Genomic DNA, 68,795 nt, shown 5'->3' with positions numbered 1-68,795 from the left:
ACAGAACCACAGAACCACAGAACCACAGAACCACAGAACCACAGAACCACAGAACCACAGAACCACAGAACCACAGAACCACAGAACCACAGAACGGCTGAATTGGAAGGGACCTCTAGAGGTCACCTGGTCCTGCCCCCTGCTCAAGCAAATATATCCAAAGCAGGTTGCCCAGGACCATGTACAGGTGGCTTTTGAAGATCGCCAAGGAAGGAGACTCCATGACCTCTCTGGGCAAATATTGGGAATAGACAATCTGGTGATGGCTGCAAAAGTGTCAATGACCTGAGACATGACAACACTGGCTTACACCAGTTTCCTTTAATCGGATTACCTCAAAGCATCATTCAGGCACCAGATAGTTATACATTCACTAAAATACTAAAATTCACTAAAAATACCAAAACTATACTTACTGCTGAAATGAGCCTATCAAATCAGAGGTCCAGACAAATAGACTACAATGTGAGGATGGTAGGATTTGCTTGCATACAAATGTCACAGGGGATACATTTCACAGTGGTCGGTATCTGGAAGACATGAGCAAATAACTAATTGTAAATTACTGTATTTACAAGTGCAGCAGGGCAAATTCTAACCTAATTATATTTAAATTCAAGGCACCTGCTACACAATCAGACACAACGGAAATTAATTCTTTTCAAATTGTCTCTGCCTATAGCAGGGGAGTTGTAACTAGATGATCTTAAAGGTCCCTTCCAACTCAAACCATTATATGATTCTGTGATCAGTCTGTGATTCTAAATTACAGCTTTCTCACTATAAAAACAAACAAATAAAAGAGAGATAATAATGTTTTAATTCACTCTTTCAAATTAAATTTGATCATCTGTAGTGTTTACATCTTTGTAGATTACTCAGGTGTAGATTCACTTATATATCACCTGACAGTACTGCACCTAAATTGAATAAGACTGTAACTGTTTAACCAGAACATTGTAAGAGGTTTTCTCACTCTAGCTTTTTTTTACTCTGGATGTCCATCTCTTCCTTTTCTTGAGATAAATGTTAACTTACCCAAATGTGGTAAAAACAACTTGTCTCCAAACATTTTCATCAAATTTGCTTAAATCTTTTTTTTTTTTTTTTTTTACATTGTGGCTTTGAACCAAAGAGCAGTTTGGTTTTTTTCAGAAGTGCCAAAAAATGGGGTTCTGTTCTGTTCTCAGATTTTTGGGAGGCTGATACAGCTAATAAAAGGGAAGTGATTTGTTTATATCCTGCTGCTTGTTCTCTAAGGGCATAAGCACATTTTTAAACATGCTCCTGCCTGAAATCTTCCCCTTTCTTCTGAAACTGACTGCTTTGCCAGTCTATTATTTCAACTTTTTTTGCTGAAATAATGAAAGGTCTTCTACACCTTCAGAGACACGCAAATAAGGTGTTTAATCCTTTAAATATCATGAAAGATCTTCTACTTGTTCTTCTGCCATGCTTTATTTTCTTCACCATGTGGTATTTCCTTATTCAAAGTCCTTGCAACCATGTTTCTTTCACAGTCTGTAGTCAAAACAGTAATGCAACCACCTGCTTGCTTTTACCTACTAGGTTATCAGAGCTGAGGTGTTTGCAATCACGAACTATTGGCAACGTATCTTGTTAGAATTTTTTGAGGGCTAATGTCCATTACTGCCAAGGCAGATCTGCACTATTCATTTTAATAAACTGGTAGTAAATTAATAAGTTTAACCATATGTTCTGATTAGCTAGTGAATACAATAAGACATAGTTTCATACTGATGCCTTGGGATGCTGGTGCCTCCCCCAGAACTGTTTCAGAATGAGCTCTTTGCTGAGGCACAGCTGGATCAGCCAAAACACATGAGATTCTTGACAGCATCACACATGGAATAGAAAAAAACTTTTAGACATAGGGCTGTTTCAGTGAAAGTATATACTTCTGCTGATGCCTTTAGCACATGTCCTCTGTGATGCATTAAAGCCCTATTCAAAAGAGTCATGTGGTACTCTCAGATTTAATGCCCCGAGTCCAGATTTATGACTCAGGGGTATTTATTTATTTATTTTACAAACTCAGAAATTGAGTGGAATGAGAACTGGACCAGCACAGGAGGTGATGAAGTTAGCAGCTCCCAGCCAGCCAGTCAGTCTGGCCTGTACTTCTCATTGTAAAGCGTCCCACTGAGCTAAGTGATTCAGTGGTTGGGCACACATCAGAATTCATGTGCTTGAGACAGAAATATCAGCATCTGCTAAAGTCCTTCTAGAGCAGTGTGTGTGCTCTCACTCTTTCTCACTACCCAGGTAAGAAAATAGATACGAATGGTGGCTGCATCTGGCAATGAGCTTCCAGTACAGCTGCATCCAGGGGTAGCAACCAAACTCTGAAGCAAAACGCAGATAGAAAAGCACTGCATATGGCAGTCTTGTGGAAAGTAGAGGGAAGGTTAGACAGAAGACAATCCACCAAAATCACATGAAACACACAAGAAAAACAGACATAAAGGAGTAATGTGTGATCTTTCTAATGGAGGCAGTGACCATGGCTTGACATTGCAAGTACATGTTGAACTGGGCCTAATCTGTTCTGCCAGATAATCTGGTTCTGCACAGATATGACATGGCTGCTTATCATTATTCTTCATAGCTAGCTCTGAAATCAAATAAACCCAGTGTTCCCAAATGTATAAGTTTTATAAGTTCATTTTAATATTCCACCAGTTAAAAAATGAGCACTTTGTCTTAATTGTTCATTTTCTTGTGACTACGTGTCAAAAAGTATAAAAAGGAAAAGCACTTGTGCTTTGTACCTCTTTTACAGCACCACTTTAAGAAGTGTTTCACTGGCCAATAAACCATCTATTTTTACATACAGATGTGCACACATATTTACTAGATTATTTGCATTAATTCTAAATGCTATCCCCAAATCCCTTCCAGCCTAGTGAGGCTAAGCTCTTGGTAATAAATGAGAAAGCACTGCAGGTGAAAAAAAGTAGCTGTTATTAAGTTCAATGCTTCAAAATAGCTTGAATATACATATAAGAAAATTTAATTTTCTTTATCTTCATGATTTCTCCAACAGTACAGAGTTGTAACAGAAATTTGAATATTGGTATGGCTGGAGTATATACAGAAAAGTTTGTGTGCAAAAGCACCACAAGAAACAACAGAGCAGGAGCTAAAATAATGGTCTGTATTGATAACAAAGAAATCCAACTGGCAAACACTAAGGAGTGTGGTTTTGTAAAGATCAGAGGGTCTGTCATGTGATAACAAGCGGATGACAGCAAAGATGCACTGTATTGTATGCATCACTCTTGTTCCTTTTGTCCTAACAGGAAAGTAGATGGTAATGATGAAGCTACCTCAAATAACGAAAAAAATGGGCAGCACCTTACATAAAACTTGTCGTGAGTGAAATAAAATTCTGAAACAGAACAATCCTAAAATAATTTTTGGTTTCTAAAGAGTATTGAAGACTAGTCCAAAAATCCATTTGTCATAACCAAAAAAGATGAAGCCAAGAGGCACAGCAAAGACTCAACAACCAATACGCTTTTTTATCCACAGCACACACAGGTGTTCCGTTCCAGATCATGTGGCCTATACACCTCTGTTCTTGTGAGTGTGCAAGTATGAGTAAGGGAAAGCCTAGGGGTGACCACAATAAATTTTGTTTACAATTAGCTTCTGTAAGCTCTTAAGTTGAATTTTGTTACATAAATTTACCACAAAGTTGAGGAGAAAGGGATGTTCATATTTTATGTGTTGTAAATGATCCCCAAAGAGAGACCAGTTAAAATAAAATGTATAATCACTTGAGCAAAGGACATCTTTAAGAACTCTGTTCCTTCTGTGAGGGAGCCAGGGAAACAGGCAGGATGAGTTGATGAAATGAAGCACTTACAGCAACCACATAAATATTTTTTTATGTATAGCTGCATTAAGAATGAGATTAAGACACCTTAACTTAAGTGTTCCAGGTATGTAAGCTGAGGAACTGTTTTATTTGCTAGTAAGGTCATAGCTATAATAAATATCAGCTTTAACCTGAGCTGAACTTCTCATTAGACTGCACTAACTGCTGATTAGACTTTCATCAGCCACAATAAAAGCTGGGACCTTAGGCATGCCCCTTGTGCATCTAAGTATAAAATTCTAAATATAAGTGTCTTACTGTCTAACCAAAAATCACCTTCATGTGTTTGGATTTTATTGGTCTATTTTTGGATGTGCCTCTAAGTCACATTTCTACAACAGTATCTTTAAAAATGTCATGATCAACAACATTTTAACAGTGATCGACCATATTTTTTTTTTGCTTCGTTCAAATAACAACTTTATATACTGTAAATCTAGGCTTAAATTTTCTAATTCTTGAAATTTCATTTTATGTAGTAGAACCATTTTATGCAGTTAAAAATCACCGTAACTGCTCTTGCTGTTTGGAGGTATCTATGCTGAGTGGAACAGGATACCATATTCTGGGTTAATGTTTCCTAAAAGGTTTACAGTGGACAAACTATGTGACATGAAATTCAGTATATCTGGAATAATTATTCTGCTTCGCTCCCACAAATTTTCCATTATGTACAGATAGCACAGCATGGAGAAATTGTTCAGATTCTTCTACTGTAACAGATCAGATTGCATTATTCTTTTCAAGGTGAAGGTAAACTCTTGTTCTTGGAAGTCCTGACAACAATGATATCTGAAATCTCTTGATAAGTCACATAGCAACATTCATATCTAAAGATAAACCAAATTTCCCCCACATTTGGGTGCTGATGGTTTCACTGCTGAATAAAACACTCTCCGTTTCAAAAGAATTAGATTAAATCTGTCCTTTTTTTTTTTGCATCCTTCTTTCTTGTAAGCTCACTGTGATTGCATGGCTGTTAGAGCACAAGTAGAAATCAAGATTTGGGGTTTTATTCAGTTGTTTGCTGACTGTTTAGACCTATGCAATCCCTTAACTATTGTTTAATTTTGCTTGTATGGAGTTCATTATATAGTCCAGAATCTAATATACATCATCATGAAAACAAATTTTAACAAGTACTGTTGATGTCAAATGATCTTTCAATCTATTTTACCCATCTTAAACATCACTACCATGGTGATTTTTGAGTGAAGTCCTCATTTTATTTCCTCTCCCTTCATTTGGATTTTGCTTATACTTGCTTTGATTTGGGTCACAATCCAAAGCTCCACGAGTAAACATCTGCCTTGCTCAGTCCCACTGATTATGGTGTGGAGAGAACGTTGCACAGACAGTGCAAGAAGACTTATGTGGGAATATTTCCTCCCAGGTAGACACCTCTCTATCCCCTTAAATGATGCTGAAACCTATAGTTTTACAGAGGACTTCATGGTCAGTGGGGAGAAGAGACTTGGCATGAGCAACATTCCATCCACCCACCTTTGACAGAGCTGAACATGACTTCATTGCTGATTATAGCAATATAGTTGTGGTTTTGGTACTGTTTTATTTCCTCTGGTTTACATCCAAAAGGAAGGGAAATGAGCAAGGGAAATGAGCTCTGGCCTTCATTTAGTCCACATATCTCCTGTCAGCAATGTAATACACAGACAAATTTTCAAGTGCCATCATTTATTTTTAATGATATTCAGAAGAGGTAGGACATAAGAACTGTCAATGGAAATTGTAAGATGAGTGGCAGAAGTGAAACTTCTCTTTTCTTGCCTGTTTCTGGTAACAGATTGAGGATATCCTGTTGCCAGTTAATTCTGCCAAAATGCCAAAAGTCACTAAATAAATTACCTTCATGATAGATTGTAGTGATTTTACTGTTTTGATACATCATTATCCATTAAGGTTTAATACTTGCTTACTATAATTTTTGAAATAAGTTATTAAAAATATGCTGAACTTATTTCCTACTTGTATGTATTTTGTAAGATGTTAGAAAGAATTAAAAGTCTTACTTTTCAAAGTCGTTGCAAAAGATAGCAGATACTGAAACAGAAGACTAAGTCTGACTTTTCTGTATCCCAGTTTGTAGTTTTTCCTTTCTGTAGCAGCAAATAATTACTTTACAAAAATGAAATTATTTCAGTGTTTTTTTTCTTCCTCATTTTCTGTTGATCGAAGTGTTCTCACATAAAAGGGGAAGTGTCCTCTAGATTCTGATATACTAAAATTAAAATGTGAATATACTCTTTTTGCTTTTCGCATGATGGCCCTATCTGTATGCACGTGAATATTTATATTCACTGCAACATAGATCGCAAAATTTCCGTTGCTCATCAGAAATGGTATAAGAGCATCCTCTAAACTCATTGCCCAAAAGAAGATATCTAGGAAGATGTCTGCCTTGGCAACCCTGTCAGGACATAACATTCAGTGTAGGTCCCCAAACGATGTAGTGGCATCCAGTATATGGTGGCAGAAGCACCTCAGTGGAAGAAATTTGCACTGTATATGAAACTAGCAGTAAGTGAATAAAACACATCTACATTAAGCATCTTGGTATTTGACCTCTCCCAAATAATGCAAAGAATCTTCCAGGGACTGTGGGGAAATACATGCCTTAAAATTGCAAGGCCTGACACCAACAAATAAACACATAACTTTGCAGGATATCACACTTTGTTCAGGACCTACAAAAAAATGCTTAGTCTAAACAGATGGACAACAAAATAATGGGGTGGAAAATTTATAGATGGCACAGAAATGTACTGAGGAACTAAGGCAACATTTTCAGGCATTCTCAGAACCCCTGCACATAGTGAAATAAGTATCTTGTATGAAGGAAGCTGCCCAAAAGTGTCAGCTTCACCACCATAAACTGCCCCTAGTTATTCATTTCAGGTTCATTTCTAGTTTTGGGACTTAAGTGAGCATTCAAGCTTGAAAATGTTCATTTATTTCTCACTTCAATGTTTAAAACTAGAAGGAAAGTAGTTCGAGCAAGTCTGGCATGAAATATTCACAGATAGCAGCTGCCCACAGAGCCAGACTTCCAGATAAAACAAACATTTTTCAGTACCTCATTAGAGCATCAAGCACTTGTCACATATGGGCATCAACTGATCACTTTGCACAAAAATTCATCCCAGAGAAAAAGCAAGCATTCAAGTCTGCGTTAAAACAACTCTGATTCACTTTCTTTTTTTCTTTTCTTCCCCCTCAGAAATTGTATACCCAACCAAGCCTCCCACTGCTTCTGTCTTTGTTCAGTACCTCCCACAATGCTGTAAATCAAACTTCAGAATCAGCTTAGTGAAATCCTCACATGATTGACAGGTCAATGCATCAACTGTATTCAGATTTCTAAACACAGTATTTCCTATCTTAGACAGAATGAGTTCAGGACAAATTGTTTCAGCCTCTCATTTTTCCTTCTTGTAACCCAACTTAGGTTTTTTTTTTTACTTGACCCCTTATTTTATAGTGCTAAAATTTCTAATTTCCTATCCTCCCTTTCCCAATGTCATCATCCCAATCTTATCTGTTAGCTCTGTGTTTTTCGTTTTAAAAGAAAAAGATCAATTCAACTTACATCATTTCTTCACTGTTTTTATTTATACTTAAGAAATAAAGTTTTCTGACTATAGAAGGAAAGAGTTCTCTGGTTGAATAGAGTCATGTATTATTAGAAATTGATGGCAAAGTCTGATACGATATTTCCATATCTTTATTAATGTAGTTCAAAAAGAAAAGTTATGCACTTCAGAATACATATCAAAACATGTTGTTATCTATATGCACTATATATATATGAGAGAATGGACAGATGTATACCTGTGTGTGGATGTGCATTATCATCTCAGCAGCAAGAAGTGAAATATAAACTAAAAATCTGACAGAGAAATACAGAAAACCCCCAAATGACTGAACTCTTACTTTCCAAAAAATAATTGTTTGAAGTTTAATACCCAAATTTACTAAAATAAAAGGAGATCTCATTTTTGCTTTCTACATTTTGCTTTCTTCTGTGCCCTTAAAATTGCACTGAAGCAGAAACCTTGATATTTGAGCCTGCTAATAGAATGAATAAATTAATATTTTATATATCATTCAGGTAGAATGTATGTTCATTATGACTTATGCTATTGGAATAAATCAGCTGTAAGGGAGAGGAAGAACTTGACCAATAGGGCTAAGCATGTACTTCTGACTGAGAAGTACATAAATCTAATACTGCCAGAGTGTCTGATGGGAAGCAGTTATGTCTTACTCTTACTCTTTCCACTATTATCTCCTTCTTTCTATTTTATTAAACACAATATGAAGAGCAAAAGAGAAGATCATGAAATCAGAGTTTTAACCATTGGAGAGGTCACTCTTCTACATCTGGAGGAACACAGAATTAATAACACTGCCTAGGAGGTTTTCTGTTTTTGCAAAAAACTGAATTTTTAATCCTGCTTGACACTATCATGTTGGTTAGACCATTAAAGATTATAGAGTATTTTACATAAAGGGACGAAGCTGACTGGCCATCCAGTGTCAAGATTTCACTCCAATAGGAAAAGACTAGTACTTCCTGGATGATAACATGCTTTTAAAGTTGGTATCACAACTGTTTGTTCTAATGAGAGTCTGGATTTAAAACAACCCATTTCTCTCTACATCAGCTACTAATTTCTGTTCGTGAGCTGCCCGTGTTGTTTTGTTGGTTCATTTATTTGCGTGGCTAAGAGCATGAAGATGATTCAGGTTATAGTGATCCAGGGGAAAAAAAAGATAATTATTTTAACTCAGTTCACCAGCTTCAGTAAGGAAATCTAGTAATTTCTTAATTTTTTTTATATTTGCCAGTATGTTCTTGCATTATGAGACACTTGAGAGCAACTCAGGATATATGGCCACTTCATATTAAGACACTGCAAACTTAAACACAGAGATACAAGGTCTGACATTAGAGATTTTGCTAATAGTCAGCGGGGTTAGGCCATTCACAGTAATGTAATTCATGGCAAGTAGGGAAAGTACACAGTACTTACATCGTACCAAGAATACATCACAAAATCATTATAACATTTGCAACTAATCTTCTACAGTAGATATAAAAAATAACCTATTTGAAATGTGTTATAAATGTCACTTAAATATTCATGTATCTTTCCTGATGAAAAAAAAATGAAAAGTTCTAAAGCACTTTGTTCCTTCCATTTAGATGTGTGATTAAAATGATTATTAAAAATATCTTAATTATTATTTTAGGATTCTTTACTAAAAATCATCATTGATTTAAAAAGTAAAGTAATTAAAATTACTGGCATCTGTCAAGATCCACTTGAAAGCAGTGATAAAGAAGACATTTTTTCTCTTTAGTTATTTCTAGATTTCTATTCAGATAGCCCTTCCTTGAAAGCAGGAAGATTATTTTCTTGAAAATATATACTAGTAATTCACATATGTGTAACACAAGAATGAGAAAACACTTTCTATGGTCATACTGTAAAAGTTTCATTTGGCAAAATGAATGAAATTTAAAATCATGCACTTTTACATATTTATTTTTACACACAGTACAATATTTTATGTCCGGTACAATATATGATTTCACAAAATTTAGAGATTTGACATATCTACCAATATTATTTCATGAAGTGATAGTTATAAAAAAAAAACAATGATGACGACGAAAGACCTGTTTAGAGATGAATATGTATGAGGTAAAAGGGGAACTGGGGCTTCTTGTTCCTTCAGAAAAAGAAGTCAGCTCCACACAACTCTCCTTAGAGTTCAAAGAAGCCTTGGCAGAAGCTATTGATGAATATAATGCCAGTAATACCTATAATCCCAAACATTTCACAATAAGCCTAGTATTTTTTATCAGTTCCTTAACAAAAATCACAAAAATGTAATATATTTTCCTCATATTTTTCCTATTATTAAAGCAATATGATTTTAAAACAAATTAATGTTTGCCCTAAACTTAAAGTGGACTAATACCATTATTAACCATGAAACAGACTTGATTTTTCTTTGAAGAACTAGTACACAAGTCACAATTCAAAGACAGGATACACAGAAATCATGGCAGCTGCTGCTATGATGAAAAGCTACTGCAATGTGTGATGCACAAAAGGTTTGGCTTAGCTCCAGATATGTGCAAAGTCCAAGATACCATCTGATACTTTTTATTTCCAGTTAGGAAAAAAATAAAAATAAAGGCAACATAAACAGGATAAGAGTCATCATGGTCTTGCTAAGATACTGTTGAGCTTGCTACAGCAGTAGTAAGGCAAAAGCCAGTCCTGAATACAATCCTCATTATAATTCATAGACATTTCACCTAAAAGTGTGCTAAAAGGAAGAAAAAAAAAAAGAGGATGATTTTATATTTTTTTCTAGGCCAAACTCTTTCCTTCTCTTTATTGACATACATGAAGTACTATATTCTCATCCGACTTACTTTTGAAAACAGAATGGAAACTGCCCTAAGAGTGTTAATTCCAGGGAACTTCAGTAAAATTAGTTCACTTGTCCCATTTGTCTCAGTTTAAAAGTCATGTCTTTTCTGTTGAAATAACTCCTGACTTACAGAATAAAAGCGCAAGAGATATCTGATCCTTTGGAATGTGATTGTTTTCTTATGAACAACAGTGGATTTCATTTTACAGCATATACAGAAATTATACACTTCTTCGTGTGCTTTTGCTGAGAGATTGATCTAGTTTTGGAAAACAAAAAGGGTTTTATGTAAATTAAATTGCTTATCTGGGATTTCTGATGCAGATAACTGAAGGCATGTTGGAAAAAGAAATTACTTGGATACATTTCTGACACGGAGTATGCACAAAATGAGAGGCTTTCTCATAGAAAAATAACCAGAATGTGTCGGGAAGTGCAACTGGACCTAGAAATACTTGTTAAATGCTTAATGAGATAAAGAAGGCCTATTTCATTATCTCATTTTTAGCTGTTAAGTATTGACCACATTTACATTAAATGCAAAGTTTCTTAACTAAATACATTATTTCAAAACATTTCTTATTTGAAATTATTTTAATTATTTGATAGCTCTTTTGCACTGATATTTCTTTTACAAAATTGAAGTTATTTTGGACTTGTATTGATGTAATGGAGAACAGAATTACTAATTACTTTAGCAGGTGGATGATACAACCATAGACAATATTTTTACCTTAGAAGAAGTTGGATCCATTGTTTTAACCTTGCCCAGCAATAATTATTGTTATTGAAGCTGGCATTTCCCGTACTGGAAACCTATCTGAGCCCGGAAACTTTCAGAAAATGTTAGCCATAATAATTTAGTTGTTTAGTGGAGAGAGCAGGGAAAAACAGACTGTTTTCTACATATTAAAAAGAGAGAGAAAGAGATCATTTATTTACAGTATTTTAATCCCATCTCACCCTCCCATGGTCTTCCTCTCCAACCAAGGTTTGTATGATGGCTTTAAACTTGAGCAGGATGTGGACATTTCAAGGACAGACCTTTCAGTGAAATTCCATCTCAAATACTTACATGATAAAGCTTTAAAAACTCAAATGTGCCCCTCGAGACCTGAGTGAGAACAGTAAAAATCCCTAAAATTCCACACCCACTGAACACATTAAAGCTTTACAAGGCTTGTAGTGATGAGTAGGCTGTTTCCGCAGCATCTCCATAAAAAGAATGACTAAACTGATACACAGACAGTTTAATTTTTTTATGGCTGTTCATAGCTGCTTCGCCTTAGAGAGGTTCTAGTACAAGAAGTAAAACTGCAACCACACAGTACTAAGTGCTCAGATTGTAACAGTCGTCAGTGGGACCTCTGCTCTAGACACGTCTTGCTAAAAATACTGCTCTACTTGAAAAATGTGGCCTCAGCCTTCTCGGACACATGAAATTAATATATCCTTTTGACCTTAACCTCACTATATTTCTGCTTCCTACAAGGCAAATAAGGATCAAATTATCGATTATTTCACATGGGTGTTGGGAAAATAAATTAATGATTTTTAGTGATTTCAGATACAAGCAATACATTTCACAGAAAAATCTGTGAGAAAGGTAATGATTCACTATTCAGAAAAGAACTTAAATAATGTGCATGGTCATCTGTAATGAATAAGGCAACGTTTTAAATACATGTTTCTGTATCATTATATATAGGGATTCGGATGCCAATTTAAGATTACAAAAGTACCTTTCATTCTGGTGTTTACAAACTTTATGACGTTTGGTTTCTCAACCTTGCTTGTATTTTAATGTCTGCGCCTATGTCTACAGTCTTTAAAACAGTGAATTTTGCTACAGCAGCACTTTAAGTCTGTAGTTAATGGCAAATTTTACAGCACCTGAATAGAAATGAACTTACTTCTTACTTATGACTCCCATGACTGTTTCTCCTTATAATTGTTGATAATGACTGTTGACTGTAGTTTTACACAGCCTGTTTTCTTGCAGTAGGCCCTGACTTGAGGATTTGTCATTGCTGTGAGAGCACTGTCTGCCCTTGCTCTGCAGCCTCCTCCCTCTATGTGTGCAGTTGTGCCAGGTGAGCAAAGAGATCTGCTTATAAACCGTTCAATCTTTCAGCTGATGACCAGAAGGAAAAATGAACTACAGGTATACCAGTGGAGAAAGCATTCATCTACTGAGTTTTGCCTAGAGGCTATAAAATCAGACAAATGAGCAACAGAGCAGATAACAGTTTGCCATTTCTTGTCCCATTTTAGCTGTAAGAAACATTTTTACCTAACGCATTTTTAGCACCACTCAGCTGTGAGGAAGGTTGGAAATTTTGGCCTGTGCTTCACGTCTATACACTTAATTACATTTTTAATCATTGCCAGCTAAAATCAGGCACATAAATATGTCCTTTGTGATAAATACAGAGATTTGAAAGGGCTCAGCATGAATATATTTTTTACTTTGTTTTGCCACTGGGTTGCCATTTGCAGGTGTGGCTCTCATTTAATGAATAAATACATTTATTTGATAATGAAGTGTTATATTTACATAGATATTGTTCCAGGAAAGCTACAGCCTGACATTTTGATTAGAATTTGAATGAAGTGGAATTTTCAATATCAAGTAACTTTGAGTTGATAAGGCAACATGGCAATATATTCCCTCCAATACTGTGCTAAAAGCCAATATGGAAAACCACACAAAGTAACAAATACTGTGGTAAATTTTGCACACTGTCAGAAAGAAAATTTGAACTGACCTTTTATTTGCATGCTGTGCAAGCAGACAGATTTCTAGAAACTGTCTTAAAAAAAAAAAAGAGCATAGCCAAAAAGAGAGTCTGGACATTGTGACGGCCAAGTAGGTCACCAAGAAAACAGCATCTCAACTATTGTAAAACAAAAATAAACCCAAAGATGAGAACCAGTCTGAAAAAAAAAGAAAAACCTTCAGGAATCCAGCTGATGCAATCATTAAATCCTAAGAAAAAAAAAGGGTTATACAAAACAATTTCTCTGAGAGGTCACTATAAATCCAGATCAACAAAGATTAAAATAGCAGCAGAAGAAATTCATAGCAAATCAAATTTACAAAATTAAAGTCCTTTATCTCACTGATAAACCAGAAACAAACTAAACATATGCAGGAAAAGGTTATGCAAAAGAATACCTTCAATATCTGGTGTAATAAATAACAGTTAAATCAGGAATACTGTCCATATTTTTATAACTTTTAAGATCAGAACATAAAACTTTAGAAGAATCCTGAGGTCAGGATAACTGGGTGTTCCAAATATAACATGTGTTTTAGAGGCATCCCAAAATCCAATCAGAAATAGAATCCCATGTACAAAAAGCATATGAAATCACAATCACTATTCTAAGCAATGCAGAGTAAGCAAGATACAGACTTAACATGCTTTATTCACTGGAATTCCTATGAGACAGAAATCATGGATTTTTTTTCATTACATTTGTTGTTCTGCTGCATGTTTATCCATAATGGACATTTTACAAATTGTGGGTATTAAGATGGCGTTCAAATGCATGTGTAGATGTTAATTAGGTATAGCAAGCCACTAAGGACCAACTGTGTCACTCTTCCATGCAGTTCACATACAAGAACAGCTTTAGAACACTACACCCTAAACTTGACAAATCTTAAACTTCAGTTGACAGTGTGCTGCATTGTGGTTCCCATGTTATATCACTAACGGCAAAACGTTTTCAGCTATCCTATGAAATACATGGGAGTAGTTCATATTACAGTCAGTAGAGAGTTAATGTTTAACAATTTGAGAAACACAACAAGCCTGTTCTATTGTATCCGTCAAAATGTTTCATCAGAATTCCCAAAAGAAAAAAATTACAGGGTTTTTTTTTGTTTTGTTTTGTTTTGTTTTTTAATACAGTGAAGGATAGCAGTGCTTACGGACCAGGACCGTGCATTCCTCATTGTAGTCTACATATTTACCGTCAGCACTTGAAACGCTCTCTTAAAGGTCTGAATTCCCATTTCTATCAGCCTGTACCTTTCCAAACCTTCCTCCAGAGATCTCAGCTGTTTCATTTTGTCACAGTTTTCTCCAAAGCCTGTTTCTCCAATACATTTTTATATTCAGTATCTGAATTAGATAATGATTATGGTTCTTTCAAGTAACTGTAATAGCAATTGTATCTCCAAACAGATGCCATCAGCCATATGAAAATAAATGTTATGTAGGTAGGAGAGACAAAAATTATTCTGAATGGTCCAGTTCTAAACCCAAGTTAGAGAACTCTCAAGTCATCTTTCAGTTTTCAATAGAGGATGAGAATAAAATCTGAGTAAACTTACAACATGCTTTCTCATTTACACAGTGAAGATATAAAATGATGATAAACTGGTGACAAGTCTCACTAATATTAATTTGGGACTGGAGGAGCAAGTGACAACTGTGTATATGTATTAGTATTTCTTTATTCTTCCTGTATATATGAGAGCAGGTGGTTCAGACTGAGGCTTTTTAAGCAGAGACACCATTTCCCTCTCCTAAATAGCAATTTGGATTTCAAGATGGTAAAGAAAATCTCTCTTGCCTTCACTAACTCTTTACTAAGAATATTGCATTTTTCAATATTTTTTTTTATGTAGAAAATAATTTGAGTTTGTATACATACCTACTTATTTACATACATTGTTTCATGTAAAATTTATCTTCAGATCTTGCCACTTTCTAATCAAGTAAAAAAACCTGATAAATTATCAACAGACACAGAAGAAGTCCATTAGAAGCAAAAACTGACTACTAGGTTTAGACCTCTTCAGTACTTGATTTTTCTGAAGTCAGTGATTCAGTCATAAAGCAAGAATGCTCAGACTTCTGAAAACTTTGAAGAACAGACTCCTTTTGAGCTCCTTGAAAATCTATTGTACATCTACTGAGCAGAACAGCACTTGCTTTTCAGTCATACACTAATGATTTAGCCAGTCAGGTTAGAAGACAGCAACAACAGAAGAAAGAATTTTAGTAACACATGCACATAGTCTTATGTCTTAGATTAATCTGAAAGTACTTAAACAGTAGAGCGTAAACAATAAGGTACATGAGCAAGAATGTGAAGAGTACAGAACCAACTCAGTTTGTGGGATAATATATACTTGTAAGACTTATTTCTAGACCACAAGCTTCAGAAACAGATTCGCTAAGAGACTGCTGCCCCATTCTTCTCCTTTTTATAAGCATCATCTATATATATCTGACTGAAATTCCAAGGTCCTGTCTCAGTAGTTTCTGACCTCAAGAGAGAATCTTCAATGGATTGTCTGCATGAAGTGTCCTTTGATTCCTCAAAATGAACTCAGGGATCCAGTATATATAGCCTACTCTTTCATTACTAAAAATATATTAAAATTGTATTGGTCTTGAAGCATTTATTTCCTTTCCCTTCAGCATACAAACGATTTTTCTTTAGCCTTATCAAAATGTGTGAAGAACTTATATAGTATGTAAAAAGGAGGAAGAATGCTACACATGTACATGCAATGGTAAAACTAACTTTAAGTTAACTCGAGCAGCAAATTCATAAGCTCTCAGTATGACAATTCAGGGTCCCCACAGACTGGTAGGCAGACCTCCATTTGATTATGAGTCCAAAATTCAGGTGTAAATGGATTCTAGGCTTTTCTAATTGCTAACAAAGGTTAGAAACAGTAGGAGCCCATTAGTTTTCTTCAAGTGTGTACCTTGGCATAAATTATAGCTGCTGAATAGTAGCAGTAATTCATGTTACTGGCATAAGGTTATGAACAACATATACTACCGACAGACTGAAAACACTGGATAAATGTGATAGATTTTGACACTGATAAGCACAGTGCACCTGTTTTCAATCTGGACAATAGAGTCCTGTACACCAAAAAGGAAGTTTACCCTCTTTTTATTTAACTTCATGTCATTAGTCTTGCTTTATGTTCCATTATTTCTTTTTAACTAGCCTGACAGCTGAATTTAATATCTCTCTTTGCCTTTCTTGCCATGGACCTCCAAATCATCACACAATCACACAATAACAAAATGCTGTGGGTAATTGTTAACTCGGAGTTGTCTGCATTTGTTTTATATTTTAAAAGTGCTTAATAACTTCCACTATTCCTAAATGTCCTTCTGCAGAAATTGAACAGCTGTGATTTCCTTAACTGCATTTTCCTAGTCATATCCATAGAACTGTTAAAAACAGTAACTCTGATGCTGACTCATTTCCCATTGTGTCCTACGACATTTGTGTTAAGTGACTAGAATAGTAGGATTCAAAGTTGTTTTACTCCTGAACTGAGTGGTAATATATTACTTTTAATGCCAGTTCCAAAAGACTGTAAATCAAAACTGCAAACTCCTTTTACTTATTTTTAAGAAGGAAATTGAATGTTTCCTGATGTTACTTAATTGGTACATTCAAATAAAAGACAAGTGTCTTACCAAATGTGAAGAAAGGTTGCTTTGACTGATTAATAAAAAGAAAACTGCTTATCTTTTAATGCTTGATAACATCTATTTGGCAAAAACAGGTGGTGCACAGGTTTGTGTTCCAGTGATAGATTCTAACAGTTCTGTATGATCTCAAATTGACACTGAGACAATTTGCTTCTAGCTAGTGTTTCTACAGCATTTTTTTCCCAGGTTATACAAAGCACGTGAAAAAAAGCTTCTGTCTTACTTTGATTTCTTTCTTACGAGACAACATATGCCAGGTAATTGTCCCAGGTCTGGAACTTTGTGGCAAATGAGTTAAAGAAATTTCTTCTGGAAAATTTTAGAATATCTCCCTTGCAAAGACTAAGAAAGATTGGAAATTTTAGATTCTTCACTCCCTGGTGTGGTGTCTTCTTTTTTCCTAGAAGAAAAGAAAGGCAAAATAAAAAAATATATACATCTGAGATGTTCATTTCCAGGCATATGCAGACTAGCTATAATTGTATTGCATTTTCCACTATTGCAAGGCCTTTGGAAGACATTTTTTCCTTGATGCATCTATCTGTCCCACCCACATTCCTATTCACTCCTCATAATAACTCAGTATTGTAACGTTTGGCCTTCTCTGGTAAATTGCTTGTATTTTCTGGTGAACAGCCTGTCCTTCTGACTAATTTCATATAGCTAAAATTAAAAACAGCACTGAGCTTTTCTTTACTCAAAATATGTTTTTAACATAAATTGATTAGTTTTTTTATATAAGAAGAGATAAATCACCCGAAGCTGGGCCTATGTCTGGGAGACTTCAGTCTCCAAATACCATTAGTATTACAATAATAAAAATTGGACTTTATAGAGGCCATCCTAATTTAGCTAGAGAACTGCCCTCCTGACACTATCATTATATGAACACAAAGCTCTTTCTATTCTCAGCTCCCACTTGCAGTTTATAAATAACTGTGGTGATCTGTACAAAAACAGGTTGCAAACAAGACGGAAGGGACCTGTAGTGAAAACAAGCCTATATTTTTGCTGGAGCTTAATTATTGTTTGTACTGCTGCAATGATCGCAGTCAAAGTACTAGAATGCTCTGCGTGCTTTAGGAATAAAATTTGTCCTTTTCCTTTGCGATTTTGTGGGAATTATTCATAAAACAGTGTTAAAGTGGAGTCCTGTAATGGTACGCATGTTGTTAGAATAGTTGAGTTTAGAAATAGTTTTCCTTATAATATTCTACACTACCACTCGCTCTGCCTAGCACTGGGATGGTCACGAATGCTTGGTGGGATGATGGCAAAGAAGAGTAAAGGTCAAAGGAAGAGGCAGGCAGCACTGCAGCCTCTTTAGTTCAGAGGGAAAGGCATAGGGGCTTCTTTATCTCAGATCCCCTCAGAGCATATCATGTTCCAACAGCAATTAGGAGCTACTAAACATAAGTGGCAGCAACAGCGTGCTGGGGGCATACCAGCTACAGCAGCTGGCCTATAGACCATGTGATCTGGCCTGCCTGAGGAAAGGCACTATCAAATTAGGCTTTGGCTGGCAAATATCTCTGGGACAAAGAACAATTTGTATAGGAAGTAATGATCTTAAAAGTCACAATAAAAAAAAAAAAAATTGGACTTCTGCCAAGCAGCAGATTGGGAATTTTGGGAGCGTTTCAAGAGATCAGTTTCCTGTTGCAAGGGAATTACCATACACATTTATTCTTTTTCTTCCTTCAGTGCTTTTTTAGAGAAATGCTATTAAACTTGCAAAAAGACAGTAATATCCAGTAAGTCTATGGTCAGAATGCTCATTTCTCAGAAAACTTACCATAGTGTCTACCAGGTCTGCCCCTGAGACTGAAGAGCATCTGTCTTTGCAGTACAGTTTGTTCTTGTGACCTTCTTGTCCCAGGTATTTTCACCTGGAAACCCTTAAGTCTAAAAGCACATTGCATCTTCTGTTCAAAGAAGATCTGAAAAGAAACACAATAAAATGTTTAAGCACTTGGCCCCAGGAGTAAATTTCAAAACTGACAATTTGGCATCCATATGATATATATAGCACAGATAAATATGTAAGTGACTCAGAATGACAACAGGAAAAGTCGAAACCCTGTTGTCCAGACAATAAAAAATCCTGAGGACAGTGATATGTCTGAAATCAAACCTCTCCAGAAATGTCCCATGCAATGCCAGATTGCAGAAAAGCATTCCATTCCACCCATGACCCACATTCGTGAATTCTTTTTGAGAATAGGCTACATCTGAATATGTTCTTTTCCTCATGTGCATTGATGGAATGGTTTCAGAATAACTGTCTTGAGGTTAATATACTGCAAATGAAAGGATTGTCTTTAGCTTAAAATTTATTTTCAACTTCATACTCATGTTTCCTATTTTCTAATTGACACACTATCCATAGGAAGTAAATTATATTCCAGAAATGAAAATAACCCTTTTCAAATGGAGGCAGAGAGGAGAATAAGAACGTATAAACTAGTTAGATAACTGCGGCTCTCAGGAGAATACCACAGTAAACAATTGAGGAATTTTTAGATCTCAGTAAGTCAATCAAAAAGATCTGGAAGTCTTTCTCTACCATATTATACCAATTTAATCTCACACTAAAACAAGCAATAGGCCTTCTGGATAGAAGACAAGCAGAAAAGATTATATACATTAACCTGCAAAACATTTTTGACACTTTCCTGCTTACTTCAAGCAATCAAAGAAAAATATCTTGATTAAGTCAAGGTAGAATGAATGCAAAAACTTGGGAAACTATTTTAAGGAATATTTAAAGAAAAAAAAAATTAATTGTTTATTGCTCAAAGGGAAGGATGACTGAGTGTAAAACCACAGAAATTTTCATTACACATTCAAAAGTGTGTAATCAGTAAATTAGATTATCAAATAAAAGAGTAAATTATGACAGTTGTATGTTACACAATGTTTTAGAGACTGTGAGTAGAATAAATGACAATTTGAATGTTTAAACAAATTGGAGAAAAGATAACTGCAGATAAAAAAAATAAAAGAAAAAAAAAAAGAAGACAAATTTGAAGCATGAATTTATTCAAGGTTTACCAGAAGAACAACAGAAAAATGACTGGACAAAATTTCTCACTGTGTTTTTCAAGTTAAGGTGAATGAACACTATCTTATTATTGCCAAAAAAAGTGTTTTTCCTGGGATTCATACACAGAACTCTTGCAAATAACACAATATGAAATAGCATTTCTACACAAACAAACATAGACAGATCCTTGACTGCAACCTGTTTGGGACAGGTAAATTCAAGAAAGTAGTTAGAGAAGGATAAGAGGCAAATTATATGCTCTGGAGCAAAAGGCTGAAGGATCCGTGTTGGCTTAATTCCAGAAGAAATCTAAGCCTAAAGAGTCCCAATGGTGATTTAAGCAGAAAATCCATTAGTTGCTTAATAAAATAACCAAAGCCACGTCTGAAGTTCTGGGACGTATGAAGTTCCTTTAATTGCCATCTTTTCAAATGAGAAAACTCAAAAAGATTTGCTTTTAGGGGGGCCAGGTCATCCATATCTAAGACTGTAATTAAATTATTGATATTATATTTCCTCTTTTGTTTCTTATTTACAATGTCTGGCTTAGTTCCATAAAGAACCTCATCATTAGCAACGTAAAGTCAGCAGAAAATATACAAAAAGACACAGGGTTGAAACAAACAGATTTAGCCCTTATAAGTTAGAATACTATTTATCAGATAGAGGACCAAGGCTCCAATACAGCACTTCTCTCTTTAACCAAACAGGTGACTAACTGCTAGCAACAGGAAGGAGGATAAAAAAGTCTTTCTTATGCTACTTAGTGCAGCAGAATAAATTTGACAAAGAAATATGAAAAACATTAATTTTACTAATAGTGCTTAATTTAAACTTGTTTCTCATAATAATATTTCTAATTTCAGAAAAATCAGAAGACACCATGTATGTTGTCATGAGCAGAAAAACTGTTTTAAGTAATCCAAATTAGAGGGAGATATCAGGTGTTATTGATCAATATAGACATTAAAAAATCCAGAAAATGGTGATTCCAAAGGTCTCTTTTTCATGTTAGAAGGCATTAGCCCTTTGTTCAAAATCACACCTGAAATCTTCTACTTCAACATTGTGTATGGTCAAAACCACTTTTTTTTTTAATGAATATTTAAAGATAAGAACAGCAGAAGACTAGGATTCAACTTGGCTGAATGTCCACATCAGAAGGCAGTAATCAGAATCCAAGTTCCTGTTTCTGTGTCACACTAAATTTATGCCCATATTTCAGGTCAAGTATACTCACAGTATACCACAGAGCTTCATCAACCCTGCAGTCTAGGATTTGTCCTTTCTAAATTGACATTAATCTAATTTCCAGCTTTTTAGTGTTCAGTCTTACATTATGCTGACATTTAAAATATGTTTGAAATATACATTCACTCTTTATTCTTTCAAATGCAGCAATAATAAATAAATTACTAGTAGTTCATGTATTATCCTGAAATGTTTGAGACTTCCGTTTAAATCATTATCCTGAATCAAACAGACCTGATTTGAAACCCAGTTTCCTGTTTCTCTAATCACTAGTCAATTCTGGACCATCCTGAACCAATGATAATATGATTCCACTATGGATAAAATGGATAAACAATCAGAAAGTTAGAGACCAAAAGCATAAGAAGGCAGACACTTAGCTAATACATATGGCACAGGTTCCAGCAAAAATTTTTACATATTGCTAGGGTGGAAGTAACTCTAGTCACTCACTATATACTAGGATTAAGCTGGTCTTCTGAGTGATTCAGATTCAAATCTCAGAAGAAGGAACAGAGGATTAAATTTAAAGTCTTGATATCTTAAGAAGTGGCTTGACCCTACAGTAGAAGATCTACACCACCACGTTCTCACACTTGGAAACCATGTGAAGCCCTTCATTTACTTTGCTTTTCTTAAAACTACACAAATAATTTTAGGTCAAATGCACCTTTTTCTGTTGCAGAGATGAAATGATGATTGTTTTTGTACCTTACGGTTTCTGTACCTGAAATGCTTTCCCAGTAAGTCCAATAAAGAGCTAATATAGATGTCTGAGAGGCTGTAATGCCCCAAACATTGGAGTACATTCATGACAGATTAGAAAAGCATCTGCCAACAATGATATTCCTTTATCCATAACTCCTTGGAACAGGAAAGTGGGTTGGGTCACTTCCTTTATTTTTTTCCTCTAATTTTCTGTCCCTCAGGAAGGAACAATCTGGTTTTAGCCCTAGCAAAGCAGAAAATCCTCCCACAAGCTTGAAGATCGCAGGTTCCATTTGAATACGAGAAATTTAGATTCAACTGCACATTTCTGAAATATGGACATATGTTCTCAGGGCTTGCAAGTACTCTAATTGTCCATTTAATTTGATACTCTGAAATATAATATTGCCATTTAACATCAGGATGATGAGTTAAGAGAACATGCTGATATCCTGATGATTAAAGGTAGAAAATCACGTCATGTGGAATGTTAAATGTACTGTATCAACAGGTTCAACATATTTATCAATAGTCACATTTGATTGTACTGCAATCCTATTAGTTTTCACAAGTGGATAAATTACTCACAAGGCTCTGGAGCACTGTGGAGATTTCACACTGACAGGCAGCTAAACTCCTCTACACTGCTTTCTCTTCCCAGTCCTCAAAGGAATGGGGGAAGAAAATAAGGGCTCAAGGGCTGAGATAAAGACAGGGAAATTGCTCACCACTTTCTGTAACAGGCAAAATAGACTCAGCATGGGGAGATTTATATAATTTATTGCCTATTACCAACAGACTAGCAGTGAGAAGCTAAAAGCAAACTACAAACATCTTCCCTCTATCCACCTTCTCCTACTTCCTGCCCTGAGCAGTGCAGAATGGGGAATGGGGGCAGTGGTCACTCCATAATGCATTGCATCTGCCACTCCTACGTTGTCAACTCTCTGATCCTGCTCCATGTGAGGTCCCTCTCACGAGATGCCATCCTTCCCCAAATGATGCCACGTCGTCTTCCCCGAGGCTGCAGCTCTTCAAGCACTGCTCCAACAACAGGTCAGGCCTTTCATGGCCTTTGTGGCCATGTGGGCACATTGCTGGATCGAGTCCAGACAGCTGTTGACCAGCTCCCTCAGGCCCTTTTCTGCCAGACAACTCTCCAGCCACTCTTCCCCAAGCCTGTACCACTGCATGGGGTTATTATAATCCAAGTGTAGGACCTAACACTTAGCGAAGTTGAATGTCATGCAGTTGGACTCAGCCCATCAATGCAACCTATCCAGACTTAAACACAGATGGAATGGTTGAGGTGGCTGCAGAATTTTGCATCTAAGACATAGAAGCAAATATGTCCCACTGCTCTTGCTGTGGAGATATTAACTCTCTCTAAAAATAGCTACCTGTGTGACATCAGAAACATGTTGATGTAATAGCTTGTTTCAGAGAACAGGGTTAAGGCTGAGATGCATGTGCCTTCAGCCTGCTTTGCTGAAAACACATATGAACATGTCAGCTACAACAGAATTACTCCCCAGTCTTGGCTTTCGTGGCAAGTTCAGAAATATTAGTTTGAAAAACTTTTTAAAGGCACATCTCATTAGGGGTACAAAGGAGGTCTTTCAGCATAAATAAACTACTTGCACAGACAAACCAAAATATATTATTCCTCATATTCTCAATAGGGTAGGGGTCCCCACTACTAGTTTGGTAGGTATAATTTCGGCCAACAGTGTGAACATGACTGCTGGCCAAAGCAATGTTCTGCTCAAGTCCTGGGAAAAGACAGTTTAATTACACACATAGCATCTGTGAAGGCTTGTGCAGAGTTCATCTGGCAGATTGAAAGCAAAATAGCATAAGGCCTACAAAACTATTCAAACATCAGTGTTGCAAAAACTTCATGTGTAATGATAGTCTGATACACTCTACCCCACTATCCGCAAGACCAAATGAAAGTAACGTAAGAAAGACTTAGCATACTTCTGTTTTCATGAATCAGTTTACTCAAGCAAAATGCAAAAGAAACAAGGGATATTAATTCTCAGCATCTGACCATGGAGTATGCTGGTTCTTAGGTGCTTTCTTGTTTAAAACAAGAAGGAAAATCTGCTGTATTTATCTTAGGAAGTACAGAAAACTGTACAACTTTCCCTTGTGCTGAGTTATGACTTCCAATGTGATTTTGAAATAAACTTTGTTTTCTCCTATTATTAGTTAGTCTTAACGTGTTTGTGAGTTTTGATTCATAGGATTCCATGTATTTTGTTTTTCAGGTGATTTGTTTTTTCCTATTAAATTCAAAACTTCAGAGGTATGAGTACAAGTATATCCTTTCTAATACAATGACAATTATGATACTATACAAAGGAGAAATATTCAATAAGCAAAGAGACGAAAGGATTATGCATGCCAAACAAGAAAAAGTAATTTTTATTTTCTATGACATGTTCTAAATTCCTATCTTGTATAATAATTTTAATTGCCATTTAACAAGCATAGGCTTGTGTTTGAGCCCAGAATTGAAGTGCAACAGATCTTCTGTTATCAGCTTTTGCTTACGTCTATCAATTCTTAATTCAAACATCAGAATTAAAATTAAAGGCAGGAATTAATGATAGTAATGAAATTCCAGCAGTAAATGACAAGACAAACTTTGAGTATAGTGACAGTAGATCTCATCAGTTGCTGGAAGCATACAGTGAGTTATATGAATGGACCTGTAATGTTCTCCTGTCTCAGTCACTGCTGAACAGGCAGTGAGTGACTGATAGCTGCAGTAAAGAATACAGAATAAGCTCAAGTCTGAGAAGTTTTCTACAAATGCTTTCACGACATCTTTTAATCCATACAGAACTGGAATACAGGAAGCTAATGATACGTTTGAAAAAACTCCACTGTTCTTCAGCCTGAACTGACTGAGGAGAGATTGCTGTTTAATGGTGGCTGCAGCACTAACAGCACAAGGCAATACAATCTGTGGTTAATGTTTTAGACCAGGAGCATAAATGAATTTTCACATTCTTCCAGAATAATGTTTTGAAAAGGAATAGTTACGAGGCTGTGTAATTGCTGTATACTCTTGTAATTGCCGTGAAAATGTCAAAGATATTATTATTAAAGTACTAGCTTAGCAGCCTTCATGGTTGGCATTGGTGCAAGCCAGTAACAGAAAGATCAGAATTAGATTTCAGTTTTGTAACAGTAGCTGTATAGGATCTTTACTGCACAATTTCCTACACAGTCATAGCAAATATGGAGAGCACCAAAGGCTCTGTTTGTCACCCAGGCTAGGCTCTGATTCAGTTCTAACATCCTCAGAAAATATTCCCAGGCTGTCAGCTTGAACAGCTTACAGAGATAAACACTGTGATATATCCAAAATGTCAGACCATTGGATTGTTCCTAAAAGAATGTAGAGAAAATCTAACATAAATGAAATCAACAAGTATGGGCTTAGACTCCTTAAATAGGAATACGTAAGTAGGCACACTGTAAAAATGGATAAGAACAGAACACTTATTGTGAGCAGCATCTTTCAAAAAAAAAAATTGAGACTGTTTTTCCTTCAAATTAATCCTGTAACACTGCTTAAATCACCATCTACCTGGATTATCTGTTGCCTAAGTGCCAATTATAAATGTTAAACCTGCAAAGTGACAGCTCCACTACAGCAAGCACGTGGCTTTTAAAGATCAGGCTGTGGTTTAGATTATTTCTTCAGTCACGAATAATCTTTCATTTGCTGAACTCCAATGTTTTAACACATATTGGTCATGAAGTCCATAGCAGAGACAATATTTTACTGAGTAAACAGAAGCAACATGAGAAATCCACTGAATTTTCTGGATAAACAGCTGAAAAAGGACTGCACAATGTGTCCTTGTACTTAAGAGCTATCAATTTACTTCAGTTCCTCTAATCTTTTCATGGCTGATATTACTGAGTTCCAGAAAGAAACAGATATTACCTTCTCTGTCAAAACCAGAACCAATTTTAGAAGTTGAAAGTGGAAAACTATTACTATCATTAAAGCATATAGACAAGATGTAGCCAAAGATCATGATGCCATATTGAAATCTTTAGCGTGTCACACCTTGTATATGAAATGCTTGTTTACATTAATGGATGAAAAAGTCTCTTCCAAATCCTGATAATGAATTCAGAATTTAATAAACATGTATGGAAAAAAAAATCTCCTACTATAAGCTAAATTCTGTGTCACACTTCAACCTCTTTATTCCACTCAAAAGGACAAACACATCATATGTATCTCTAACACATCGGTGGAGAAAATTCCACAGCAGAAAGTTTCCTCCCTCTAGCATAAAGCACATCTGTTCCATCAGTCTTCCACCAGAACAGCTTCCACAGGTGCAGCAACAGAGGGCTTGGATTTTTGCTGTGAGCATGCTGGCCCATGTCCATGGAAATAGAACAGGCATCCCAACTGTACTGCTGAGTGAAACTGAGGCATAGGAGAGAAAAGAATTGATGCTTTTAGTCTAAAGTGGAAAACAGTCATGAGGCTTTTTAAGGAACTGAACAAAAGGATGCAGTTTGAGAATCGATTTTGACCAGAGACGTCCATCAGGCAAGAAGAGTAAAATATACTAAACAAAAATGGAATAAATGAGATCAAGCTGTGGGAATGAAGATGACAGTTTAAAATGACAAGGGCAAGAAATTTAGAAATTTAGAAGAATTTCCTGTATACAAAGAAAAGATCATCAGTCAAAAGTATAAAGCAGAAATTAAATGGTAAATGTTAATGAACTTTAGAAACATTAAAAGCTGAATTTTCATATAAGACAAAATTTAAGAAATTATGTATCTCTGTTGTGATAAAATGAGGGGTTTGAACTAGCTAAATAAATACAAATAAAGGATCTGCTACTAAAACCCTTCTTTTCCTATTAGACTTCCTCAAGATGTGAAAAAAACTATTTTGTAATTTATGATCCCCTTTGTATCTCAGTCTGTGAAATTTCACCAGTTATTCCTGTATGGAACTCAGTAACCTCTATTTTTTTTTCAGAGCATGTGAATTTGTATGACCTCTTATAATTCATTTCACCTTTCTTTTCAAATTATGAAACTTTCAGGAGCATGTATTTTCTCCCTGTGAGGTATCTCTGAATCCATTTTTTTTTTAATTAAACAGGAAGAGTTCTTCATGTCTCAGTAACTTTTTCCGGTCTTCAGATACTTTCTCAACCTGCAGTCTCATCAACACATCAATGTCTCTTCTAAAACAAGTCTCTGGATCAATCACAATTCAAGCACAAGGATTACACAGACTATTGACTTGTGCCTCATGCTGTCCTGTGGCCTCTCCCACTCCATTGCCCTATTCACCAGAAAGTCACTCAGATCATGGAATCTGAGAGAGACCACAGCACTGAACCTAATCTGAGGAGGGAGGAGAAAAGGGGTAAGTGTAAAGGGAAGGATAGGTAATAGGGCAAGTAACCAAATGTCACGCACAGGCTTCAGGAATAGATATTTTTTTAATGAGAGTAATTTGAGAAGTCAAGGGCCAACAGAACTGCATACAGTATCTCAACAGTTGGTATCAATGCTATACAAAATTAAAAATATCTCTAACTCTTATCAAAATTTCCTGTTACTTATAAATGGATCACAGAAGGATCACTTTTACTGTTGCCACGCCACTTGCCCTGGGAATTCATATTGACTTACTTGTCCATTCTGAGTCCCAGACTCTCTTCAAAGTAACAGTAGCATTTTTAAAAACTTAAAAAATTTGCTTGTGTTCCAGGTTCTAGATGTATGACCTTGCTTGTGGCTATACCGAAGTATATTTTTGAGTGGACACAAGTTACTAGATAACCTCTGCATAATTACTTCAACATCGTTGCTACTTGCTATTTATCAGTCTCTGCATCACTCTTTTTTTTTCAGTGATAATTAATTATACTCCTTTGATAAAATTGTTTGAAAACATGAATATTTAGTGTTCCAGACATGCAGTTACTTTCATGCCAATCTTGTAATCTTATCAAAGCGTTAAACCAGCTTTCTTTGACAATAGCTATTTTCCCTAGAACTATATCAATTTGCACTAATTATATTCTTATCCTTTAATTTTTTTTCATTTGTTTTAATCAGTTTAATTATAGATAAGTTCTCTATTAGATGACAGTCTAACCAGTTCATGGTCAACCCACTCCACCTTTCTAAACATTGGCATAACATGAGCATGAACACAGCCTTCTGAAATTTCACCACAAAAACCTATAGTTATTATTAGCAAGTCAAAGATCTAACTAGAAAACTCTTCAGTGTGTACGTCAGTTCCATACAGACAGTCTAGTAACAGGCATGGCTTTAGTATCGATATGAAATGCCCCTAATTTCATTCAAATTTAAATAAGGATTAGTACACAAGAAAACAAATTCAATGAGACAAAACTGCATTCAACTGATACTGAAACAAATTCAGATTCTGATATTTCTTTGCAGTATGTAACTTTTACAGATCCCATAGAAGTAGGTACTAGCAAAAAAAAATAATAATAATAATACAAACCATTTCATACAATCATAGACAGGTTTAGGTTGGAAGAGACCTTAAAGATCATCTAGTTTCAAACCTCCTGCTGTTGGCAGGGACATCTTCCACTATACAAGGTTGCTCAAAGCCTCTTCCAACCTGCCCATGAACACTTCCAGGAATGGGGCATCCACAGCTTCTCTGGGCAGCCTTTTCCAGTGCCTCACCATCCTCACAGGAAATTATTTTCTTCCTACTGCATAATCTCAATCTACCTTATTTTAGTCTAAAAATCCTTGCCCTATCACTAAGCTCCCTGGTAAAGAGTCTCCCCTTTCCAGAAGGCCCTGCTTATATCCTGAAAGGCCACAATGAAGTCTCCCCAGAGCCCTCTCTTCTTCAGGCTGAAGAAACCCAGCTCTTTCTGCCTGTTTTCGTAGGAGAGGTGCTCCAGACACTTGTGGCCCCACTCTGGACCTGCTCCAACAGGTCCATTCCATGTCTTTCTTATGCTGCAGATCTCAGAGCTGAATGCAATACTGCTGGTGGGTTCTCATGAGGGTAGAGTAGAGGGGCAAGATCACCTCCCTCACCCTGCTGGCCACGCAGGTCTTTTGATACAGCCCAGGATATGATTTGCTTTCTGTGCTGCAAGCACACACTGCTGGCTCACATCTGATTTTTCATCCACCAGTATCCCCAAGTCCTTCTCTGTCTGGCTGCTCTCCATCCATTCATCTCCAGTGTACGTTGATACAGGATTGCCTTGACCCATTTGCAGCACCTTGCACCTGGCAGTGCTGAATTACAAGAAGGTTGACAGGAGTGTTCATTTTTTTTCCTACTGTAGCCTCTTATCATAAAAGATGTATCCATTTTCCTAATGATAATTGCCTCTTTTCTGAATCCTCCCACAGGTTTATCTTTACAAATATTGCTATTTAAAGTTCTTCAGAGTCTTGTCACGTTCTTTGTTACTTCCTACCTCTTCAAACCACTTTGCCTCCTCAGTACACTGGTTTGGACTTGTAACTATTCTTGTCTGTCTCTACAGTAAATACCCTTGTATGAAATAGTAGGCTACTTTACTGACTCTCTTCTAATATTCCAAGTACCTCTTGTCATCTTAGATCAGAAAGCACAGGGACTGTGTCTTACAGGGTGATTAGTATGACATACTTGACCACAACAAAGGGGTACACTACTACCATAATGCAAAGTGATATAAATATTTAAATGATGCAAACACTGCTTCCAGAAAAAAATAAAAATAACAAAGCAAGGTTTTAGACCAAAAGCTTTCTGAGCTAAATCTTAGGGAATATAATTTCAAAGACAGTGCCAGTGATCACCAGTGACCCTTATTTCCAGCGTAAATTACTGTGCTACAGGACCAAAAGGCTGTTGCAGCAAAAAGAAATTTGATCCTAAAATGTGATCAGTTAAACGTGCAATGAAACAGTAAACAAAAGCTTGCATTGTTGGAGGAAAAAGCAGCAGGAATTAAGGGAGGCAGAGAGCGGTTCAACCTGTCTCACAGCTCCGTTCAAAGCAAATTCCTCAAGCTTCATCGACAAGAGGGAAGTTTTGCCTACGTTTTTCCCTAAAAACCTTCTTAACTTTGTAACCACCAACAAACAGCATTCCAAGCAGCCATTAACCTCGGCATCGTTATTTTATAGTATTCTGAGCACATTTTCAAGTTTTACTCTGAGAAGTGTAAGCAGCTACAAGTTCACCAGACACACCTCGACTCAGTAAATACAAAACACAAGCGTAAATAAACACGGGCTGGAGGTATTTATAGCTCAGAAAGGCTGATTTTATTTCCTCGGCTACCAGACAGAAATTAGCTTGTGCCCGTGTCATCTCAACATGGGTGGAGGGAAAGGTAAAACAGTCAGAGTAACATCTCTTCCACATGACAGTCATCACAAAAACTGCCTCTGTTTGAAGCACAAGAAAGCGCTGCGAGCTCCCCCTTCGCCTTTCCCAGCGCAGCAGCCAGTAACTGCCGCTCGGCGTGGCCCCGGCGCAGCCCCTGCAGGCGAATCGCGAGCGCCCCGCGCTACCCGCATCCGGCCCGGCACTGGCGCCGCCCGTTTCATTTCAGCAACCGGTTCGCGCCGGCCGCCTCCGCCTCTCGGCGCCCGTCCGCCCTCGCACGGCCCTGCGGGGCCACGCCCCCAGGCGGCCTCACTCCCGCCCCACCCCGCGAGAGGCCCCTCTGATTGGCCGAGTGTGCTGCTCGTCAAGGCCGTGCGCCAGCGAGAGGCGGGCCCCGAGGCGCAAGTGCAGGAGGCGGTGCTCGGGCTCTCCCCTTGTGTCGCCGCGTCCGCGTCGCGCCAGCCGCAGAGCCGCCCGCTGCCGCCGTCGCAGCTGTATGCTCCAGCCCCGCTCCGCCGCCGAACCCCCTCCGGCAGCTTCGCGGCCTCCAGCGCCTCCGCCTCCTCCTGGTTCCGCTCCTCCTGCCCCCGGCGGTGGCGCCCGCACCCCGGCTGTATGATCAGGCTACAGTCTTCAATGAGTAACCATATTCCTGTGAGTGTCGCCACCCGCGCCCTCGCCCCGCTGTCCTTGTGCGCCGGCTGCGCGCCTCTCCCCCCCACCCCTCTGCCTCCTCCATGTTGACTCTTTGTTCTACTACCCGGGCGGGCAGCAGGGAGCGGCCTCGTTGCGCCTCGCTCACCCTTCCGCCCCGCTGTCGTGTCGGCCCGCGTCGGCCGCGAAGTCGCTCCGTGAGCGTTCCCGGCGGTTCTGCCCGCGGCCTGGCCTGGCCTGCCCTGCCCCCGCGGCAGCCCTGAGCTCGTGGCGAAGGGCAGCGCCCGGGGGTGCGGCCCTGAGGGGCCAGGAGCCTCCTGTTGGGGGAAGGCCGGGCCGGGCGGCGGCCGCGGGGTACAAGATGGCTCCGCGTCGGGAGCCTGGCGGGAGCGTGATTCGAACCCGTGACCGCCGCGGCGGAGGCGCCGGCTCGGCTGCCGGCGGCGTGGCGAAGCGGGCCTGGAGCACCGCAGCGAGCGCGGCCCTCGGGGCTTGTGAGGCCGGGACAAGCCTCGGCTTGCCCGCGGGTCCCCGCCGGTCAGGTGGCGCGGCGGGACGGCCGGGAGCCAGGCCTGGGCGGGTGGGGGGAGGGAGCGGGCGGGGCGGTAGTCATGGCGGCTCGGCCCGTCCTGCGTTGCCCCCGGCTCGGCGGACACGTGCGCGGCAGCCATCAGCGGGCTCTTTGTCCCCGCTGCGCCCAGGTACGTGAGGCCCTTCCGCGGGCAGCCTCTCCGGGCACGGCCGAAGCCAGTTGTGCGGCAGGACTCGCTGCTGCCCGGCTCTTAGAGATCGACAGAGGAGGAGGTATTTATGTGCACGTCGAAGTGGATTTTTCTGTACAGTTGCCAATTTACGGTTAGAAGCTCACAAACGTAATAAAATATTTTGATGGAACCTGTTTTTGAGACCTTTCTTCCTCCCCCACCGTAGTAATCTATGGTGCCTCACGTCTGTGACGGCTGAGCACACGCAGTGTATCTTACAGCACAACCATGGTGAGGCTTCTTTGCAGCAGGACGCCCTTCAAAAGGCAGAACATGATCAGAACTGAGTTGCTATCAGCGGGTAACAATGTGGTCAGGGACCATTTTGTGCAGGTCTCAGTGGCTGTCAGCTACAGGCACAGCAGATGCTCAGATATACACAGCCCTTGTGCTCCAGGGTTCCGTGATTCTAGTGTTTCTTACTGTTGCTGGAGACAGCTTCCAACATGTCTACCTGTGTCTGCAGAGCTGCTGAAGCAATGACTCAGAAGTGTGAACCCTGTCTCCTTGTAACTTCATTAAACTGTCAGATCAGAAAGCCTGGAGATGACACGTAAATGTCAGCTCTTATTATTCCACTGATGGAACAGCAAAGGGCTTTGAAATTTTCTTGCAGGATCAAAACTGTTTTAGGGGAGCAGTGTGGAAGAGCACAGAAATGGCAGAGATGGGAGGAAATGTGAGAATGAGGAAGAGAACTGACTGACAGCTCCAGCAGGGGCCAAGCCATGTTGCTGTCTTAAGTGAGGCTGAATGTCAGGCAGTAAATAAATAGAACTTACCCTGATCTAATAACTCCTATTTTGTGAAAACGTTTTTGCTGTGACAAAGATATGCTGCATAATAATGCTGGGTCTGCCTCTGTGTGTAGGCAGACTGTAAGAGAGCATTTTTTCTTAAAGCTAACTGGAATTCCCGGATAAGGGTAATGCTGAATTCCTAAGTAGGTTGGCACCTTAGAGTTTTTCAAAAAATAATAAAACTCAGTCTATAAAATCAATAAAGAGGTAATTGGTAAAAGTAGATCCATAACTCTTTACAGCTTCTCTTGCAGATTAAGAACTTACTGTTTGGCACTGATATTAAATGATGAAATAAAATAACTCTTTACATGTATATGTTTAAAACAGAGTAGGTTTTGAGTAGAGTGAAAGGAATTATGTAGTTTGCGTAAGTGATGGAATGTTGTGTCACTTTGAGACTGTTCTTGGTTTCAGGAACTCAGAAGATGCATTAGACAAGGGAGTGGAATGTTTTTTGGAATGTCTTATTTTCCCCAATGTCTGTTAAGGTTTTTTCACATGTTCATTTGCGGTGCAAGCAGGAGAACTATGAGAACAGTCATGTGTCTTCTGTTTCATCTGTGGAAGTTGCATTGACTTGTTATACAGGAAGTTTTGAGATAATCTTTTCTTCCCCAGAACTGCATACTTTAACCACAAGAAACATCCTTCTTTCGCAGAGAGTCTTGTAGGGCATTTGTAATAAACCTGTGGCATCTTCTCTTTGTGATGTGAGAGTGTATTTTCTTAGGTTGAGTGTTACTTTCTCTGGTCTGAAGTGGATAATTCTGTTGCAGTGGGTGTCATAACAGATGTTACAGTGTACCCTGTAGATAGGAGGTGAATCTCATCAACAGTCTCTAATGAAGATGTGCCTTTATTTTATGGAGTGGCTCTGCTGTTTGTACCTCTTACCCTCCCGCTCCTTTGGGTTTATCTTGGTTATCACCTAGGCTTTCAGTAGTACATGAAGGTCAGGGTACTTGTCCTCCTGTTTTTTAAAAGTAGGCATTTTCAAATTGTCATGAAATTCACTTTTTAGTTCCCTTTTCTAGGTATGATTCTGTAGGTTCAGTAGCTAAGTATCTGACTTGAGGAATATGATCCCACGTAGTTGATTCTGGAGATAAATGTTTGTTCAAGGAGCAGGTGGATTGAGCAACTGTGAACCATCTTACACATGTTTTGAAAGCAAAGTGCCATGCAACTGTGTACTTCTGTTCTCATGCTTCTAAAGATACTACCAGTCTATGAACAAGAGTATCAGCAGCAAGGGATAGCATTGCATCTCTTCCCTATATACATGTTGGTACCAACCTGATAGATTTTTCATAAGCAGTCTTTTCCAGATATGACTGACTATTTCGAGCGGAGAATAGATGTGTGAATCTGTTTGTCAGTGGGGACGTATATTTCAGCTTCCTGTCCCAAAGAAGGGCATGAAAGAAAGCTTTTCTTTACATGACGTCTTCCTCTTGCTTGAGTAATTTATTCTCTGATTTCTTCCAGCATACATGATAGATGGAACAATCATAGCTAATGTGACTGTCCCTTATTGGACAGGGTAATTTCTCTTAGTAGTTGATCTTGGTATATTAACCTTCCCTATGTTTCCAAGTTTTTTCTGGATCTGAGAGTCTAAAGGTAGCTTGGCTTTGTGTTACTAATAGAAACTGATGCTTGTATGTAGAGCGCTCTGAATGTAATGCCTCCTACTTATTTCCGTGGAAACTGCAACGGCTACAAGGAGCACAATAACACTGTTTGATACAATACTTTCTCAGCTACAGAACAATTTTTTCAACAGTCACCACCATTAGCTATGCATTTTCACCAGTGATGAACAAGAGCCTGCATGCAGTGCTTGTAAAAGTTTGCACCAGCAGAGGTGACCCATTCTTTCAGAGCTGCTATGATGATGGTGTTGTTGCAAGGAATGTGTTGCCCTCATAGTCTATCTTTATTAGCCCAAACAGCTGAGAAGGCACCAAATCTGGACTGTGTTGCAGGACAGTCCAGCTGAGACTGGCAGTATGCTCCATGGTCTTCAAACTGCTGTGGACTCTGACGTTATGTATTGCAGGAGAAAGGTTGTCTTGTTCTGCGGCCTGACTCTAGAAGTTCAAGTCCTCAATTTAGTCAGTGTGGCAATGTAATGGTCAGAGTTCATGGTTTGTTCAGGTTCCAGGAAATTCAGGATGATCACCCTTTTCCTGTCCCAAAAGACAGTGCACATCACCCACTTTGATAGGAAATTCTCGTGTCACCTCTCCATGGACCGATGTTTTGATTCTGGCTCATAGTGGTGATGCTGGTCTTGCATCGTTACTAATGATGCGATCCAGGAAACTGTCACCTTCTGGCTTGTATTGGTTCAATAGGTCCTGACAAACTTGCATACAGTGTTCTTTCTGTTCTTGTGTGAGTGTTTGTGGGACCTACCTGGAGTAAACTTCACACTCTTCCAGTGTGTCCACCATTGTTTCCAATGCATTGGAACCCATTTTCAGCTTGGTTCACGGTTCAGGTTGTAGTCATCTGATTAGTGCAGATGAGCTGGCTGAGATACTCTTGATTTGATGATGTGACAGTAGTGCACAATCACGTGGAACATGGCTTGCCTTTTACATTTCTGTTGCCACTGCTGAAACACGCCACCCACCGCCTCACTGTGCTCCCATCCGTTGTTTAGTGTCTGTCAGCATTCAACACGTGTTGATGAATATCAGTGGGTGCCACTTTTTTCCCTATGGAATAATTCAGTTACATGCCTTTGCTTCAGTATGCGTTTCCATGTCTGTGGCTATTCTGTCAGACTGCCTCTCAGCTGCCATCTGTCACACAGCAACAAAATGTAACAGAATATTGGTGGGAAGGTTCAACCTGTACTGCCGTATCACCAATATCTGCCTCTGATGTCATGTGCCGAGATAATAAAATAAGAGGTGTTACCTTTTGAGTAGCCTTCATATCTCCAAAATCTTTCAGTGTTAGTTTTCCTCAAAGAAAACTCACTTTGAGGTAAAAACGGTGTGGTGGAGTACCCAGATTAATTATATAAACTACTAGTTAGTATCGTTCTGTGTAAAACCTTTGTGTGCAGTGGCGTGGGTTTTGCTTTCACTTGCACAGCTTTATGCTTTCATATCCTAACTTGATTTTTTTTTAGCTTACCTACCAAATAATTGCCTGAAAATTGTAATTCCAAGCCTCTTGCAAGTTGCTTAAGTCATTTAAATTCTGCCTAAGTATGAGGTGGTTTTAATTACTACAGCAGTATTTTTTATAGCTCAGTGCTGAGGGTGGATTTAGCCTTATACTCCAGCTTAATGATCTAATGCAAGTAGCATGCCCATATACTTGCCTTTAATTTTTATTTGACTCCTGGAACAGACCTAAACGAGGTTGGCTAAATCTCCTAGCATAGTACTTCCTTTTTACTACATGGAGGAGCTGATCTAGGTGTGGAGTTTTCTAGTTACCAATGAGGTAGCACACTCATCAAAGGAAAATGTGAGCTTTGCCCCTTTGTAATGTGGCAGCAGCTGTTGCCAAGGCAAACAGTCCGAATGAAATGCATGCTTAGTTAGGTCCTTAGTTCTCTGAGTTGGTAAGGTGCTGATGTGTCTAATTGCTGATTGCTAAGCCAGTATTAAATAAATTAATTAGTAGGTTAATTGCATGTAGAACTGAAACTTAACGTTGTGTAATGTACTTCAACTTTGGATTGTGGCTGCACCTTCTGGATGTGATAAACAATCTGCTTTAAAATGTAGATGTTATGACTCTGCATTGCTGCCTGCCTTCCTCTTTACCCCTGTGATGTGTTTGCCTGGTGTTCATCTTGAGTATTCCTAGTTGTATGTTAAGGGCAGCCAACATATCAGACTGGGTAAAACCCAATTACTTCTTACTTCCTGCCTACCCCAGTATGGGGTTGTGGTGGCTTGTTTCCAATTATTCAATGTTTGTTAACTCTCAAAATTCTTCATCTTGCACCTTGAAAAACCTTTTCTTTACCCTAGTGACCCAGTTCTATTTCATCATTTCCACAAGCTCACTTTCGTGTTCTTCTTTTTGTTTCTGACAGCCTTCTCTCCCTCATCCTCTGCTGGAGAAAATGGCCAGCTTGCCTTAGAAGTCTTAAAAAAGAGATAATCGTAAGATCTGCCAGCGCATGAGAAAAGCAGCATAAGACCTTGTGCAGCTGTGTCTGCTTAAAGCTGTCCTGTGCCTTTCTGCTGTTCAGCTTCTTAAACTAATTGAAAGTGATTTTAAATAAACCCTTTTCAGTTCTCTTTCTCAGCTGCTATTTTAGTTGTTGCCGAAGTCTGAACCTAGGTCTCCTTGGTGCATCACCTTACCTTTCCCTGGTATGGTATGGTTGGTATGTCTGATGATTCTTGAAATTCTTTGCATTCTGCTGGTTACTGTTATTCTGCTGACTATTCTGTTCTCTTCAAGGGATCCTTCTTGCTCCTTTTTCCATTATTTCTGTTTTGAGTTTTTGCTGTCGCTCAAGTTACATCACAGATAATTCTGAAGAGTAACTGGCAAGCTTAACCCTTTAGTCCTCATAAAAATGGTGGTGGCAGTATCTCTAGAGCAGCAGTGAAGTGTGTGTGCAACTGCTCTACTAATTGTGTTCCCTTTCTGCTAAGTTTTGTCATGCTGGTTAGCAGTTTTATGGTTTTTTGTTTCACTTTTTTTAGCCATGCTGTGAGTAAGGTGCATCCTTTAAAACTTACTGCCACACAGTTGCTTAAAAATGTGAAAGGGATGACGGGAGATGTTTGTGCTCTCTCTAAATTTCCTTGCAAACCTTGTGTGATGTATCTGATGCAGTCTGAACTCCTAATGATTTGTGTCTTCCCTGTTACCCTTAGTAGAACTCCTTCTTCTGCTGACTTAGGAAAGGAGGGAAGCCGTGTCTGCAACATTATTGCCATTCTTTAAAATATAGATCACTCTAAGAATTTCTGTACTGCTAGGATGCTCCGTGGAAAAAGCAACAATTAACTCATTTGATCTGTTGTGGCTTCCGCTCAATACTAAATATTGTTATTAATATAGATCCACTGTTGTCTTTGTGGCTTAGTGTGTGCAGCGGGGTCTTGATCTGGCTCCAAATCCTGGATGGCAGTTAGCAACTGTGACTTTATTGCGTGTAGCTTTTTCTACCTGCCATTTTTAATAGTGTTCTAAGACATTAGCTGTTGTCAGGCTATACTGCACAACTTTCCTTAGGATTTCATATTTTGAATTAATTTGCTTATGTTTGGGCAGCTTTTCAGTGCAGGGTATCTGAACATGTTGCTACAGTGTAGTTACTGTTTGATTGCTAGAAACTAGATTTATGGGGGCAGAGAATTGATACTACTGCCTCCCAGCTTGGGAAAAAAAAATCATTAAAAATAGTAAGTCTGACAGCAATTCTGTAATGCTGCATCTTCAGCTAACCTATTCCTAAGGTATCTTGGGTGATGTTTTGTTTGGACTTCAGAAAGGCATGAATTCTTTTCAGTGTTTGCAGTTGGCTGGCTAACGTAAGTCATTTTTCCGGCAGAGAAGCTGTAGGATTAGTGTTGGTTGTTTCTAGTACCTATGTATATTACATGGGCATCTGGTCCAGCTTTTTTTTTTATTTTTTGGGAGACAAAACTTACCTGTTGTTCTAATCCTTGGGGAGGAAGGACCTTCTGGGGGTATGATCAACAGTACTGTAGCTGGGCACAAATCTAGCTCCTGTGCCATAAGGTTCCAGAGTGCATAAAAGCATGTATTTTTGGATCATATACACAGCAACATCTGCAAATGAATACATAACTCATGGCAGTTCATCAGCTATGATGATGAACTTGCTGGTTTTGCATCTTGCAGTAACTTCGTATGCAAATTCAACCATAAGACAATAGCAGGGAATTACTGGGAAGGAATAACCAGTTCAATACATTTGCCTTTACATTGTTTTTAGCTAGGGTATAACTACTATCTTGATGTATTAATAGAGCAATGATGTGGAGAGGCAGTTAAAGCTAGATGAAAACTGCTCTGTCTTCAGCCTTAAGTATGTGAAATGTTCTTCTAGAAATCTGCATGCTTTGATGGTCTCAAAATGTTTAAAAGCTTTGCTAGGCCACAAAGATTTTTGCATTTGATTTCAAGGCCTGTCACACTCAAATATTTTTTCCTGGTTATTCTGTACATAAATTGATGATTTTTTTTGCATGCAAAGTAAGTCTTTAGGCTTTAAGACAGTGTTTTCTGTGTCTGTAGGCTGGTAGTTTTTCTTAAATATTCAAGTTCTCTGATGCTCAGCTTGAATATTCAAGGAATGTCATCCTTGCCTTTATGTAACCAGTTAAGGTCAGTGTAACTGTAGGTGTTGCGATGTCTCAATTCACAATAGGAAACATAAGCTGCGATTTGTAAAACTTGATACATTGTATTTGTACTACACTTCTGAGTGTTGAAGTATTTGAAAATATTAGCATTAAAACTACCTTATCTGGCATCTTTGTATTAAATAATGTAAATAGTATTTTTTTCTTGTTAGAAAGGTAACAGAATTTTCATGCAAACCTGATTCTTCAATTTAAAAAATAGACGTTCTGAAAATACTGATGGTCTCTGCTTTCATTTTGTTCATTTTATAATGCTGTCTTCAAAGTAACCTTATTTCACTTATGTTCATTGTGCTTTTTTTCTTGTCTCTTTACAGCAGTTCTGTGGTGTTCTTGGTCACACATTTATGGAGTTTCTGAAGGGCAGTGGAGACTACTGCCAGGCACAGCACGACCTGTATGCAGACAAGTGAACTGTAGAAATTCATTACTACTCCACCAAGAAGCCCCCTTAAGAGTGGTTGACCAGGATAAGAAGTATTGAATTGAAATTGGCAGAGCATTTAACAAAAGAATTCAGACCTGGATGGGGTAAACCTCAGTGCACTGCCTTTCTTTTGCCTCAGTATTACTGGATTGAAGAATTGCTGCTTCTTGTTAGGAGGTTCATTTCATTTCCCATTGCTCCCAACTTCATACTTCCAAGCACTGAGAATTTCACGTGGAGTATAGTGAAGTAGACTTCGGTTTCTCTACATCACTTCTATATTAGATTTTTTTGAATCCTTTCATAATCTTGTTGCATGTTTAACTAAATTAATATGGCCCGAATGAACCGCCCAGCTCCTGTGGAAATCACCTACAAGAACATGAGATTTCTAATCACACACAATCCAACCAATGCAACCTTAAACAAATTTATAGAGGTAAGGTCAGACTAGAATTCTTGTTAATGTGTTCTTATGCCTCAACAGCATGCTGTATTTAACTTTTTTTTTTTTTACAAGTGGAAGCTGTGTGAAGTGATACTGAGTGAGGCTGTGAACTCATTTCAAGTAGTGATGCCTTGCTTCACAAACCCACTGACAAATACATAGTCAGACTTTGGCCTTCACCAAGGCATGGTTCTGGATGTGAAGCACAGAAATAATTGTGTTGTCTGGTACATTGTATGTTTAGTACACTGCTTAGGTGTGAAAACAAGAAAGGTCTGGCATAGAAAAACTGAGATCTGCTAGCAATAGGAAATCATATATAGATTGATCTAAAGCAATATGATATTTCCTTGCTCCTACTGTAGTAATGAGTAAAAATAATGATTCAGTGTACATTGTACACCAAAAAGTTAGGAACTAATAATAGAATTGCAGTATACTTTCACTGCTTGTTTCCCTTCAGTATTAGCAAATGCTGGTTCTCCTGTAGCTTAAGAGAATCCTCTGTGAGTCACTGTTTACTTGGGTGAAATTTGTGGTGGTATACTTACAGTGCAGTGCATCCTGAGTTGCAGAAACTGTTTTGGTATGTGCTGAAACTCTTTCCCAGCTAAATCCATGTGTCTTGATGTATGTTGCTAATACCTGAATTTTCCATCTAAACCTTGCAGCTTGCATGTTGGAAGCATGAAATGTACAGCTGAGTGTATGCATATGATAAAAATAGCTTCCTCCAGGGTTACCTCTTGGTAAGGTTTGAGCTTGTAATGCAGTCCCTCCTTAGTAAGATTTAAGTTGTCTCCATTATTTCTCTATTTTATATGCCCATCCAGTATGGGCTAACAATGTATGAGAAGCACGGTGAATTAATCTTTGTTTGCATTTATACCTTCAAAGCTAGATAGTGTGGTTAAGCTACGTATCAGTCATATCCTTGGCAGTTGTAGTCTGAATGACAGGAGAATACAGGGAGAATGAAAAATCAATATACTGTTTTCCCATTCATGAGGCTTAATAGCAGAGTGGAAAGCTGGTTTTTCTTTTATCTTCTAGGTATAAAAACCCATGAACTGGAATGATTTATTGTCCTGTGCTCACCATTCTTATTAGTAAGAGGTTTTAAAAGCTTCTAGTTTCAAGTAGAGCAAGAAAAGAGGAAGATGTAAGCTTCACTCAGTATGTTTGTAGTGAAGCATCTAGCTTTGCAACCCAGGAAGCTGGCTATTTTTTTTAAAGGAATAATCTTTCAGAGATGGATTGAGTATTTCATTAGTGTTTGTTTGGATCCGACTTAGGAAAAAAACCCACCATCTTAATCTTCAGATACGTTTGCAGAAGAGCTTAAAAAGGTATCTGCCATTTGCATGGCGTTTTAGTTATTTCAGCTTTGTTCTTTACAGGCTGGCAAGCATTTGTGTTTTATTTACTGAAACTTTTGGAATAAGTTAGCTTATTAACCTATTGAGAAAATAAATAAATGAAGTCAGTTTACCATTAAAGCAGTTCTTTTTCACTCCGTAGGAACTTAAGAAATATGGTGTTACCACAGTGGTAAGAGTGTGTGAAGCTACTTACGATACTGCTCCGGTGGAAAAAGAAGGCATTCAGGTTTTGGTAAGTAATGTAGAAGCTGCGGTTTGGGGATTGTTTTTTTTTGTTGTTGTCCTTTCTTAAGCACAGCTTTTTATATGTTATATAGTCACAACCTTGATTCAGTTCTGTAAAGGCATTCTGGCAGCTCGTAAGCAGAAGTTATACAGATCTCTTCAGTTAGGGGTGAAAACTTTTGAGTAAACTCTTTCATTCAATGAAAACAGGCTGAGAAGAAATATATTCCTAATAGTGTTGAATTTTTTAGAAAATTATAAATTCTAATGCACACAGTAGTAAAAGTTCTATCTCTCTGTATGTATTCATGTGTTGTCTTATAGGATTGGCCCTTTGATGACGGTGCACCACCATCCAACCAGATTGTTGATGATTGGCTAAACCTCCTTAAAGTTAAATTTCGTGAAGAACCTGGTTGTTGTATTGCTGTACACTGTGTTGCTGGTCTTGGACGGTGGGTCAAGTTTTAAAGATCTGTTGAATTGCCATTCTTGGTCAGACTTCTTAAGATTTAGTAAAAAAACAGTTGGGGCAAATTTCAAAATAGTCACAGATCTAGTATTGGAAGGAGCTCACACCTTAAAAGTAGGTTAGATGACTGCAGATTGTTGCATGTAAAACAGACTTCTGTGCTTTTTAGTCAAAAGGTTTTCCTGTTCCCACAGCTATCAAACTACTAAGTGAAGTAAACAAAGACATTCCTGTACCAAGCATATTGACAAGTGTCATGTCGGTATTTTTTGTCTTGCTAAAGTCTTCCTTTTCTTATGGCTTTATTGACTTTCATCTGTAACTTTTTTCTATCCCTATTTACAGAGTATTGCCACTCTCCTGGTTATAAGGATATTGTAGCCGTTAGCCCCACCTAAGCACAAGGTGTTTTAGTGTATGAAGGAACAGCTTTCACCCATCAAGTGAAACAAGTGATAGGTCTGCTTCCCTCTCCCCCAGATTTGGTGGTTAACTAGTTGAAAAAAGTACCTAATTTTTATCATGTAAGGCTTCTTAAATCCTTGAACATGTAAAAAATATTCAGCAAGCTTGTTACTAGGTGCATGTATCTTTTGCTGCAGTGTAGCATGTTTCTTGTTTTCTGTGTGCTTAAAATTAAAAAGTGTAAATTGTTAATATTTGAGTTAGTGTCAGGCTTTCTTAACTAAAAACAGTGCTCTGTCAGATGAGAAATGCTGTGGCAAGCAAGGGGTCTCCCCCTCATGGTGGGAGGGGGATGGCCTGGAGATTGCATCTGCGGTTTTTATTGGATCTGATTTGACATCTTTCTTTTATTTTGGGTTTCCAATTGCTTCTAAGGAGGGTTTGTTTGTGGGAATAGAAACCCATGTGCAACTCCTGCTCAGAATTAATTGCCATTGAAAGAAATGGATAAAGATCACTTGCATGTTATTCCTGCTGACATCCCGTATACCTAAAGTCAGGTGAACAAAACCAAGGTTAACTAGAGCTAATTCCTGTCTTTTTTTTTAAAGAGAGGTGAATGGCTTGTAAGCATCTGGTATAATTGCCCAATTAACTTAGAAAAGCCTTCAGTCCTTATTTGATATTTCATGCCTGGGGAAGCAAAAGATGGAAGGACAAAGAAGTGGGAGAATTACACTGAGTGTCCACTGACAAATCCTAAACTGAATACATTATTATTTATTTATTTTACCAGAGCTCCAGTCTTAGTTGCTCTTGCACTGATAGAATGTGGAATGAAGTATGAAGATGCAGTGCAGTTCATAAGACAGTAAGTATGAAGCTAATATCTGTTTCCAAGATTTAACTCACCAACATACCTGGTCTCTACAGGGAATTGTGTATGCTATTCTTGTTTGTTCTTTATAAGACAAAATCTGAACCTTCTAACAAACTTTCTGAATACAATCAATGTTGTAAGACTTGTCCTGTGAAATGCCTATTTCTTCATGAGACAAAACACCTTAGAAACTAGGTTCTGTCCAGTAGTTGGAGCTAGCACTCATTTACATGTGTGAATCATCCCTTCTTTTAATAGATTGAAGCGTCCTAAACAATTCCCCCACTAGTCTTTTCTGATAGCCTACCTAAGAAAAATATTTTCTTACAGTTTTTGTAAGTCCACCCAAGTTTGATGAGAAAATGAGTAGTGCCAGTGCCCTAACTTCATAGGTATCAACTATATGTTAAAAACACTGCACTGCAAACAAAAAATAGTAAAATACTATTTGCATAATTGCCAAGCCTGTAAGGAATTGAGTTCAGTTGAGTTCAGCTTGTAGACCTTAACAGGATGTTATATACAAAATGAAAAATATGAAGCCTCATATAAAATATAGGTCTTTCATAGACTCTTGGTTTGAGCAGAACCAAGAAAGCTCTACTTCTGTATAGATGTGTTATAACTTATTCTTAGTATTGTAGTATTCTTAATTACTTTAAGAGATTGGACAGCTTCAACTGGCTTAAGGAGGAGACCATTTCACATCTCTCTGTAGCTTCCTTTTGAAGCTAAAAGCTTGCTAAGGATCTTATGCAAGATCTTTGTCTTGTGTATTTTAGGGGCTAAAACACCATCTAAAATACTGTGTACTCCTTTGACCATGTGGTCCACTGAGGTGTTTTTGAAAGGAAGCTACCACCCTCTTTTCTGGCACTTAGCTTTTAATTAGCCTTATTTTGGTTACAGTCCTGGTTTAATCGTGTGTTTTTTTTCAAGTGACCTAAAAATATTTTTCTCTAATGGATAATGTTATTTCACTGGGCAGTAGATTAATATTTTAAGGTATTTCTTCTTCCATTTAGGAAACGTCGTGGAGCTTTTAATAGCAAGCAACTTCTGTACTTGGAGAAATACCGCCCTAAGATGCGCCTGCGTTTTAAAGACTCCAATGGTCACCGAAATAACTGTTGCATTCAGTAGAGCCCAACAGCCTATGTTACTACTTTGGGATTAAAGGATGGAACCTAGAATTGAGCAGACTGCATGCCAAAGGCATGGGTCTAATATTTTTTAAGTAGTAAAGGAAGCTTCCATAGGAGTGTTTAATAGGCTAAAAACTTAGTAGTAATGCAACTTTGTGTTTAGATAAATATCCATCTGTTTGGAGACCCGGTAAATGTTTTTGCTGTACCCTATTTCTGAGCTGTCTCCTTTTTTATTAATTACCACTTGAAATATCCTTTAATCATGCCATTAAGTCTTACCCACCTTGTTTGAACTACTAAAAATTGGGGCACTAAAATAAATCAGTCTGTAGAGAAATTAGGTGCCAAAATACTTAGCATATCAGCTGTATGTTTTTCCTTGTAGATGGGCGTAGTTCTGATAACATAAGAACTACCAGCTTATCTGGACCTTACTATTTTTTCTAGTCATTTCAGTATTGAAGAATATGGCCTCTAAGATAGTCTTGCCTGCTCACTGTGTGTTTTGTCTCCCACAATCGCACTAGAATTACCAGGATTTGCACAGTGGTTTTTTTTTTTACAGCAACTTTTTCCTCCAGTGTCTGTATTTTTCTGTTATCTGACCTCTCCATTTTACAAATCATTACTCTCTGGTTACTCATGTAGAAAATCTTTTAAATTGTACAGAAGCACACAAGTCTTTAATGTCTCCAGACAAAAAGCCTTACAGTAAAATTAATGTCGGCACTCAATGTGCAACTTAACAGAGGGCCTAAAAAGGTTGGGAGGGGCTATTTAATATTTCTAGTAAAATGTTGCCTTTGTCTTGTGCAGGAAGTATAGAATATGCCCTTTACTTTAGTAAATATTTTTTTAAAACTTAGAAATGCTTTGTTATTGTAGCTAAAAATTCTTAATCAGAAAATTTCTGAAAAATCTTGTAGTTTCTTTTACTGTACCTATTGGAGGTTGTTTACCAACTATTGCTTTGTTGAAAGTGTGATTTTTTTTTTGTTTTGTTTTTCCTCCTTGAGTTTCTGCTATGACTTGGGCAGACCTCTGTAATATTTTGTATGCCTTTCAAGCTGCGTAACTTAATATTTGGATACTTGATAATTTGTTTTATTATGTAATTGATAAATGGTGATGTGTATTAATGTTAGTTCAGCCATATATTTATACTGTCTTGGGAATGTGTGGTTATAGTTCTGTGGGAGAAATAATTTTTGCCAGTGTTCACCAGCTTGTAAAATCTAGTGCGAGAGCTTAAACATCTAAATAAATACTGAAAAGCACTTACAAAGTTTGCTGAAACACTCATGACTTTCACTTCTTGTGTACTTTATCAGCAGTCTTACGGTGCCTAAATTCTAAATCTATCCAGGCATCTTTTTTTTTTTCCTTCGAATCTGGGCCGGAGTGTCCCCTTTGCTGTAATGTTTGCTGTTTGTTTTACTCATAAATAAATGTGGACAAAAATTAATAGTAGAAGGTATGGTATTTCTTTATGGAGCTTACTTTTGACTTTCCTCAGTACTAAGATAATAACTTAATTCTTGAAATTCCTTTAAATAAATATAGAGGAGTAATAAAATGATGCTGATAAAATCGTACTCCTGGCTTTATAGATGTAATTATATATTATCTTACAATTATAGAATGGCTTGGATTGGAAGGGACCCCAAGGATCATCAAGTTCCAGCCTTCCTGCCACAGGGGGGTTCGTAATGCTTCATTATCATGGTGTAGAAGCTTTAATGAGGCTTCTGAAGAATCACTTCTGGAAAGGTATAGTCTCATAAAGAGCACTTCAAAATGTCAGTATAGCTTGAAAAGGCCTGAAACTCAATATATTTTACCTTAGTCATAATTCTACACAGTGGTAAAATAAATTCTTGTTAAGAGGAAATCAATCTTCGTTTAAGGACCGGTTTGTATTTTTGTCAACGGTTTACGGGCGTTAGGCCCGATTCCGTGACAAAGGGGACAGGGGACCCAAGGGCCCACGTCCCGGGAAAAGGGGAAAGGGGAAAAGGGTAGGGAGATGGCCCTGAGAGCAAAGAACAGCGGCAACAATCTGAGGAGAAACAAACTAATTTCCTAAATAAAATATCGGAATGCAAAACAACACACTATAATACAATATAATTACAATTTAAGCTGATAAATCCAATACAGAGAGAGAGAATGTCCCAAAGTCAAGGTAGGCCTTACTCTACTACCGACGATAAGACGGCTGGAGAGCGAGGTGCTGCCAAGATGAGAGACAGCAGAAAAAAGGGACGAGGTCTCGTGATCTGCAAGTTTTTATACTGCGAGCTTCTATCTTTTCCCTCCGACTGGAAAATGGTAACAAAGGAGCAAAGTACCGTGGGGACTGTAGTAGTCCTTCTCTTCTGAGAACTAGGTATGTCCACTACATGATGTTATGATGTGGAATACCAATAACCGAAAATCACAAAACCATGACAATTTTCAAGATATTACTTAAAAATTAACAGCCTTGAAGTGTTACATCTCTGTAATTTTTCTGCTACCACTTACCTACTTTGCTTCATCTGTTCAGTTGCCGTAATCAAGTCTTATAATTTAAGGGTACTTTCTTATACTGCAGTCATAATTCAGACTTTAATGTCAGTCAAATCTGAAGGGTTCAGGTAACTAAAAGTTGGGGAAGTGAGGAAGTATGGAGAAGGTAGATACTCTGAAACTGAGAGTCAGAATCTTGAGGGGATCAAGCTCTGCAGGGTGATGGGACACTAGAGCAATCTTTTGTTCCTATAGCAATGCTCAATCTATTCTTTGTTATTGTGACTTGTCAGACTCCGTTTCCTGGCAGAAAAACTTTACGCAGCAGAACTGGGAAAAAAAGTAGCATTGAACTGATTGAATGAGCAAAGGAGTAGTTTAGTGTCTTAGCATCATAGAATCATAGAATTAGCTAGGTTGGAAAAGACCTACAAGATCATCCAGTCCAACCATCCACCTACCACCAATAACCCCACTAAACCATGTCTCTCAACACAACATCTAAATGTTTCTTGAACACCTCCAGGGTTGGTGACTCCACCACCCCCCTGAGCAGCCCATTCCAGTGCCTGACCACTCTTTCAGAAAAGTAGTATTTCCTGATGTCCAGCCTGAATCTCCCCTGGTGCAACTTGAGGCCATTCCCTCTTTGTCCTGTCACTAGCTACACGAGAGAAGAGGCTGACCCCCAGCTCACTACAGCCTCCCTTCAGGTAGCTGTAGAGAGCGATAAGGTCTCCCCTGAACCTCCTCCAGACTGAACAATCTCAGCTCCCTCAGCTGCTCCTCAAAAAGCCTGTGCTCCAGACCCCTCACAATAGCACCTACCGCCTGAGGTGACTTCCTCAGTTTATTGGGGAAATAATTTATTGGCGTAAATATAACTGTCTTCTGTGTGCAAAACCATACTTCCTTTAAATAATCAAACTGATCCTTGAATGGTTTTAATATGACTAGTTGCATAGGGGCTAGCACACAGCAAATAAAAACTGGCAGGGCGCTGTTTTACTTTGTCCAGGTCAGTTGGCTTATGACTCCTGTGTATACATGACAGTATATGGTTGTTTGAAGAATTGAGATCTTTGAAATGAAAAACAGAGCCATCAGTATTTCAATTGTCAAGATAGAATGGATTTGGGAAGAATAGCAAACAGCCTACAAGAATTCTGTAACTCAGCAGTTAGCAGGCTGATACAAATCTACTTGTTCAATGTAGTTAGTATCCAAACTAAGGTAAAAATAATCCGTTTATATATTTCAGATTCCTCATATTTTCCAACAATACTAGTAAAATACATTTTATTTTATTTTTTATTTAATCATTAGTGTATATACTTAATCATTTGTGTAATTCCTATGCATAAAAGTATCTTACACATAGGGAAGGCGACTTTAGGTTAAGAGCTGTAACACACTTGTGATAGTAGTTTGGTCCTATGAACTTCTTAAAAGCGGACTTGACCTCGGGCAGTTGCATAAAGAGGCACTGATAAAGAGGAAAAACTTTGCATAATGCTTTTATCAGTTTAAAGCAAAGATTAAGTCAACTTCTGAACTGTGTATTTCGATATGAATCTGTAGGGAATGGAAACTAAATTTCTTCTGTCTAACAAGATATTTTAATGAAAAAAATGTTGGCTCTATTTGAACTGAATGTAGCAGATGAAAGTAAATAAAGCGAGTTAAAGTTCTGTATAATTTGTGAGTCTATAAATAAAAGGGAAGGAACTCCAATTGAATTACTGTATCTTCACTTAAAGGCTCACATGAAAGAGGCTCTACTGATGCATCTAATTTTAGATAATTTAGAATTACTGCTTAGCTATTGTTCTTTCAAGTGTCTATATGTCGTTGGCAGTTCTTACAGCACATTACTCTTTTACTGGACTCTTTCATCTTGTGGACTGAATGGGTTGGGTAAGTACGGTTTGTAAAAGGTAGTATTCCTTTGCATGTTATAACAGAAGTTAAATGTCTATGGTATTTGGAGATTAAGAATATGATCTTGCAATTGTTGCAGCAAAAAAAAAAAAAAAAAAAGGGATAGATTGTCTGTTTGCTGTTTGCCAGTACTGGAAAAAGACAGTTAAACAAGAAACTCAGTAACCAGGCGTTAAAATCAAATATAAAGTAAAAAATTTTTCTCTTGAATCTGACTACCTGAAGTGCTCAAGTAGTCCATTTCACATGAAGTCTGCAGAAATAATTCGATACTATGTGGTGTTACATATTTCTGATGTAGCACTCAAAACCAGGTAATGCTTTGTTAACAAGTCAGGCCATCAGTTCTCCATTAATTCCAGTCTTCACATAAGGAGTGCAGTTACCAGACCCATCTGAAGTGCTATAGAAGAACCAAGCGGGAAAATGTATAATGCACAAATCTGAAGATAGAGCAGAGATCTTTAACCATAAGAAAAATGGTAAAAATGAATAAATAAATAAATAAAATTGCTCATTCATATGAGCATTGCTCATTCTTATAAATGTGATGGGGGAGGGAAGAAAATGTGGAATTGGGTATTTGAATTTGAGGGGCAAACTACGATTTCATAGATGCCCATTTCCATAACATTGATGCTTCTGCATGTTTGACCTCAGCATGAAGACTTTTTGTTTTTGCAAGGTGGCTTTTTAACATTTGTGATGCAGTTTAAATAACTGAGGTAACATTCTAAACATTAATATTTTTAGAGTTGTTGCAATTTTGCTGTATCAGTAAGGAAGCATTTTCTGTAATTATAAGGGAGATTGCCAATTGGGAAACCACAATAACCTATTTGGAACAGTGCTATCTTTTTGTACATATTTTTGTCATCTCTACTGATGTTATTATCACTAATAAAAAGATAATTACAATTTGCCATTTGATTTAATTCAAATCTTAACAGCAGACTGAAGTTTCTTTACTTGCTGGGACTCCTGAACAAATAGGGATGTTTGCCTGTTGTGAGTAATGGCTTACGCTCCATGAAAGGAATTCTGAACTTATGTTAGGCAACTAATCATGGTAACAGTTGCCTAAAGCAGGCTGCATTACATAAAGGTGAGAGCACAGTCTGTAAAGGGAGCATGAGACAGCAAATTCAGTTTGCGGCATTGATATCTACAGGTAGATAACAGAAAGTCTCACCAAACTTGTCTAAGTGCAATATATATTTCAAAGTGAGGTAAAAAGTCATTTATTTCAGTTTGTAGTAAACACCATTATAACCTGATTTCATTTTTACTGATACGAATTTATATTACAGCACAGGGCAAGCCCGTATTTTCCTCTTGGTGATTGCTTGTATGAATACCGTTAATTTTGATATTATTATAACGTGTTCTGTCCTCAGTGCATTGATAATTAATTATCTCAATAACAACACCAGTTGCTTATCATGGGAAAACATCTCTGAGGGAATAGTGGCTAAATGATGGTCTGACAAGAAGGGATAAGAATGGTGCCAGAAGATCAAGTTGTCTGCTTTGATTTCTGATTCAAATGAGAACTCTTTGAAAGTGCAGCCAAAGAAAACCAGATACCACAGTGTTCAGATAAGTGGGAATGCCAAACATAGAAATGTTTGTACAGTAAAGAACTTCAGTGGTCAGCACTGCCTGTAACCTGCATCAGTGTAACAAAACCTGAGTATGGGGAAGTTATTTTGTGGTGGGCTGGAATCTTAGTTTCACTTCAGGAGTAATAGCTGTAGTACATTCTTATCCCTCATAAACTTGCACATAAAAATACTTAGCAAGTTTCGCAGGTACCTTTTTCTGAACTTGAATTGCATTCAGGCTTTGTAGGAGAAAGAGCTGAAGACAATATAATCTTCCCAATACACAGGACCACAGTTATGATACTGATCTAAATGCAACCAGATCCCTTCGGCGTTGTCGCACAATGAATTTTTTATTGGCTGGTACTAATAGGAGACTATTTGTTGCTTAGTCTCCCTTCTTCAATTTCTGAGTAAATCTGTATTCTGAAGTAGGAAATACAAACCCTGAACTTATCTTTAATGTCTCAATTCAACTCTACAACAACTCAATTCACTCTCATAGAAACAGGTAATGGCATAGGAAGCACGCCAGAAATGCAAGCCATGTCAAGGAATGGGCTGCCTTACTCTCCCATCCACTCTTTAGAATGGGATGTCAGGCTTTTCACTCCTCCCTTCCTCCTAGTAGAGAGTTCCTTAAAAAGTACAAAAATGTATGGCCTGAGGTAAGGGCAGTTTCATAAGGGGGGGCGAGGGGGGGAAGAAATTAAGGAAATTAACAACAAAAGTGATGCACAGCACTGTTGCTCACTACATGCTGATTGATGCTCTGCCATTTCCCAAGTAATGGCAGCCCCTCAGGCCAACTCCCCGTTTTTTGCTCAGCATGATGCCACAAGGTGTGGAATTTGCCAAATCTGCTACATTTCTAAAAAGAACAGAGAATGATGATGAATTAGGGACAGTCTCAACCTAAATTAACACTTTGCCTCAGTACTGAATAATATAGAGTAGAAGAAAACGGCTACAAAGTTTATGGAAATAAGGATGTAGAACGTGAACATTTTGCATGGAAGCAATTCCAAGAGGCTTTATATTTTCTGGAGAGGCTGGAGAATGTCAACCTATAAATTCTGACAGAGCTGACTCATACACACCCAGTGTCTCCCAGAGGAGCATGAGGAACAGGGGCCCATCTCTGTCAGCAGGAAGCCAGGGTTAGGAATGGATCTTTTGCAAAACTGAATGGTGCACAGCTAGTATTCCCAGGAGCATCATAAAATGCTTGTGATGTGTTGCTGTATAGATTCCCACTCGCTCAGACATATAATTTACTATTACCTAATTACATTTGGATAAAATCTAGAATATGAGCAAGAATTGTACTGATGGAAAAAGGCCTGAATGCCATGCACAGTTATTGTCAAATTTGTCCAAGAAAGATTAATTCAGAGTAAATCACATATTCAATAGGATTTCTTCTACAACAGATGAGGGAACTTTTAGCAATATCAAATTACGATTTTGAATCTTTGAAGTTCTTTCATTTGATTTTGACTTTTAGAATGATAAATCATATGTCCTTCATTCCTAAACTAGTTTACTTATACTGCATTTTTCTTTACTCTCTCTCTTTTTTTTCTTTATTACAAATCATGTATTTATTAAACAACTGGCTTTTTTTTTTTGGCATGTTAAGTCACCTTACAGTCTCTTGGTTCTGTGCTTTAGCACTCAGCAGAACAGCTCTACAGCCCAACAACCCTAACAAAAAAGAATGCTGACAGCCTCTATTTCTAGCACCATGCTCGTGCTCCAACTACTTGATGTGCTATCACATTTGTTGGCAGGAAACACTTGGAACAACCTCCAATAGAACAGGGATAGAGTGTAGAGATGATTGCTGAACATGTGTGTGAAGGAAATACAATGCCAAGCCTTAGTGGAAAAGCGGAGCAGAAACACCACAAATCAGAAAACAGCCTCAAAGAAAACTTGTATGAATTTTTAATGAAGATATATCATGTACACAGTACAACTTATCTGAATAAAGTTAAATAAGTACATATATGTACATATATATACATGAAGTTACTTGGAATAAAGATTTATGCTCTCTCCTTATGAATACACATGGAAAAAAGTCATAAAATGAATACTTAGTCAAAGCATATTGTTTTTTACCATTATTTAGTACCAAATGATTGTCTCCACAGTACACAAAAATAAACAGGCACTGGGTGAAATATCAGGTATTTAGAGTATTAGTAACTCTAGCAGCAGTTCCATAGGCAACTGTCCAAGCTACTGCAGGAAGTAAGTAACAAAAGCCAGTTTTATGTGAGCTATCGTAATTTGTTTCCCTCCAGCAAACTAAACCTTCATTCAAGGATGGCTTTCTTCCTGTTTTACACAAATATCTGCATATAATCATAACTCTATCTTATCTTCCAGTATAAAATGTCTTATTTTAGTCTTTTATGTTTGTATTCCACTTGATAAGTCATAATAAATAGCTTTTATTGCCTGTATGTTTCATATCTCTACTAAAAAATATCCTATCATACAATCAATGGCCAAACATCCTTCTCTTCAGAACCACATATATTTTGGTATATATTTTGGTATTTGCTCTCTACAACTACCTGAAAGGAGGTTGTGGTGTGGTGGGGTTTGGCCTCGTGTCCTGCATATTAGTGATAGGATGAGAGGGAATGGCCTTGAGTTGCAGCAGAGGAGGTTCAGGTTGGATCTTAGGAAAAATTTCATCCCTGAAAGAGTGGTGAGGCATTGGCACAGGCTGCCCAGCGTGGTGGCTGAGTCACCGTCCCTGGAGGTGTTCAAGAACTATGTAGATGCGGCACTGAGGGACGTGGTTAGTGAGCATGGTGGTGATGGGTTGATGGTTAGACTAGATGATCTTAGAGGTCTTTTCCAAACTTAATGATTCTATGATTAACTAAAACAATGAGGGGTAACGAAAGGAAAAACAGCATCAAAATCAGACGCTCTCAATAAAAAGGAGTGCATTTTCAGTACGGGACTAGAAAAAATTAGGAAGTTATTGACTATTATTGTTCTGCATTTGAAAAAACAGTGAAAGAGTGCTTATTATAACATGGATTATGTGTGAAGAAACAAATTTTATATTTTGTTAAGGACTCTAGTTCATGATAATTAAAGCCTAACTGGCTTTAAATGAGCTACCTATGGAGCTTTCTGAACTATTCAGAGATGCAAATCATAGATGTGAACAGGTAGTTTGTTGTTGACCCTGGGAAAAATAATGGCAAATTCATTACGAAGGGTAGTTATCTAATTCATAAGAGGTGTAAATATAATATTTATGAGTTTTCAGAAAACACAAGAAAGCTTAAGAGCTTGCTGCAAGCTTAGCAGTTAAAAGCAACTGTAGCTGCAGTATACATATTTCAATTTCTTTCAGAGGTATAATTTCACTTTGCATAACATTCTAAGAAGTTATGTAGTTTACAGAATTAGTGCAACACTTGGGCTTTAACATGATTTAAATATCTTTAAAAAAATTCAGTAAACCTACCCAACCAAAAAAAGAGATGTTCTTGTGAGAGTTTTCCTGAATAGTTATTGGACTACTGCTATAGCATATGACAGTGAAAAATATTATCCTGGGGCATGGGAGAAACTTGATAGTCTGCTACCATATACCATAACTTCATCCTTGCAATAATTTGGGTGTACAGCAATCCAGCTTCTTTCTATATTTTGACAACTGGAGAAACAGTATTCAATACTCCAAACCATGTTTAAGGTCAGTAAGAAATCTGACTACATAAAACATATTTTCAAAGGTAGTATTTAGAAAAAAACAACACAGAAACCAGGAGAAGGATATAAGGAAAATAATTCAGCAACCTTTTGGAATGAACTGTAAAGAGACTTGGAACTACTGGCAAAGAAACTGCCTTCTGCTGCTGATTTATCTTGTGTTTAGGGTAGTAGGACAGCGTTTTCTGAAAATAAATAGGTTGCTTTCCAATGGAAACAACTTGCAAGATCTGGAATATTACCAAGTATCTAATGTAATGGGATGACATTATAAAAGCATTGCTGGGAAAGATAACAGATGGTGCAGTTGTAGTTGCGTGTAGCTGATACTCCATTGTATACAAAGTTGTCTGTAATACCTATTCAATTGTCCTTTGTGGTCATGCTTTTTAAATTTTTTTTTTATGCTAAATAAAATCATAACATAAGTAATACAGACGGAAAGCTCACTGCATTTGACGGGTAATCATGACTAAAGGAGAAGTATATGAACTCTACTACAGTGACTACATAGGTCACAGGAGTTGGGCAAGTTTGCAAAGTGTAAAAAAAGAACAGAGCATGGCAATGAACAGTGTTCAGATTGCTAGAAATGTTTTGATGGTGCTTGTGTCTGAAGTAAGGCGATCAAAAGGAAAATCTGTGTGATGCAGATGTGCTAAACGGAATTTTACTTCAGACAGTAATTCTGTATCTTAGTATAATCTTAATAATATATCAAAGCATTAGGACCTCATTGAAAGCCTGTGGAGAAATCAGTGCCATAAACTGAGTAGCTCAGTGCTGTGCCATTGTAAGGCAGCAGTATTTTTTAAAGCAGATGCCTGCCTTGGAGAGAGAATTTCTGAAACTGGAAAAGCACAGATGGATAATTTGAAAAATAAACTTGTGATTTACATAAAGATGATCTAAGGAGAACAGAGAGAGATGTCTGGGTTAAAAACTGTTATGCAACGAAGGTGTTTGTCTCATTGCAGCTAATCTGTGTGGAGGCTGAAAACATGCTCTGTGACAGTGCTTTTGACGATGGAGGCTAGAGAAAAATGCAGTGTATTTCAGCCTTTATGGAGCCAGAGCAGGCCTTGGACAACATGCATTACCACAAATACCCCTTTGGTGGTGGAGTGTGCGGACACTCCCCTGGGCACGATGTACACGCACACGCCGACCAGAAAGCGAACGGCTGAAGAGTGGCAGAGCGTGCCCCTGCAGGCCCTCCACCGGCCCTGGCCCATGCCTGGCCCTCCCCTTCCCTCCCACCGCAGCCCCTCTCATAGTAGGCTCGGCGCGAGCACCGCCCGGCCCCGGGACTGCGGAGCGGAAGCCATTCCAACCCCGAAGCCGACAGCGGTGACCAAACGCGAGACAATACCGCTGCCCTGAGGGACGCCGTTTTGTCCCTGCGGGCAGACGGCACAGGGCACGCGGGCCCCTCCAACCCGGTCGGGCCGAGCCTTGCCCGGCGCCTGCGCAGCGCGGCACCGCCTCCCCGTAAACAGCACCGTCACGTGACCAGCCGGGCCCGGCGCCGCTCGCCTGACGCCGCGGGGGCGCGCTTACGGGAAGCGGGCACGCGGCCGGCACCGCCAGCCCTGCCGAGCCAGCCGCGCTAGGCCGGGACGGGACCAGACCACCTGCGGCAGGGGGCAGCCCCGCTCCCGCAGGTCGCCCTCTCACCCTTCACAGCGGCCGCCGCGTCCTTCCTGCCGGGGCAGCGCCGGGCGGCGGAGCAGGGTAAGTGACCGGCGCCGGGCCGCGGCAGCGCGAGGGGAACGCCGCGCGGCCTCGCCCCGCTGCCCCGGGGCGTGGCGGGTGGATGGGGCCTGGTGTGGCAAGGCCGCGGCCTGGCCCGTTGGCGAGGCCCAGCGTCGCGGCTGGGGCGGGCAGGCCGCGGCCTGCTTCCGCCGCACGGAGGGGCCGCGGAGCACGGGCCGGCGCGAAGGCGGCTCCGCCGGCGGCCTTCCTCCGCCCCGCGGAGGCGGCCCGCGGGCCCGGCGGGAGCTCCCGGCCCCTCTCTGACGGCGGTGACCTTGCGGAGGCCGCGGGCCCTTGGCCGGCCGGGGCCGGGCTCCGCGGTACGGCCCGGCCCTGGCTACTCGCGCATGCGGCGGCCTGTTTGTCTGCCCCGAGGCCCGGCTCGCACCCCCAGCCGTGCCGCTGGCGCTCCTGCCCGCCATGCACTGCCCCACGTGGGCGAAGCCTTCACCTTTCTCGGCTCCTGTCTGTCTTCATCTCTGCTGCCTTCTTGCCCCACACAAACCTGGCAAACAAACGCCAGTTTAGAACCAGCTGTGCCTCTGCTATTGGTCTGACCTGCTGCGGGCTCCTCCTCCCATTCCTCGTACTCAACATCATCAACAATTCCGTGCTTAACTCTTGTGTACAGTACTCGCTGTAGGAAGCGTGGCATAAAGTGTGGTCATCCGGAGTGCCCGGGGGAGGCTGTGGCCTGGTGGCATTTCCTGATTCTGTTTTTGAATGGTATGGCCTTCCTGAAGTAATGTGTCCATGCTTCCTTCTTAATAATGGAGTGTGGAGACTTAATAACAGTGGAGACATAGCCATGCACTGAGCAACTGTATTCAGAACCCACTTGGATGCCTTCCTGTGTAACTTACTGTAGAGAACCTGCTTTAGCCGGGGAGTTGGACTAGATGATCCCCAGAGGTCCCTCCCCGCCTGTATGGTTCAGTGACTGGGAGAGGCGCACTGCTTGTTGTAGGGTGAATTAGTAGAAATAGCGTGTGAAATGAAGCATGAAAGTGGTTAAGAGAATGCAAGAACACGGGATGACAACAGGCACAATGTACAGTTTCTCATTGCAGCATTGTCTTTTAGGTGGCTGTTAATCCGTTAAATGATCTGTACATTTACAGTGGGTACTAACATCATGAGGAAATATGGTAGGATAATATGTGATAATTGTAAACATGGCTTTTCTTTAGCGGCACTAATTGACAGTAATTGTGCTTAATAAATTAATCTGTTAAAGTTTGGGGAACACCCAGTGAGGGAGATCTTGAAATCCTGTGTTTTGTATTTCTTGAAGTAGTTTAGCTTGAATGGTCTTTTTGCGTAGTTTGTAGCTTGCAACAGAACTGTAGTCAGCTCTCTTCTGGCTTCACCGCAAAGATTTTTCTTCTAATTTCAGTTCTACTTTAAAGATTATATTTATAAATATGGAGTTCAAAACATTTAGCTATTTTTTAACTATCATCATCTGTTATTCAACCCTTTGTTTCTTATGTTACGTTTGTAAAGCCTCGTGAATTTTAAGGAGCTGGAAGGGGCATCTAAAAGTCCAATTCATGTTATCTAGATCTAATTCAGTGTAGTTATCACAGTGTAGAATTAGTTCTAAAGTTAAGGTGTCTCTAAGAAAACAAAAGCTCAAGGAACTGTGTAATAACTGTCTGCTGTACTTCTGTGACCTCATTGGAGGGCCTGGCTCTACTCTTTCAAGAAGTGAATGTTACTCATGTGCGAAGGGCTGCCCATATGTATGCTACGTGGAACTATGTTACTGAAAGTCTTCAATTTTTTAAATTTAATTTTCCCTGGACAATGTAGGTATTATTGAATCCAAGTCTTAAAAATGTTAAGAGAAATTCTTTCTAGAAAATAATAACCTTTCATCGTCTTTCCTGTTGTGTCAGATACATTTTATGTGTAAGGGAATACTTTTGAAAGGTAGTATTTGGAAATAAAAATGGCAGTGCCATGAAGGGGACATGAATGTTCATTATATAACAGCAAAATGAAAAATATGGGCAGTTTGTGACATGCATCTGAATGGTATCAGTGTGGCCTCATGGAGGATGCTGTATTGCTACGCAAAATCTCACAAGGCTTCACAACTGAGCATCTGTTTCTGAAAATCCTAATTCTTGGTTGTGTTTCCAAATGAATCATATCAGAGAGAGTGAGAAATTCAACAAGTGTTAGGAATGAAGTTCCTCTATTTTGAACAGCTGACAAGCAGTCAATGTAATGTATCACAAAGCTTAACACTTACGCAGTGTTCAAACTTAAACTACCTTCATCACCTTGATAAAGTCAGAAGGTGGGCCCTTGTGAACTTAATGAGGTTCAACAGAGCAAAGTGCAAGGTTTTGGACTTGGGTCGAGGTAATCCCAAATATGTATACAAACTGGGAGAAGAAATCCTTGAGAGTAGCCCTGCGGAGAAGGACTTAGGGGTCCTGGTTGATGAAAAACAACATGAGCCAGCAATGCGTGCTTGCAGCCCAGAAGGCCAATGGTGTCCTGGGCTCCGTCAGAAGAGGGGTGGCCAGCCAGGAGAGGGAAGTGATTGTTCCCCTCTACTCTGCCCTTGTGAGGCCCCATCTGGAGTACTGCATCTAGGCCTAGGGCCCCCAGTACAGGAAAGATGTAGAGCTTTTGGAGAGAGTCCAGAGGGCCACAAGGATAGTCAGAGGGCTGGAGCATCTCTCCTGTGAAGTCAGACTGAAAGAACTGTGCTTGTTTAGCCTGGAAAGGAGAAGGCTGGAAGAAGACCTAATTACAGCCTTCCAGTCTTTTAAGGGAGTTTATAAACAAGAGAGAAATGAACTTTTTACAAGAGTAGATGGTGACAGGACAAGGGGGAATGATTTTAAACTAAAAGAAGGGAGATTTAGATGTCGGGGGAAGCTTTTTGCTGAGAGAGTGGTGAGGTGCTGAAACAGGTTGCCCAGAGAGGCTGTGGATGCCCTGTTCCTGGGGGTGTTTGAGGCCAGGTTGGATGGGGCCCTGGGCAAACCAACCTAGTACTTGATCCTAGTGGCTGACAACCCTGCCTGTGGTGGAAGTGTTGGAACTTGATGATCCTTGGGGTCCCTTCCAATCCAAGCCATTCTATGATTCTATGACAAAGCAATTCTTGAGGAATTTGAAGGTGAAGAAAAAAAGTGGAAGAATATAGCAGTAGTTATGGAAATGTAATCTGTCCTTGGCTTTTTATTTTCAGGGCAATATTCCTTCTTAGTGTGCTTACAAATTCTGGTGATATATGGAGAGATGTATGATATGTCTGTGAGTGATACAAAGAAATACCATCTTTGTTTATTCTTAAACTTTGTGAGATTCAGCAGTATTCATTGATGGGATGGTCCAGCACTTTATGGCATACATTTGAAGGATATCCCCACATTAAGTTGTTTTTGTGACAGAACACAACTTCTAGTGCAGCACTTAGTTCCTCTTCTAACAGCTAGAGTGAAAAAAATGTTTGAGTGGTTATTCTGTTCAAAGGAGGTCTATTAATTTTATTTTGTGTGATATAATTTGGTCTTGTATGATTAGGAAAATGTTTATCTCCATCTTTTCTGCATTTCTTTGTCTTTTAGGTTAATCTGTTGTTTGAAATTTATTTCCTGCTTGCTGAAAGAGAACAGGAGGCATATAGATACTTATGGGATGATGTTTTTGGCATACAGCTTATCAGTGTACCTGCTATACAGCAATCCTGATGTTTCAAATACGCCTTTTGACTGCATGTTGCTGTTAGACAGATCTTTGATGGTGTCCATTTTGATGAGAGGTTGATAAATTAACAAGAGATCAAATCTGATTATTCTCAAAGCCTAAGCTTAGCAAACCATATTCCCTCCGAGGTTTGTGTCTGATTTATCAATTTGCTCATTTGTTTTGTTTTTGATACAGAGCGCTGACATCTTCTGTAGTAAATCTGAACTCAGATGTTCATAAATCAAAATTTCTTTTCCTGTGAAAAACGTTTTGTCTTTTACTTTGAAGACTGCCCTCTGTGATGGGATTTGAGGTATTATGAACCAGAGTAGAAAGTAGATAGGTGTGGGAGCTGTAAAGATCCAGTTTAGTTACTGGCTGTGCCGCTGACGTATTGTCTAATATTGATTTCCTTTTTTATCCCATGATGTGTTTAGGTTGTGAGCTCTGTTGGCTAGAACCTGTTTTACTATGGAGAACGCGGGTCTCGTTCGCTCGTGGCTTTCGGTGCTGTGTTATCCATAAGCAGCATGAGACTCCATACAGCTTCTAATGCTGAAAACATGGACACATGGCAGCTTAGCATTAATTTTTCAGCTAGGCATTGGTAACCTTAAATATTAAGGTTTTGTGTACATTGAAGTAGGAGAGAAAGAGTAAAACTTGCCTGTGCTCAGCATCAGCACTCTGAAGTGACGCTGGTTGATGGGTGAATTACAATTATCAGGATGTGGGGGGGGGCACTTGAGTTGGTTTGACACCTCAGTAGAGTAAAGAGAGACATTTGGTGCGCTGAATGCTCTTTTTAGGTACACTGTTTACAAAAACACTCAAAGGGATTCCTTAAATGACATGTGCAGTTAGCTAATTCCTTGTCAGTGCAGGTGCATTTTCCTTCTGTTTTATTGGAAGGCTGCTCTTATTATTTGCTGCTATCAGTGATGATGCGGTATCAGCTTTTTGCATTTGTTTTGATATCTAAGGTGCAGTTTATCCAAGTAGCTCTGTTCCATTTATACACTTTTCTGACCAGTGTTTTTAATGCTACTGCTTGAAGAAGTGAATGACATGTGAGACTTTTATGCAGTTTGTTAACTGCTGTTTAGACCAGTCTTGGTGTGGATAAGCTGTAGGAAAGTGTTTACAGGGCAATGGGACAAATCTCCCCTTGTCAGTGTTGTCATCAGTTGTAACATCAGTACAGTCAATAATTAGATTTAAAAAGCCTTTTAAAAGCATAAACCAAGTTCAGTGAATCGAAAAGAAAAAGTCTGTTCAGAAATGTAGATAAATGAAATGTCACTGTGCTGTCTTCAGCAGCTTCGGACTTACTGAGTCAAGTTGATCAATAAAGCAGGTGGGATCTCCAGCGTCTAGAATTTTGAGTATCCTGACTAAGCTGAGTGAGCTTTTTTCCTTTTTTTTTGTTAGTTTTTCAGATTTTTTTTCCTGTCTGTTTTCAACCTCAGGCAGTTTTTTTTTTTTTTTTTGGCAGAAATACAGTATTCTTCTGAGGTCTAAATTCTGAGGACTTCATAAGCCAGACTTCATTTTAAATAGACAATTATTAAAAATACAGGAACTTTATATGCTTAAATGTAAAATACAATCTGTGCAGAAGGGGAAATAAATTCTTTTAAATGCTTTTAAAAATCTTGTCTAGCAAGAAGTATGTATATCTTTTGTTGTCAGTCCCTGCGGGTTCTACACCTCATGTGATGATTGATGTAGCAATGATAGAAATACATTTTCAAAACATGGTATGGTGCAAATTATGCAAATAATTGAATGTTAGCTTCTTGAACAAAGTAAAACAAAATTTTGATTCCATCTGCTTTACTGGGCTGCTTCTCTAACTGTCTTAGCAATTGTAGAACATCCAGTTTTTTAGTTTTATTAGTTTTGGTGATGATGGGACTTCTGTGTGAAACCGCCTTGCTTGTAAACTTGCAGTGATGATTTAATGCAAAATTTGGATAGAACTTCTACTTGATCATGGAATCATACTCCAGAAACAAACTTTTTGATAAAATTTCTCTTGAATACTCTCAGTAATTAGCTAAGTGTCACTAGGCCATTGCATTGTAGATATTTTGACAATTATTTTGCAGTGCATTTAGTGTTCGGAGTGGTTCCATGGTGGTCTTGCAGTACTGTAGGTATTCTCCCCCCTGCCTCTTCTCACATAGTTGAAGAGAGAGATTAAATTGTCAGCAGCCATTTTTGGTAGCAGGGGCTACAATTCTACCAGAGCTTTTGTTACATAAAACTGCTATTAATGACGTGGACAACACTACCTTGGTAACAGAAGTTGTTCAATGAGTATTATATAGATGTTCTCCTCCTGTAGAGGGGAAAGCAGACAAACATTGTCAGTGTATTCAAAGCCTCTGCTGCTCCTTTATATTTAATCTTGGGTAGAAAATATTTTTTATAGTAATTCGTGAGTGTCACGGGAACTTGGTGGTGGCAAAGTTTGCCGTCATTTTATCCTGTGTCTCTTACTCACATGCTTGTGTGATGCAAGTGTTTTAAAAAAAAAACAACACAAAAAAACACACAAAAAACCAGTCATTACAAGAGGGCGTTTTAAAGTTCCAATTGTGGCAGTTCTAATTATTTTCCTACTTGGAGCAGCTCCAGCTCTTGTAGTTCACTCTGCATAGTAACAAATTGTTGTAGTTACATTGCATAATAGAATAGATTATACAGTACAGCACAGCACCTCCTCAGTTGCAGTTAGCTTTGCTTGTTGCCAAACTTGGAAATCGTTTTGTGAACTCTGGAAAAGAATGTGGATTGCTGTAGGTGCTTGTTGATGTGCTGTATGCATAGACACATGGCTTAATAAAAAATCTATTTTTTTTGGTATAAGGAGTTTTCCAATTACAGCATTCTTGTTGTAAAACTGCTACTTTATTAGGTGAATACACCTGATGTGGCCTGAATTTTCCTTTTGTCTACCTGCTTGGCCAGTAGGATGTTGTGCATTGGACTGTTTTTGTCATGCTTATTGTAGATACTGAAAAGGCACCGTGCTCTGCAAAGGCATCATGCTATACCTGTCTGTTGTTTTCTGCCTTATGAGAGAATGAAGAAAGTCTGTCATGTTTTGAATTAAAAAAAGGTATTTTTCATGCTCACATGCAGTTTTTGTAAACTTGTGAAAGTAAATACATTTTAAAAATAGTTTTGAAATGTTAGCAAGACAATTTTAAGTATATCTATGTCTTGGATTGCTTTCCCTTGTTCGTTAAAACAGAAATAACTCAGTTAATATGTATATATAAGAGAGCATACTTACTGCTGTAGTAAGCGTAAGTAGATTGTTGCATTTAGCGGCAGGTTCCTGGAATAGGAATCTAGAAACTAATTCAAGCACTACGAACTGTAAATCTCACTTCCTTTAATTAATGCATTCATTCAAAAAATCAAATCCTGTCTGCCGTGTGGGTTGAGGCGGCTGATAATGGAAAGAGTGGGAGAGAATATGCCCTTTTGCTGTTTCCAGAAGCCTGAACAGCTTTGTGTGTGCCAAAATTGGTCTCCCAGGCTCTTCAGATATTGCCAGACACTGCTCCATCTCCCTTACATCCTAAAATTACCATACTTATAATAATGATCTATCTTCACTCGAAGTACGTGGTTATGCTAAACTTCCAAAGAAGCATTTTGTTGGCTTTTTCTCTGTCATGTAGTTGTCCATTTTTATCAGTTGAGTCTCTGCTGAAACAGCGATATTTCTGCTACATCTCCGAGAACTAATACAGGAGATTGGGAATTGCTTCGTGTAAATTGTAGGTACAATCTTTGATTGAAGTTACTTAGGTCTTACCTAAACTTTTTCAAAACTAAAGTTTGTAAAATGATTCTGGCCCTTCTGAGGCCATCTGACAGAATTCTCATGTACTTGATTGGGGTTAAATTTTCAGGTAAAACCTCTATGACATTATTGAATATAATGATAAGTGAAAAATAGTAGGGTAAAGACTCTACTGCTTAAAAATTGTTGCTTGCTTTGAAGTACTTGCTAGTTCCTGTGTGAGTAAGAATGTTACCTGTCTTTCTCGGTGTTGGGCCTAGGTCTGCGTTCCTGAGCTTTCTCTGCTTCACTAGCGTTGGCAGAAGCTGACCACAACTTTGTATTTACAGAGGAACAAAAATGTGCACTCAAAGGCTACTAACCAGGTTCCACGCCACCCCCTGCACCTCAGTTCTTTAAGGTTTAGACAACTTCTAGAAAGATATTTCGTTTAAACCTTGTTATAAGCGCTCTGTGGAAGTGGCAGCACTCTGATGTTGATAGAGGAGCAATTAGTAACTTAGCATGCAGTTTCTTTTAGAGATAGCAAGAAGGAGAAATTATTTTAGATATTTTTTAGATATGCAGTGAGCTATAACAAGCCATAAGCAGATTTTTCTTTTTTTAACAATTCTAAAATACCTTAAGTATTCTTAAAAACAGCGGAAAGAATTTACTAGTTTCTTAGGTGTTTTACAATTTGTAGCTTATTTTCTTATGATATTTTTCTTGTCTTTCTATAGGGCTGAAAGACACACAGGACTCTTCATGGATATAGTTGATACATTTAACCATTTAATTCCTACTGAGCACTTAGATGATGCCCTATTTCTAGGATCCAACCTGGAGAATGAAGTCTGTGAGGACTTTAGTACAAGTCAAAATGTCTTAGAGGATTCGCTGAAGAACATGCTCAGCGATAAGGATCCTATGCTAGGATCTGCAAGTGCCCAGTTCTGTTTGCCTGTTTTGGATAGCAATGATCCCAATTTCCAGATGCCTTGTTCAACAGGTAACTCTTATAATTTTTTAAGATTACAGTTTAAAATACAGTAATACTTCAGTGCCAATCCTTTTCCCATAATGTAGAAATAATAACTTGGGATTTCTGTCTCTTCCCTGCCCCTTTTGTTGCACTGTTTACATGCTTGGCATGTAGAACACGCGTTTCTTTTAATCTGGTCATGTAACGATGGGTGAAGCTCCTAATCTGAGTCAAAAGTAATTCAGATTTTGACTCAAGTGTGTGTAAATTACTTCCAATTAAAATTGTGATTTGTTTAATGTAAGAACTGTGCCTGATTAGTGAAGTTAGTAGGTGTTTTCAGAAATGTGATAGTTGGGGATGAGCAATAGGAGTGCTTGAAGTGAACCAGATTGCTTCTCTGATGTTAGGGTTACTTTGTCAGTGCTGGAAGTTCTACTTCTGAGTTGATACTGAGTGTTATGCTTTGGTTGGTTTCAAGCAAAATGTTGGGACGATAATACGGTTCTTGGTTATTGTTTGGAAACACCTGATTTGGAAAGAGTTTAGAACAAAGTTCTAAATAAAAATCATGTTGCGAGTTACAGAGCAGTTTTGAGAGATTGGAGAAAACTATTCTAATTTTGAAGAAGAAATGGAAGAAAATTACATTCTAAAATGTATTGTAAATACTAGCATTTTAAATTTGACCAGAAGTTTTGAAATTTGATATTTATTTATTAAGACTGAAAGCGAGAGTGCAATCACATGTCAGTATGTAAATGAAAGCATACAATTGGGAGTTAATGTAGTAGGGATCCTAAGGAATGTTCTTGCTGTTGCTTGTTCTTCATAGATCTTGCTAAGAACTGTCTTTATTCTGAGGTGGCAGCACCGCAGTATTTTTCTTATAGTGTTTTTTTTTTGTTAGTTGTGATGGTTTTTTTTGTTTTTCAGCTGAGAGTAACAGTTATCAGTTTGAAGCAATGTTTCTTCACTTGTCTTTATTCTTCAGGACTTATTTGGTTTGTCTGAGCCTTGGTGATTTAAGGCAATCTACCTAGTCTGCCACTAAGAATTCAGTTGTAAGTGATAGCACCCTTTTCCAGATTGTGCGCATGAATGCTCATTTCTACTCCAACATTTTGGAAAAAAATGTTGGAACATTTCCAGCATCTGGAAAAACAAACACATAGTTTTCCCCACTAAATTTGCCTTCTCTTAAAGATCTTTGCTTAGATCTGTGATAGTGAGTGAAAGCTTGCTATACTCTGATCCATCCAGCTTTTTAGTGTTTTTTTTTTCCTGCTATGTGTAGGATCTTAATATGAGTTTATTCTATAGTGCATTAAGCATGATGTTTACAGAATAGTGGTTTGTTGACTCTTCTTTTATCTTTTCCTTAAGATAATTTTTTTGTAATATTTTACTGTACTTGTTTTCAATTTGTTAACCAGGACAAAACCTAGGAAATTATGTTGGGGGAAGGTTTGTGGTGTTTTAGGCCAAATAAATTAGATGATAATATTTCTTACTTTGAATTCTACAGGGAATTTTGTAATCCTGAATATGAGTGTTTTTTAATTTATTTTTTTGCAAAGGCAGGAATTTATTTTTTGCCATTTATTTTAGACTTTCAAACAGTATTATTAAACCTATATCTAAACCGTGGAACAATTTAAGAAAAAGAACAAAATGTTTATGAACATGATCAGCTCAGGAGTACAGCAAAGGAGAGGTTTAATATGCTTACTGGTCTATGAACAGCAGAGATGCACTGTTATGTGTGTTTTTTTTTAAAGCAGTGAAAATGCTGTGCTATGTTCTGTCACTATGAGCAAGCTGAAGAGATAAAAGTATAAATAGTTGGACTGAGGTGATGTGAGATTAGGTCTCAGATAAATTGAAGGAGCAGAAGGCATAGCTTAGTAATACATGAGAGCTTAATTTGAGCAGAGTTTAAGACTATTTATAAACCTATGTACAAGGTGAAATACTGACTCAAACTAAAAGATGTTGTACTACTTCACTGCAAGAACACTGAGTTCCTTGAGCAAGTGTGTAGAAGAGCAACAAAGCTGGTAAAGGGACTAAAAGACAAGTTATGAGGAGTGACTGAAGGAGCTGGCGTTGGTTAGCCTGGAGAAGAGAAGGCTTAGGGAAGTCCTCGTTATCTGGAACTGACTGAAAAGAGGTTGTGGCAAGAAGTTTGTCAGTCTCCTTTCTCAGATGACAAATGATAGCAACCAAGGAAAAGCTCTCAAAATTTGCCAGGGGAGGTTAAGATTGGACATTTTTAGAGTTTCTTCACTGAGGAGGTGGTCAAGCATTGGAAGAGGCTGCTCAGAGGAGTGGTGGAGTCCTCATCTCTGGAGGTTATTTAAGAGATGCGCGGACATGGCACTAAGGGGCATTGTTTGTTGATGGGACTTGGTAGGTCATGTTGATGGTTGGACATGGTAATCTTGAAGGTGCTTTCCAATCCAGATGATTCCATGATTCTGTATCTTTAAAGCTGAAGTTGAATACGTTTCTGTGAAAGGAACTTTGGGAAGGGCAGCTGTCAGGTCTGCGTCACAGCTTAACAAATTTGTAGCAACCCTTTTTCTGCTAGTTTCAGATGTGGGTCTGTGTTCTGCCCTTTTGCTTACTGTTGGGTTGACATCAGTTCCTGATAAGTGTTATTTACAGGCCTAATACAAAGTTATTACTCATCAACATTGCAGCAGCCTTGTTCAGCTTTTTTGTTTATATTGCATACCATTCACCTGGAATAAGCTTTCTGTTACTGCTGAGCCCTTTTAAAGGTGATGATCTAACTGTATTTGATGGATACTGTTAGCATCTTGGCTGTACATCCCCTAAACAGTTTAAGTACTTGTCTATCAAACAGAGCTATTTCAATTTTTAAGTTTAATTTCCAATCTCTGCTTGTTAGAGGCATTTCCACAGAAAATGCTCAAACTGTTCTGTAGATTGGATTGTATGTGATTCTTATGGGAAGAGCAGTAGCATCATAATTAGAAGTACTGGTGTCTGACAAATTCCAAGGGGAATGAGAAAAGATATCTGTTGCCTGTATATTGATAGGAGGAACTTTGTTGTCAGTGCCTTGTCCTGAATCCAGTTTGTGCTGGATCTAAATTTTTTTGTTCAATTAGATGACATTATTGATCTTAATGTACTCTGAGCTTGCTCTGTAGTTAGCACAAAGTAATGGAATGGGGTTGTCTTGTTCAGCATTGATCGAACAGTTGGACATTTGGAGAAGAAAAGGTCCTTTCTGGGTCTGCTGATGACTTTGAGTAGGGATGGAAGTAATTTTTCATTACTTCTATAAGCTAGAAAGGGTCAAATTAGCATTTGTTATGCTGAAATCCTTTTAGGATGTGTCTGAAAAGTGACTGCTTAACAGTGAAGATGTAGTTGGGTTGCTGGTTTGTGGGATTAAATGAAGATTTCTGCTTCTGTAGCACACTTGGGAAGTTTTTTTTATTTCAGTAATCACGGTACAGCCTATTGGCAGATCTTAGTCCTCACTGCAGTTCTTGGGAACTTAGTATTAATGGAAGTTGCTTACTGTGACCGACTGAAGTAGGTTTTTGCAGTAAGACCTAGTGTCGCTAGTAGAAGTTGATAAACTGCTGTCTTTGCGAGTTAAAAGACAGAATTTGATGAAATGAGGCTTCCAGGAATAAAATGAAACGCTCAGAACCTGGTATAGGGTACTTCTAGGTGTGTCTCTGCTTCTGATCATCTGGGTGGTAAGAATGTGTTAGTTCTCCCAAAAAGGAAATAGTCAATGCAGGTAGATTATGTGGAATAGCTCCCAGCCATCTTTCGTGTTTGGGTAATGTGTGTGCATATGTGATGTGGTTTTTCCTTCTTACCATTTTTCTTTAATCAGAAGTGGAAAATGTGAGGCTTAGGATATGACATCTCTCTTTAGAGCAACACCTATTTTCTGTCTTGTTTGATGGTTTTAGTGAAAGGTTTTGTTCTGTTATTTCTTGCTGTAAGACATAAGGAAATTTATCCACTAATTTTACAAGCTTTTGAGCCTAGCAGATCAGACTGAAACTCCGTATAGCAGAGATCTTATGGTTTCATTCATTGCAAATAATGCAGTGATTTGCCTCCGAACTACAAATATGCCACAGACTGGGTATTTTCATCTTGCATTGCTGAATTGAGTATGATTGTGTGTACATATACATATATATATATATGCATATGTTTGCATAATCAAACTAAATAAGCAGCGTTTGTACCAAATGGGCATTTTTAGCTCTCATAATTCTGTAGTTTTTCAGGATATCACTCACTGGAGTGGTTTGATGCATTACATGTGTATTAATAATAGAGGGAGTGGGATTTGAATTGCCGAACATATAGAGATGTTTCTGGATTTTGTAATAAAATCAAACTTTTAACTAGTTTGTTTTGTAAGTATGTTTATCACAGAGGTATTTCTAATAAATTATGTGTAAAGAGAGTGTG

At 38.5% G+C, this 68,795-nt stretch overlaps 3 protein-coding genes across 10 annotated transcripts in view; 2 read left to right on the top strand and 1 right to left on the bottom strand.

Annotated features, from left to right (window-relative positions):
- Positions 18,652-32,768, bottom strand: LOC110396041 (translation initiation factor IF-2-like). Its single transcript, XM_021391305.1, has 2 exons — positions 31,066-32,768; positions 18,652-18,797 (listed from the first exon to the last, which is right to left on the bottom strand). The coding sequence occupies exons 1-2, from the start codon at positions 31,586-31,588 to the stop codon at positions 18,787-18,789; spliced, it is 534 nt and encodes a 177-aa protein (XP_021246980.1). The 5' UTR covers positions 31,589-32,768; the 3' UTR covers positions 18,652-18,786.
- Positions 30,188-45,721, top strand: PTP4A1 (protein tyrosine phosphatase type IVA, member 1). 3 transcript variants are annotated; one of them, XM_021391304.1, is made up of 6 exons: positions 30,651-30,917; positions 39,185-39,733; positions 41,264-41,356; positions 41,674-41,804; positions 43,023-43,097; positions 44,132-45,721. In XM_021391304.1, the coding sequence occupies exons 2-6, from the start codon at positions 39,629-39,631 to the stop codon at positions 44,247-44,249; spliced, it is 522 nt and encodes a 173-aa protein (XP_021246979.1). In that variant the 5' UTR covers positions 30,651-30,917; positions 39,185-39,628; the 3' UTR covers positions 44,250-45,721. The 3 variants fall into 3 exon arrangements, with proteins under 3 accessions (XP_021246978.1, XP_021246977.1, XP_021246979.1); XM_021391303.1 differs by lacking the exons at positions 41,264-41,356; positions 41,674-41,804; positions 43,023-43,097; positions 44,132-45,721 and having other exon boundaries at positions 30,188-30,917; positions 39,188-39,627; XM_021391302.1 differs by lacking the exons at positions 41,264-41,356; positions 41,674-41,804; positions 43,023-43,097; positions 44,132-45,721 and having other exon boundaries at positions 30,198-30,917; positions 39,185-39,627.
- Positions 54,801-68,795, top strand: part of PHF3 (PHD finger protein 3) — a 48,442-nt gene continuing 34,447 nt past the window's right edge. For 3 of the 6 annotated variants that reach the window (XM_021392644.1, XM_021392643.1, XM_021392639.1), the window contains exon 1: positions 54,802-55,794. Coding sequence is in view for 1 of the 6 variants with exons in the window: in XM_021392637.1 (XP_021248312.1) it covers positions 64,100-64,343 (244 nt within the window). In the remaining 5 variants the exon portion in view is untranslated. Of the gene's footprint in view, positions 55,795-64,074; positions 64,344-68,795 lie in introns of those variants that run through there. The other 3 variants (XM_021392642.1, XM_021392638.1, XM_021392637.1) reach the window with 2 other exon arrangements.

The sequence above is a fragment of the Numida meleagris genome, chromosome 3 (assembly GCF_002078875.1).
Source record: "Numida meleagris isolate 19003 breed g44 Domestic line chromosome 3, NumMel1.0, whole genome shotgun sequence".
NCBI classification, from domain to species: domain Eukaryota; kingdom Metazoa; phylum Chordata; class Aves; order Galliformes; family Numididae; genus Numida; species Numida meleagris.
This window is presented reverse-complemented; position numbering and strand designations above follow the sequence as displayed.

What these genes read in the sequence shown, in the direction of transcription:
- PTP4A1 (XM_021391302.1), top strand. Translation starts at nt 30,252, where the DNA reads ATGGGTGGAGGGAAAGGTAAAACAGTCAGAGTAACATCTCTTCCACAT. An exon ending in CAATGAGTAACCATATTCCT is followed by an intron (nt 30,918 to 39,184) that starts GTGAGTGTCGCC and finishes GTCTCTTTACAG; the next exon opens with CAGTTCTGTGGTGTTCTTGG.
- LOC110396041 (XM_021391305.1), bottom strand. Translation starts at nt 31,588, where the DNA reads ATGGCTGCCGCGCACGTGTCCGCCGAGCCGGGGGCAACGCAGGACGGG.